The sequence below is a fragment of the Sycon ciliatum genome, chromosome 1 (assembly GCF_964019385.1).
Source record: "Sycon ciliatum chromosome 1, ocSycCili1.1, whole genome shotgun sequence".
NCBI classification, from domain to species: domain Eukaryota; kingdom Metazoa; phylum Porifera; class Calcarea; order Leucosolenida; family Sycettidae; genus Sycon; species Sycon ciliatum.
In genome coordinates this window covers 14,947,097-15,018,460 of record NC_088643.1, presented here as the reverse complement: position 1 = coordinate 15,018,460, position 71,364 = coordinate 14,947,097, and the positions used below count along the sequence as shown (strand labels likewise).

Sequence of the window (71,364 nt, the reverse complement as noted above, 5' to 3'; positions counted from 1 at the left end):
CACACGTACACGCACGCAGTCACGAGAGGCATCATTTCAAGTAGAATGTGCTTTGGGCACAGGATTCAGAAGCACAAGCGGCAATAGAGAGGCAGGGATTAAAAAGAAAAACAGTGATATACGGTGCCGAGGGGGTTAGCCACACGGAGGGAGAGCAGGAGTCAGTCGTACCCAACATGGCCCATATGGGGGAGTGGAGGCAAAAGTATTCCAGGCTTGCCACTGAAAGCCGATCTGTATGGTGTAGGGGTGTGAAATAGCTAAATCCAAAAATAGTAAAATAGTAGTGAAAGCAAGGTGACGACGGATCCGTATGTCACGATTCGAAATGCCTTGTGGCTCACATCACTCTTCAGAAAAAGGGGGGTTAGATCCCTAGTTACAAAGTCATTGATGAAATAATTCCATTCTGGCATAGACAAACAAGACAGCATGACACGACCAGACAAGAGGAGGGGAACATGAAAAGACAGGACAAGTTCTCCGCAGTGCAAAACTACGGACTTTAATACCTTCCGAAGACCTCGCGCAACTCTTGTTCAGTGGTGTAGGTGCCCAGATTGGCAACGAACAGCGTGTTGCACGGAGACATCTTTGCGGCCCACTGAGCTGGAGGAGAAGACTGCGTGCCGCCCAGGGTGGTCACGGTCGACAGGGGACTTGCCACGGTTGGCATGACCTCAGCATGAGACACGCCTGGGAGGTGTACGCTGTTGGTGGGGCTAATATTAGCAGCAGGGTAGTGACCTGGTGACACTACGGTGACGTCATTGTTGTATCCGCTCATTCTGTACAAAAATCAAAACGGGTAAACAGCAGGAACGGAGCAAGCTTAGACTTCGAGCATAGAACACACAACACATGGAGAGAACCTCAAGCAAAGAAAACAAATACTTACGCAACCGAGAGAGGCGGAAGTTGGCCAATCGTCGCACTAGTTGGGCCACTACAGGTGCAGAAAGAATGGAGAAACGGAAAGAAAGAAAAACGTTAACGAACACCCCCGAGATGAAGCGACAAAACTTGAACATAACCCTTTCAATGCCCTCAACATCACACGTGAATAATAGGTCCATCTGCGGCAGCACCAGCAGTCCAATACCTACAGTGACTTGAATGATACACACAGTGCTACAATGCAGTGCCTCATTACTGTACTTCCTCCTCGTCATCGAAGTTGTCGCAGTTTGACTAGTGACTTGTCACTTGTTACTGACAACTCCATAAGCTAAGCCATTCAAAACTTATTACACAGTATGATAGTCTGAAGACTAGAGTAACATTCCCGGACAGTTGGACTGAGAGTTTTCATGCAGAGATGAAGTCCTTGTCGTCGCTGATGTCAATGGACGCAAAAATATCGTTCCGAAATATTTCAAGGAAGGTTGAAAGTTGGTCGCGCCTCATCTCAAACGCTTTGACTTTCTCCACAGGACAAGAGCTGCTATGCTTGTCGTCTGCTAGCTCTGGATGATTTCTACTTCACCACCAACGAAGCCTAGTAAGAATACACGATCGTTGCGAGGTCGGTTGATTACCGTCGGCGGAATCACCTCGATCTTGAAATGAACTTTTTTTAGCCGTGGCATGCCCATTTATTTTAGCTGTTTGGTCACAGCTCATGCAGCTCAGGTAAGTGTACTATCGCGTCCAGCGCGCCCTGTTTTTCAGCATCACTGGTATACCATGGTACGGCACCTGCGCGCGTGCATCACTAGCACTACGTGTAGAGTCAACACGGCTCTTGCAGGTACAATCATGTACTGAGTGTCTCAGCCAGAGCGACAATTTTTATCGCTGTTGCAGGCATTTAGTTTGCTGACCCCTCGATGTTTCTCCAAGCGCTGCCACTTGTTCCACGAAGTCATTCTCACCCCAGCTAAGGTAAAACAGTGATGCGGCTTGAGTGAATGGCCATAAGCACGAGAAATGTGCAGGCTGCAACGCCTGACTGATCTCCGCGAGTCGAAATTACCATCGCAGCGACATCAGTGAAGAAATTGCGTCTAGTTCAAAAATTCCAGCTTCCAATAACAGAAAATAGAACTTTACCGTCACCCTATACTGATGACTATCGCCTATATCCCATTCCCTGCCTCTGGTACGAGTGCTGGTGAGTAAATACCCCGTTTTATATCAAAAGTCAAACTGCGACAATTTCGATGACGCGGAGGAAGTACAACTACAGTGTTTTTGCCAATTCGGGGTGGTGGCTGGAGAATCGATACTTTCCACTCGATAAAGAATGACATCTAAGTGGTTGTCAATGTTGGGAGGTAACATATGAAAGGGTTGTATGGATTTTTAGAGTAAAGCCTCGCCAACGACATTATTCACATATCTTATCCCTAGACTTACATTGGCACTTGCCAAGGCTCGAAGAAAGTTGAGTTGGTAGCTAAGATGCAGAAGAGAGAGAGAGAGAGAGAGAGAGAGAGAGAGAGAGAGAGAGAGAGAGAGAGAGAGAGAGAGAGCGCGAGAGAGAGAGAGATAGAGAGAGATAGATAGAGAGAGAGTGAGAGAGAGCAGCACCAGCAAAGTCTTGGATTGCATCACGACTCCCTCTTCAATGGCAATACAGCTGAAAACAACCTAGCCTAGGAGTAATAAAAGGCTATAGCAGGTGAAACCGCCCAGCAGTATTGACAAGAGAACCTGGTACTACACTAACACAACACGCGGCAAAACAGCGACATATACCGTCAACAGCGGCTCTTGTTCTCCATGAAACATATCCAAGTCGACATCCCATTACGTTGGAAATCCCATGCAACGGTGGCGCATGACAAAGCTTGTGCACACACACACACCATGGCCATGCGCATCACCCCAGCATACATACGAGAAGGAAAGGTGAAAAGAAATGAACGTCAATCAGCTTACGCCGGCTTACCAGGAGTAAAGTTAGGTGAAGTTGAATTTGAGTTAGTTGCGATCATATTTGATATTATTGCTTGTTTGCGAGTCATTTTAGTGTTGGACTTTGCGAACTCCAAGCGAAGAGTCTGGGGTAAATCAGGATCAAACTTGAGACCTTGCAATTCTGCTTTTGCCTTCTCAGCTGATTCCCGGGAGAGGAAAGTACAGAATGCAACAGGCTGCACAGGGATGAAAAACAAGAATAGAACAGAATACCGTAGTCATTTAGACAAAACGTAAAGCACATAGTAATTATACACGATACACAAGCCTTATCTTTCAAAGTTAAGTGCTGAACTAAGTTCAGTTTCACTACAAAATCAATGTCCATACTGAACTACAGTAAAACCGGTAACTAAAGACCATCGGGACTAGGGACCAGCCTGGAACTAAAGACCACTTCGCCAGGCACGGACGCTCTCACATTCATTATGGTTGTGCGGTGAAAACCTCTAACTAAGGACCACCTGCCACTAAAGACCGCTTTCTCTGGACCCAAAGGGGTGGTCGTTAGTCACAGGTTTCACTGTATACTGCACCACAGAGCCCAATGGAAAAGAATGCACACACGGGACTTTCTGCATGATCAGAGATGCTTAATTACTAAACCGTTGCTGCCTGAAGCTGTAAAATACATGAAATCTGACAAAACCAACCATCACTTACTGTGAGTGGCTTGCCCTGTGTAATGTGTAGCAGCAGGGAAGGAGAAAACAAACGACACAGGAGACAATAATTATCACTTGCTGAGCATCCCAGGAAAAAGAGGCCAGACAACTATCCATAGGGCGGTGCTAGCTAGTTCCTTTGCAGAAAGGATCTCTCCCAGAACTCCACATGCTAAGATATTTATATTATATTTATTACAACATCTCAAGACTCGGTGGAAACACCGGCCAATGTTAAGAGAGTGGGTGATTGCCAACCACGGCGATAAAGAAAAATAGGGTCCTATCTAAGCAGCGACACTAAACATATTATTAAACATTCCGCGTAATAGAGGTTGCGACTTCGGCGATGATTCCGCGTAAGTAACAGATATTAACCACATTAATGACAAGGCCGAAGGTATCAAGTGGAGTTCCTAAAGTGAAGCATGATAGATCGGTGTACCACCACAGCACCCAACTGACACATAGTAATATCCCATTGGCCACAGCCACATCACCATCGCCCCAGGTCGCCAGTTCCCAAATAAAACTGGCCGCAGCTAGATAGCAGTGTCTGCTCCAGAGCCGGGTGAGCCGGGTAATCCACCCGGTTGGGCGGCGCTTGGACCCGGCTGAAAATATAGTACCGGGTCACCTGTGACCCGGTTGGTACTTTACACGATCGAACTTTGAAAGGACTGACTACATGGCTTGTATGTGTGACAGATCATGCAGAGGCGTGCATCGAAGTGAAAGTATTCAGTAGAGAGGTTTCGCTTCACGTTGTTCTACACCACACCGTGAAACTCGGGTTCACGTCGAACGTGAGTTGACCTCATGAGCTCCGCTCACGTCATGAACAGGAGTTTCGACGCCAAAATGTGCCACACCGACGTGAAATTTCACAGTGTAGTGCAGAACAACGTGAAGTGAAACCTCTCTATTATCCGGTGTGTGCACTTGCTCAATTCAACCTTGATCGTTGAGGTGTTGTTTTTGGAAATGGAGCCTCCAGCGAAGAGGCGAATACACAGGCCATGCTTCCAGGACTCTGGGGAAACAGGTCGTCGTGGTGAGACAGCGCCAGGTACATGTGTACCCGGGTCCGACCCGGTTGAAATGGTTGCGCCAGGTACACGTGTACCCGGCTGTCCTACAATCCTAGAGCAGACACTGGATAGGGGGGGGGGGCTTCCCATTCTATTCTTCCCATTCTATTACCGGTGTGTACCTATCACATCACTCTCGCCCCAGGTCGCCAGTCCCCTTAATAAAACTGGCCGCAGCTAGGCAGGGGGGGGGGGGGGCTTCTCATTCTATTACCGATGTGTACCTATTGCAAACACAGCATGGACACACTGTTCTTCCTTTAGTGTCGGCGTCGTTCATACATGTATACTATTATGGAAGCGAGCACCACTGAATTGTTGCTACGTTCGTTCAGGTCGTGTGTCTAGGGCTCAGTAACTTGATGCACAACATGTACATGGAGACCAGGCCGTTTTGTACGTAGCAATCAATATTGGTTATCACAGCTGGTGTACTCATACTCGCAGTACGAGGCCACTCCGGCCAAGTCTTAAAAAGCAATATTCTCACTACCGTGACTACTCGTGGACATGACAAATGGTAAGGCCATCGTTCTATAATCAATATCCATGTAGAACAGTACTGTCTCTATGTTGCCCAAAACTCTCAGCAGCACCATGTTTATTGGAGCTTCTGAACAATTCAGTGGACAAACAGTGCAACACATGTCAGTGATTACTTACAGGTTTGCTAGTGAACTTCAATAAGGAACCATCATAGTCCTGTAGCACAACAACAGCGCACAATGAGAGTGGGGATATCAGACTGCGTTCCATGTATTGAACCAGGACCGTTGCGCAGCACAAGTAGCAAGCCGAACTGCTTTACATGGTTAATACGGGAAACATGCACACATCAGTACCCGAAGCGGAGGGTGCTTCAAAGTAGTTCCCGAAAAGTAGGACGAAAAAGGGAACATCGCGCAACAGTGTTGCCATTTTTGGGGCCGGATGTAGCATTGCGGAGTCTAGTCCGTTCTGCCACTGTTAGTTTTGTACACAACACACTGATAAGACACGTGTCCTTTCGCAACTCTTTCTAAGCGCAGTTACTCGGTTACATGTACATGTAGTTGAGCCTATGTTGATGATACAGGTAAAGCCACAGCGTCCTCACAAAGTGGAGAAGAAAGAAGAACACTACAAGTAACAATAGTCCACGAGTCCACAAGGCTTCGACCGATTCCGGCCTCTTTAGTATCGCTTTACGGACGCTTGGTATCACATCTGACTGCATCGAAAGCGACAAAAAAGAACACGCCGAGTAGAACATACAAGACGGATTTCAAGTAGTTCAAGCAACAAAGATTGGTCTTGTATCCCGAGCATGTGAGATGATTCACTACCCGGATTCAGTTGAATGTAGACTTGCAATACGTGCAGCATGCGTACTGCCTGAGGGGGTTCGGAAAAATGTAGATCACAATGTGTGCGCCCCTCAAGCCTTCCCCAAGGAAGCGGAAACTTGGCGAAACAACAACACGTGAACGAAATACGACACATTCCCTGCCCGCCAAGTTCCACGGCGCAGCATGCGCTGCGAACCTGTACGGGGTTCTTTCATACTAGTTCGGCCTAATCACGAGAACGGGACTAATAACCTGATAACGAGGCAAAGATCAGACACCTGACATGCTGTAAATCCTCGGGACCCCAGAGCAAAGGTACTACCGGTACTACAATACAAAGTACAAGCCGCGGAAAACGGTCGTTTACTTGAACACATTTTCAAACGACAATTTTGTGTCGCCATTCCGCTCCGAGACACTTGAAACATTCTATAGCAACTGTTCACTATCAGCATACCTTGTAGGGGTGGAAAAGAAGATCTAGCTCACGAGGCTTGACGTCGATTGGAAGTCCACTGACAAACAGTGTACGAACCTGAGTGGAGGAGAAAATCAGGAGAAACGTGACGGAAAACAACATACCATCGTTATTCCAACGGTAAGCGGTGGGGGGCCACCGAAGCACGCTTGTGGCCGTACTCATTTGTACGAATCATGCGAACAAACAACGAGACTTGAAGCCACGCTCCTACCTCTTCGTCGACGGCTTTTTCCGGGGTCCCGTTTGAATCCATGGTGTGTTTCCACACACAACGGTCAGCGGCTGTTGGTGTTGGGTCTTTTGTGACCAAGTCTTGAGCCGGAGAAAAATAGAACAGCTGCTCGTCTCACGGCAACCTCAGTCGAAAGAGTTAAGACGTAGAGAGTAAAGAAAGACGAAGATTCAGATGGAGGAAGAGACAGAGGCGTCACAAAAGTTGCTGCTCACACGTTGTGAGGGAGTTGAAGAATGATCTTGCCGAGAAAAGCTACAGCATAGATAAAGCAGCTGCCTCTCCACGCTTATAGCAGGTACGACAGCTTCGCAGAGGTCAACTTTTGCGTGATCGGCGCAAAAATCGGCGTCGGTCTCGGCACCACTGTGTACTCCCGATACGGCGACGAAATAGTGTGTACAAAATTTGTACGGATCGGTAGCAAAGGTCGGCACTATATTTGCCTACAGCCAGTAAAGGGTTTTGGGGATGGAGTAGGGATCCCAGTAAATTGCGTGTGTAGTTACTCTCTCCTCCATATATCTGAACGCAACGTCGTATTGTCGTAAAATATCGGTCTTATCGGCGTGCTACGCCGATGGAAGATCGTGCTGACGCAAGCTGCAAGGGTGCCTGGTCCCGACAGACCTCGTACAACCTAAATTTGGGGGAGTCTCTGTGGCTCCGGCAACCATTGGTGACCAACTAGAGTTCCGCCTTGGTATCTGCCAAATCCCAAACTGGATGACCATTGTAACCTTGGAACCAAAATTGATGTCGTCTGCGCAGCCCTTCTTCTCGGACAAAGCCCCCCAGTTAGCAGGGCATAATTAACTTCGGATACCGAATTCGCGAATGAGTGGCCCAAAATTGACAACCGTCATCAAATATCAGTCTAGAACCCGTGAACTCGCGTGGTCTTTAATATGGCTAGTTTGTTCCACGAAGTGGCTTCTTCGAGGATGACTGGTTCTTTCGCTTCCACATAAGTGGGAAAATCACCCGTTTGGAATTGCCAAGACAGTAAAGTAAATCCACAGCAAAAGCAGCAGCAGCAGCAACAACAACAACGACAACAACAACAACAACAACAACAACAACAACAACAACAAATAATTAATTGTTAGGTTTCCTAGTAGAATATTAGTAGTAGAATTTATTATCTTGATAGGGAAGTCCCTACATACGTTGCCGTCTTGTTACAGGGAACCCTAAGTGCTCTTTACAGAGCGGAACAAAAACGGATAGATGCTCAACCTGACGACACGAGACAGGCAGAGAATTCCACCTATCAGCGCCAAGGAAAGAAATACAGAACATGCCATATCTAGTGGTAGCAGCGGAGCTCAGTCAGAGCTACTGGCCGAACCGATCACAACGAAGTAGAGCGACGGTGAACAGCAAAGCACCGACTCAAAGCACCAAAGTAGTTACATAGTTGATCCAACTATCCATTCAGCCCCACGCACGGACCCACTTTGACGACATGAACGATGATATCGGCATGTTGGGAACGACCATGGCCAAAATTAGCCCAACCTAATTATTAGTACTCATAAGAAGTAGTCTGAATTATGAAGTGTTGGATACATCGGATGAAAAACAAAAACAAATCATCCGTGTGAGTGTGTTTGTGCGATCAGCACCTCGATTCGAGTGCCCAGAATGCTGCCCAGATGCTTTGCACGAGGTTCTTACTTCTGGACCAGCTACTCGCCAAAGAGATCAGAGTCAGGAGGCACTTGGGTCGTGACTTACACTCAAAATCGATCGTCACTGACGTCAGGCAGGCAGCAGTGTCGGATATACAATAAAGACCTTGTAATGTCATTTCCGATGTCAGATGGAATATTGCTAGTGTTATGAGATTATTGTAAGGCAAAATTCACAACACACAGGCCTCGGCAACCGAGAGTGGTTTGTGACTAAAAATATAAGGAGTCCCGACTCCTGAGTCAAATGTCTGGGGTCGGAGGCGATAGGCTTCGGGCTCGAAGTCGCGGAAGGCAGAGACCTAAGGTCCTTGGGGGGCAAGTTTGGCGATGAGTAGGCCTGCAGGCGGATAAAGCTAGATTTATAAGTAGCATTATAGTGTGCGATTTGCAAGGAGCATTATGCTAGCATTATAACACTACATTTCCACAAAAGTGGCATTATACCCAAATATGGAAGTTTTGGCTACTACACGTCAAATGTGGGGTGGGAGCAGCTGATGTTTGTCCAGTCATGTAGCATTAGTGCATTGAGGCGGGAGTGCGTCCAAACTATGAGATTATTATTATTAGTTATTACATTTTTAATAGGGCATAATTGTAAGGTAAAATTCACAACACACGGCCGGCGTACGGGCCCGTATTGCGGTTTTGCTGGCATTATGGAGCAATAGCAGAATAAAATTAGCATTATTATCATGAAAGAAAGGGTTTGCTCCCCACACCGGAGCCGCTATTCCGCCGACTTTACTTGACACTTGACTGACTCACGATGTCTCACCGTCCACGAGCGACACTGACTCACGCTGCTATTTGGTGTTCACGAGGTGTTTGTCGCGCTGGAAACGGAGCGTCTCTGTAAGTTTGTATCCCTGGTGATGTTTGTGCCTGGAGAGCACTATATAAGTGGTGCTCTTCAGGCACAATCTTCCTCAGCCTACTCAAGCTCAACTGATGAGGGGTGAATTCCCCGAAACACTGTGTATTGAGCAGGGAGTGGTGCTTTCTGGAAGGTTTGCCGAGTCGAAGGTTCGATGGACTTCTCGTGTGCTCTGGATGGCAGTCGTGAGTCAGTCAAGTGTCAAGTAAAGTCGGCGGAATAGCGCGAGCTCCTGTGTGGGGAGCAAACACTTTCTTACAAATCATCGCCGAAGTCGCAACCACTACTTCGTATTATTATCATGATTTTCTAGTATTTTCCATGCCGTCTACGTTGAACTACGAATAGCCCTTCCCCAAAGGTGCTCTTTTAATTCGCACTTAGTGCTTTTCGCGTCCCTCAAAATATGCTGAAAAAGTGCTCTTTTTCAGTGAAAACAGGCAAAAAGTGCTCTTTTTCAGTGAAGTATAAGCCATGATACATGTTCAGATATGAACCCAAGCTGAGAAATGAACACGCACTCTTCCATTTATGGGTCCTCGAAAGGCAAAACAGGAAGTAAAATTCAAAAAAACCACTTTTACAGTATTGTGTACACCGGGTACAAGCTTCACCAACTTGTTGCCCCCCCCCCGAAAGAGCGGCGTGCCAAGGCCCAGACAGATTCTGCTCCGCTCGCCTCGATATTTTGCCGCAAAATGTTGCTGCGAAATCTTCGATATTTTGCCGAGCCTGGCACAAGAATCTCGATATTTTGCTCCATTTTGCTCCGGAAAAACGTGTATTTTATCCAATTCCCGTACAATCCCGTACAACGTTTCATAAAATCGCAGGGTCAGTTTCTTAACACGGATTTCCACGCACGTGTCCTGAGTTCTTCCAAAATTATGTGAATCCACAGTGAATCCCAGTGATATTTCGGTGACATGATCTCGTCCTGGGCAGTGTATCCTGCTGAACCAAGGAAATCCAAGTATCAGGCATCGATTTGACCCAACATCTCGATATTTTGCTCCGATTTTGCCGGCAATTTCCGCTCTTTCAATTCTTCGATATTTTGCCGAAAGAATTGCCGGCAGGATCTGTCTGGGCCTAGCCAAGGCCCATCGAGCACTCTGAATGAAACTGTGATGAAACATGCATGAGCAAACAGATTTTAGCACTTTTTCAGCTAAAAAAACTCAAAAAACGCAGTACATTACACCTACATGTAGAAAATTAACGGCCAAGCTTGGCCGTTAATTTTCTAGGTGTACTGTACTGCTGTTATTTGTTATCAGTATATCACTTTATTATTATTTATTATTATTATTATTATTAACTTTTATTTTACTAGGGTGTTTCCTTTGTCCCTTTTCTCTTCTTTGTTCATTTTTCAGTTGCAAGTTGATTGATGATTGATTTTATTTTACTTCGCAAGTTCAAACGGGTTCCTGGCCCAGTTATATGAAAGCGAAGGATAGAATTTGCCAAAATCCTAATGAGCAACAGGCTGCCAACAGCATAGGCAATATTTAGTGTTAGTACACGCATTCGTTATTGCTCTTGCTTTCATTGATAAAATTCACACTTGTAAATTTCACTGCTGTTGTTCTTAGTGTTCTTAGTGTTATTTCTCTATCTAACTTAGATTTTCTATAATAGACTAGTATTTAATAGTTCAATTTTGTTTTCATTGTCCTTTAGTACAACGAAGATTCCTGATGAGTGTTGTACGAAAACTTGTTTGAATCCTCATTTTCTCTACACCATTTCTTCACATTTTCATCGTTTTATTGCACATTGTCTCCACAGGCACAGTTGTACATTTAACATGAATAAAGTGTACACATATGTCGATCCAGCTTGTATTACTGATTGCGGTTATCAAATTATTATTATCAAAATTTTGATAGGGCAATCCCCACAGGCCTAAGGCCTTCTTACAGGGTACCCTAGAGACCTGCAGAACGGCAATGAAATTCACAAAACAGATCAAGCGAAGGCCGAAACGCTGTGTACCTTCTTTGCCCGCCAATGCACCACTCAGTGAACGCCGCCGAATACTGTAGCAACTAGTATGACAATCAATGAAGCCGACGTCGATGGAAACAAATTTGGATTCGGAAACATACGCCCTATTGACGTCTTCGATGCAGCAAGGAGGCTGCAACAACATAAATCATCATCAGACATCAACCTGACAAACCGTGTACTAAAGCAATTCGCAGACATCCTTTCCCAATCACTATCAGTATTGTTCAACTACAGCCTTGATGATGGTGTGTTCCCGTCCTCCTGGAAATCATCCACCGTAATACCGGTGTACAAGAATAGAGGTTGCGCCAAAGAGCCTACCAATTACAGGCCTATATCCCTTCTCCCATGCATAGAAAACTAATGGAAAAGATTCTCTCGGAACGTCTACTTCGATACTTGATGACCCATGGTGTAATGTTTAAAGGTCAATTCGCATATGTACGCAACAAGTCTGTAACGGACCAACTTATCTTGCTAACCCAATCAATGGCTGTAAATATTGATAATGGCACTAATTTTGACCTGATATCTCTAGATTTCAGGAAAGCATTCGACCGGGTCGACCACTCTATACTCCTAAAGAAATTCGGTAAGATTGCTACAGCTTCGTCAGTAAAATGGCTGAAGAGCTTCTTAGGGGATCGACAAATTGAAGTGAAGGTACATAGCACTAAATCGAAGAAGCGGAACATCAACTGCGGAGTGCCTCAAGGTTCCCACCTTTCACCACTCCTATTCCTACTCTATATAAATGACCTGCCCCACGCTATGCAACATTGCACAGAATATCTATTTGCAGATGATGTCACCCTCCTACTGGCTTACAAACCTGAAGACACCCTCGCCGGTAGAGCGAACATGCAGTCTGATCTCGATGCATGTCAAACATGGGGCAGGAACAATGGAGGTGAATTCTCAGCAAGCAAGACATCCGTGCTGTGCCATAGAGCTATCAATGATACACCTACTGCAGGAATCCAATACCAAATGTACAATGAGCCATTAACGGTGGTTTCTGAACTGCAACATCTTGGCATCACCTTGACCGACAACCTGGATTTCCGCAAACATGTCGCCTCAATAACTTCGAAGTTCAGATATCGAGTGCACCTACTGTCAATAATGTCCCAGCAACTTACGCCTTCGGCAATGATCATACTGTACAAAGGGTTCGTAAGACCTGTGATCGAATATAGCTGTACGGTGTGGTCGTTTGGATCTAATAAGAAACCCATGACCACTCTTGATCAATTACAGGCAAGGTTTAGGCCTTGACAGATTGTGCTAGCATAATTTTTCGCATAATTCCTACCAAAATCGAATAATCGCATAATTCGAGGCAAATTGCATACTAATCGCATAAAATTGGAATAATTTGCCTGTTCGCATCAAATTCCACACAGTTGTACATGTTCTACAAGTACAAGTACATGTAGATGCACCAGGAAGTCGTAGGTTTACGACTCCCTTGATAACATGTCCAGTCCACTACAATCAATGACGGTCGTAGCTAGGTTGGATGGTGCGTTGACCCCGTTGAACTTGTGCTACTACAGTACAACACCCTCTACAAAAAAATTCCCCTGTTATTTTGCACAGAACCATTATACGATTACCGCTCATTTATTTGCTCATGCATAACCTTCCTAGGGGCTCCCGTAAGAAGACCATAGGTCTGTGGGAAACACCCTAGTAAAATACAAGTTAATAATAATAATAATAACTTGTATTGTGGCAACACTGGCCAACACTCAGATGCACTGCTTCTTCACACAGCTGAACAATTCTTCTTTCTTCTCAACGTTTCGGTCACTCTGACCATCTTCAGGATCTTCAGGATCTTCATCCTGAAGATGGTCAGAGTGACCGAAACGTTGAGAAGAAAGAAGAATTGTTCAGCTGTGTGAAGAAGCAGTGCATCTGAGTGTTGGCCAGTGTTGCCACAATACAAGTTGCTATAATGAAGCTGCGTGAAGCGTCGTTCCGAATAAATAATAATAATAATAATAATTTTCTTACGGATATACAAAGCTTCTAACACAGCCAAATGTAACGCACATCTACCACGTGACAATATTGAGAAAACATTATCACTGTACAACTCACGACAATTGGTACGGGCTGACAGATGTTGCTTGATTGACGAAGTGCGATTCTTAGCTCCATTGGGTGTTGTCTCCTCCAATGTCCCGTCATCTCGCCTCTTCGTGGCATCACCACTATCTGTCTCTTCGCGTTTCCGCGGCCTTCCACGTTTCTTGACACTAACCGTTGGGTGCGCGATACCCGGTGTCCTTTCCGTTACGTCTCCTCCATTGCGGATTTCTATTGAGCTTCTTACTCCAACTTGTCCGGTGTCCGATATTGAGGTTAGTTTTCGCGGTCTACCACGTTTTCGAATATTGACTGTTGTTGTCACTTCCGTTGTCGTTGTACGTTCGTCCTCATCAGTCCGTATTTTCACTTGGCTTCTCGTCACCCTTTCCGACGCCGACAGATCCTTTGTCAGTTTCGGTGGTTTACGTGTGGGTCTTTCACCATCTTTTATGCTGTTCTCAGCTGGCCCGTGTCCTACACACGCAGAGGAGGACGGGCATGCAGTCACATCTTCACGGGAAGAGGAAGATCCACCGATGGACTGGACAGCACATTTTGGAGGACGACCACGGCGAGGACGACAATCGCGCGCATCAAGCGGAACACAACTTAACGGCACATGTTGACGATCCTGAACTTCCTGAACTTCCTGTACGATCCTGAACTTTGCGTACAGAAAGAAAATGTGTTGTCGCTACAATTGTTTGGTGTTACTCCTCGTCGAGGTGGTAACAATGTAACTTAATTTGCTCACTATGTTGTTGTCACTATTATTATTTTCCTTCGAGTTTTGTGTCGTGCTAAACTTGATAATTTTCCACCTTGTCACGAGTGTTGTTATCTAATTATCTTTACGCTATATAAGTTTTAGTCTTTCCAGCTTGAGCCATTCCCTGTATAATCCTTGATGAGAAGGGACCGAAAACGTTCGGATACTTATGACAAGTGCCTTATTATGACTGGATGTGTGTTTGCGTGGATATTTGCGACCCATAACTTACCTTCGTTTTAAAGTATTATCCGCCTCCGACCTCTTTAAAAAAAAAATAATAATAATACATTAGCAGCATATGTGAGCATAATGCGGCATAATATGATAACTTATAGCATAAAAATAGCATAATTCTGCAATTTTTTCAGCAATGCAAAAAGCATAATTTCACGAAAATATTAGCATAATCTGTCAAGGCCTAGCAAGGTTTACCAGAGCTCTACTGAAAAAGGAAAAAATTGCATTTGATTACACTTCTTCCAAATCTGTCTTAAATTCTAAATGCTCCCTTGAGTCACTAGCCTATCGTCGTCAAATCATCAGTCTCACTACTTTTCACAGATATGTTTTCCATCATCGTGATTACCTTGCTGATTTCCATTTCAAGATTACGAATAGTGAGCGACGCGCCGACGACCAAATAAAATCAAGTCTCTCTTCATTTTCCGAACTGCTATTCTATGGAACTGTTTACCCCCCAGTCTAACATCGGAAGCCTCGCTCTATAAGTTCAAAGCTGCCCTCAGGAAATTTACAGCTGACCATGCTTATGCAATCAACGGAATTCCGCCACCTTGCAGTTGATTTTCCCCATTTCTCTCCTCATCAATCCCTACTTGTCTTCGTACATACATCTACATCTACTGTTCTTTCAATCAAATGAACCCCTAGATAGGCACATTGCCTTTGGGTCATTTCATAATAATCATGAAATGAAAGTACTGAAATACGGAATAGGTGCAGTGAAGAGCATAAGCGGACTGCAGCGGGGAGTGCATTCCAACGGTCGGAACCGATGAAAGAAACTGAAAAGAGACTGAAGGGAGCAATGAGTCGGAGAGCGACGATGGTAGTGATCGTGAGAGTGCCGGTGAGAATGTTAGGGTTTTGCGAAGGTTTCGTGGTAGCAAGTCTTCAGTGTACAATCATCTGCTGGCTAGTGCTGATTGTTGCAATTCGTATTCCGACTCTTCTTTCACTTTATTGTGCCGTGGTCGTCGTGGTTATGGACTACAGTTAAAAGTCTTGGAAGCCATCTATTAGCGTCTGTATAAGCCTAATTTGTGTGTACAGAAAGATAGTATAATTGGGTTGAAATTGTTCAAGTAACGTGTCATGTTTAGGGTCCAGCGGATAATGCCGGCATTATATTCGGCATTATACGACTATCCGAGCATCAGAGCATTATGGAGCATTAGAAAGGAACAAAACGAGCATTATGTGAGGTTTGAGCGGCATAACGAGTTTCATAGTGGATAATATAGGGAAATCCCAGGTTTTTGGCAACAATCGGCTACAATCATGATCATGAGATGTTGTCTGATGGTTGGTTTTTGCCATGAAACTCTGAGTAACAACGAAACAGCCCTATTTTACTCCTTTTGTGTACCCATTGCGTACTACGCTCCGCCCTTTCCGGGCATTTGAGCACTATGCATTGTACCGGTGCATGACTTTGTGATTGTGTAGACACGTAACACCTTTAGCACTAACGCTACATAACTATTGCTACATAAAAACGTTATGATTGTAGCGATGTGGTCAGGTAAATGTATACAAGCCATTTGTGAAGCATGCCCAACCGAGGCCGAGGCAGTTCAAGTGACACAAATCCGGAGGAATTATTTACGAGGTTTCTTTTACTTTTAGAACAATGGAGAGCTATGGAGGAGACATACGCGAAGTGAATATCAAAAAGACGAAGAAGAGTTTTCTAGTCGTGCCAGAGGCTCTGGCGATAGCATCTCTAGCAATACTGACGTAGACACTGATGCATTGCTAAATTTGGACCAGGATGAAGAAGCGGCTATAAACAGAAATAGCTCGTTCCAAAAGAACTCAGGCTGCCTTTGCCGAGTTCAGCTCAGGAGGCTCGAAAAGAACTAGAATTTCTCATGGACTCAGTACCAAGTCGATTGCTCTGCAGCGCCTGTCTTACTTTCCTGATGAAGCACGTACAGTTAGTTGTTGACGGTAGTAATGCCAGGCCTACAGTCAAATGCTATCAGAAAGGAGGAGTATAGTGGCAAGCCATACGTCTACACACCATCTCAAGAAGAAGATGAGAGCACAAGCAAAGGATGTAGAGTGGCAAAATAACTTCTGACCACGTGTTTTCAGGATTTCCGCAAATGGGAGGGCTCTCCATCTGAGATCGGATCTCAGGAGCTGGCCTCACGTCTGGTGTTTCAGATGAAGACATTATTCACAGAGTGGACGCAGTGACAGCTTGTCTGCAGGCAGGAATACTATTTGCCAAGATTAACTTCATCCCAACAATGAATGACTGCCTGCAATAATGGTTTCATCTCTCACTACATGGATAATTAGGGGAAATATTTGATACACCGACTATTCTGCCACAACCTTGCATCAAAGTTGGAATGGAGAGCAATCAATGGAGAAGCGATCATGTCTTATAGTGCTAAAAAGTGGTGTAGCTCGTGAGAGATAAGGTGGCAGCTTCAGATGCAGATCGACGATATGCATAATTTCCTGGAAGTTTGACAATGTGCAGACTTTCTTCCATTTTTGTACCAAACGAAGAGCATTATATCCCTTGCCGAAGCATTATAATCAGCATTATAAGGCCGTTTTGGAGCATTATGGTTAGCATTATATAAACATTTTCGGAGCAATATCCGCTGGACCCTAGTCATGTTTGGTGCGGCCAAGCTTGGCCATTAATGTTCTAGGTGTAATGTACTGCTGTTTTTTGTTATCACTTTGTCCTTCCTTCTTTCTTTCTCTTCTTTGTTCATTTTTCAGGTGCAAGTTTATTGTTAGTACACGCATTCGTTATTGCTCTCGCTTTCATTGTTAAAATTCACGCTTGTAAATTTCACTGCTGTTGTTCTTAGTGTTCTTAGTGTTATTTATCTAACTTAGATTTTCTATAATAGTTCAATTTTTGTTTTCAGTGTCCTTTAGTACAACGAAGATTCCTGATGAGTGTTGTACGAAAACTTGTTTGAATCCTTATTTTCTCTACACCATTTCTTCACATTTTCATCGTTTTATTTCACATTGTCTCCACAGTTTTACATTGCATGAATAAAGTGTACACCAATGTCGATTCAGCTTGTATTATTGATTGCGGTTATCAAATTGTTGTCTCCTCGCCGTTTGTTCAACTAAATACTAAAAGGATTGTTCTGGTAGATCGCTGTGACATTGGCCGAGAGTAGTAGGACCTCTATCGGTATCAGAAGTTCGATTTGGTCTGCAACCGCATACCTCCGGCCATTGCAGCATTTGCTAAACACTAGCCCGGCATGAGACCACCATCCCCAATCAGCTCCTCACTGGTCACTGCAGCCTGCTGACCAAGTGCTTGTTCCAGATTGTGGCAGCACCTTCACCCAATTGCACTCACCGTCCTGGAACAGTAAGTTGACGATGCCGCCCACCTCCTGCTAGCTTGCTCTGCCAGACACAGCAGTCGAGTAGCTACACGTCTAAGCTATGTACCTTCACGTCATTCAGGGAGGCAATTCTCACACAACCATCAGGAGCTATCCAGTTCTTGGAACTGGAGAAATTGATCTAAGTTTCCATTACATGTACACTGTAATTTCACAGTCATTTTCATATCTATTATGACTTGTCGAAGAAGAAGAAGAAGATTCGCACCAATAAAAACTGGTGGGTAAAAAACCGTCTCGACTGTTTTTTAGGCAGTGACGGAGAAAGTAAAAGGAGAAAAGAAAAAGAAAAAAGGAAGCGGATGCCACTGTGGGCCAATGCCTGAGGTTGAGCAAAAATGGTGAAGGCTAAAAAGCTCTTCAGAGCGGGAGCAGGCCAGTGCTCAGCGTAGTGCAATATGGACGAGACTCTTGTAGTGAAGTTGTGGACGAGACTGTTGTAGTGAAGTTGTGTTGTGGCGTCGTGCAGCTAAACAGCAGCTAGGTGCAGCGAAAGCATACAGCGAATGGCAGCGCGCAGTGTTGTGGCTTTTTGCAATAGTAGCTCTATGCGGCGAAAGCATCTACTGATAGACTCGCTCCAGCGCGGCGCAGCACAAGCAAGTAAACTAGAAAAACGAAAAAAAAACTAACGAAAGCTCGACTTGGTTGGCGAACACCCACCCCCGGCCCTTTAGAAGCCGGTGTGGCGAGTTAAAACCAAGATTTGAAGGGTACCCAACTATCCTCGCTGGGTGGCTGTCCGCCAACCAAGTGCAAACAAACTGCCTCTCGGGGACGTTTAAAACAGTGGCCAGTCGCGCCAAGCCTTCTCACGTCGCCTCAGCCAGATAACGTAGCTGGAATTTAGTGCTCCGTTTCTGCAGTTCCTTCTTAATTGGCGCTGCTTTTCCTTACAACAGCCCATTGCTCGTGCCAAACCGTCCAGGCTGCTGGAAATGGCTCCTCTAGCTCCCACCTCCGCTGTGAGGGCCTCAACTTCCCAGCCATTCTTCATACACTCCTGTTTGAGGTGGCGATACCGTGACAGCTTCTTCTCCCTGGACTGGATGATGCGGTCTTCGCTAAACACCGTGAGTTCCAGCCAAAGAACCATTCTCAATTTCTTCGAGAAGAGAACTATGTCTGGACGACACGTTGTAGGTGCAATAAAGTGTGGGAATACTAGCCTCTCGTCCAGATCTGAAAGAAGCTGCCAATCATGTGATCCTGACAAAAAACCATCACTCAGACCTTTCCGCTGAGGTAACTCGCCATGGGGGATGTTTTGACCCGGTTTACAGAAGGTAATGTATGTACCATTAGTGGGAGTTTGCTTGGTATTTGAAGACTTTTGCTTTGCTGATACTACTTCTGTCATGAATTTACTGATTTGTTTCAGGACGTTGTCATGGCGCCACGTGTACCTTCCTTGATGGAGTGAGGAAGGGCAGGCGGTGAGAATGTGCCTCAGTGTTGATGTCCGCTGACAAAGAGGGCAATTCTGGTCCACAACAGAGTTGCCCCATCGTCTTAGATTGTCAGGCGAAGGCAGAGTATTAAGTATCGCGTTCATTTGGAACGATATCGTCCTTCCATAGCCCTCGTATAGGAGTTCCCGCCATGTCATGTCCTCGAACATTGTGTCTGCCCATTTGGACCAGGCCCCTTGCATTTGTAGGCCCTTTAGGTGCCGGAGCTGCTCCTGGCAGTCGCCTTCTCTGATTGTATTGAGGATTTGTTTCCTTGGTTTTACCACGCGTGCTTTTGGTGTCACGAAACCCAGTCCGGCTCTGGGCGGTCGCGAAGCAGGCGTGTCCCATACGGCCGCTTCGGCACATTCCAATTCCACAACCGGCGAGAACCTACGGGTGAACGTTTGTTCTTGTTTTCTGTGATGGCAATACAGTTGAGCGATGTTGTGGTCTTTGCTGTGCTTGATAATGTGCCATTTAATAGTTTGCTGCTGCTTCCATAGTGTTGTGATACACATGAGCCGGAGGCCTGGCCTTTCTCGATTTCCGGTGAAGAGGATGGCGGTGTTTGCAGCCTTGGGTAGGCCTGCCCACTTTTTAATAAAGGAGAGGCTGATGTGATGAAGCATTTTGGCAAAACTGTAACACAGGTCAAGTATCTCTAGGTGCCATGATATTTTCGGGATGATCAGAAGAAGAAGAAGAAGAAGAAGAAGAAGAAGAAGAAGAAGAAGAAGAAGAAGAAGAAGAAGGAAAGTAATTCGCACCAATAAAAACTGGTGGGTAAAAAACCGTCTCGACTGTTTTTTAGGCAGTGACGGAGAAAGTAAAAGGAGAAAAGAAAAAGAAAAAGGAAGCGGATGCCACTGTGGGCCAATGCCTGAGGTTGAGCAAAAACGGTGAAGGCTAAAAAGCTCTTCAGAGCGGGAGCAGGCCAGTGCTCAGCGTAGTGCAATATGGACGAGACTCTTGTAGTGAAGTTGTGGACGAGACTGTTGTAGTGAAGTTGTGTTGTGGCGTCGTGCAGCTAAACAGCAGCTTGGTGCAGCGAAAGCATACAGCGAATGGCAGCGCGCAGTGTTGTGGCTTTGTGCAATAGTAGCTCTATGCGGCGAAAGCATCTACTGATAGACTCGCTCCAGCGCGGCGCAGCACAAGCAAGTAAACTAGAAAAACGAAAAAAAAACACTAACGAAAGCTCGACTTGGTTGGCGAACACCCACCCCCGGCCCTTTAGAAGCCGGTGTGGCGAGTTAAAACCAAGATTTGAAGGGTACCCAACTATCCTCGCTGGGTGGCTGTCCGCCAACCAAGTGCCAACAAACTGCCTCTCGGGGACTTTTAAAACAGTGGCCAGTCGCGCCAAGCCTTCTCACGTCGCCTCAGCCAGATAACGTAGCTGGAATTTAGTGCTGCGTTTCTGCAGTTCCTTCTTAATTGGCGCTGCTTTTCCTTACAACAGCCCAATGCCCGTGCCAAACCGTCCAGGCTGCTGGAAATGGCTCCTCTAGCTCCCACCCGGTGTTTGCAGCCTTGGGTAGGCCTGCCCACTTTTTAATAAAGGAGAGGCTGATGTGATGAAGCATTTTGGCAAAACTGTAACGCAGGTCAAGTATCTCTCGGTGCCATGATTTTTTCGGGATGATCAGATGTTGATAGAGCCAGAGTTGCTGGTGACCGACAAGGTGGGTTTCATGCACCAGTTTTAAGAGGTATCTAGTAAGGTCAACGAGATCTTTGCGTTGTTCCTCCTCTTTCATATTGTCCGTCAAATTTCTCCCGAGAAATTTGAATTGCCGACCATTTAGCGGCGGTACATCCTTGCCGGATATTGTAAGGCCGGGGTCGAAACAGGTGTACTTGTTGATTAGTTTCGCCGCGTAGGTCCTGCATTTATGCGGGGCAGCTTTCATTGGAGACCAGGACAAAAACTTGTCCACAACATCTAGTTTCTTTTGTGCGCCATGGGTTCTGTTACTAAAAACGGCTAAATCATCTGCGAAACCAGTGTTAGAAGCAGTGATATCCGTCTGCTTGAAATTGTATGAAAGTGCCTGTAGGGGTTTTGCCTGGAGGGCATCGAGGAGGACTTGGAAGGTAATATTGAACAGTACTGGGGACAGTGGGCATCCCTGAAACACACCGATACTGTACCGGAACGTCCGGGTCTGGGGCTTTCGTACGGAAGCAGTGAGATGTTCGTAGTAAGAAAATACAAGTCTTCTGATTTTCAGTGGGATTTTCAGTGGGATATGGTACCGATGCAATGCCGCTTGAATTAAATTGTGCTTTACTGATCCGAACGCGTTCTTTAGGTCTATCCACACAATGGCTATGGAGCGCTTGTTCCTCTTCGAGTCTTTCATGGCTTCGCTACACAAAGTAGCATGCTCCACACAGCCTGACATTCCCTGCAGGAAACCTTTCTGTGTCATGCCATCAAAATACTCATTCACCAACATATGGCGAGTTAGTATCTTGGACAGCATGGCAAAGAAGATCTTACCATCGCAGTTGGAGAGAGCGATTGGTCGGAACTTTGCTGGATCTGACACACTGTCACTTTTAGCAATTAGTGTAACGGAGGCGCACTGCCAAGATCGCGGGATGACACCAGTCTTCCAAACTGTTTCGAAGATGCTGAAAAGCAGGCATTTGCATCGTTTCCAGATTATGTACGGAATACCGTTTGAACCAGGAGCTGACTTGTTCCTGCATTTTCTTAGGGTATTTTGAAACAAGAAGAAGAAGAAGAAGAAGGAAAGCAATTCGCACCAATAAAAACTGGTGGGTAAAAAACCGTCTCGACTGTTTTTTAGGCAGTGACGGAGAAAGTAAAAGGAGAAAAGAAAAAGAAAAAGGAAGCGGATGCCACTGTGGGCCAATGCCTGGGGTTGAGCAAAAGCGGTGAAGGCTAAAAAGCTCTTCAGAGCGGGAGCAGGCCAGTGCTCAGCGTAGTGCAATATGGACGAGACTGTTGTAGTGAAGTTGTGGACGAGACTGTTGTAGTGAATTTGTGTTGTGGCGTCGTGCAGCTTAACAGCAGCTTGGTGCAGCGAAAGCATACAGCGAATGGCAGCGCGCAGTGTTGTGGCTTTGTGCAATAGTAGCTCTAAGCGGCGAAAGCATCTACTGATAGACTCGCTCCAGCGCGGCGCAGCACAAGCAAGTAGACTAGAAAAACGAAGAAAAAAACGAACGAAAGCTCGACTTGGTTGGCGAACACCCACCCCCGGCCCTTTAGAAGCCGGTGTGGCGAGTTAAAACCAAGATTTGAAGGGTACCCAACTATCCTCGCTGGGTGGCTGTCCGCCAACCAAGTGCCAACAAACTGCCTCTCGGGGACCTTTAAAACAGTGGCCAGTCGCGCCAAGCCTTCTCACGTCGCCTCAGCCAGATAACGTAGCTGGAATTTAGTGCTGCGTTTCTGCAGTTCCTTCTTAATTGGCGCTGTTTTTCCTTACAACCGCCCAATGCCCGTGCCAAACCGTCCAGGCTGCTGGAAATGGCTCCTCTAGCTCCCACCTCCGCTGTGAGGGCCTCGACTTCCCAGCCATTCTTCATACACTCCTGTTTGAGGTGGCGATACCGTGACAGCTTCTTCTCCCTGGACTGGATGATGCGGTCTTCGCTACACACCGTGAGTTCCAGCCAAAGAACCCTTCTCAATTTCTTCGAGAAGAGAACTATGTCTGGACGACACGTGGTAGGTGCAATAAAGTGTGGGAATACTAGCCTCTCGTCCAGATCTGAAAGAAGCTGCCAATCATGTGATCCTGACAAAAAACCATCGCTCAGACCTTTCCGCTGAGGTAACTGGCCATGGGGGATGTTTTGACCCGGTTTACAGAAGGTAATGTATGTACCATTAGTGGCGACTTTTGCTTTGCTGATACTACTTCTGTCATGAATTTACTGATCTGTTTCAGGACGTTGTCATGGCGCCACGTGTACCTTCCTTGATGGAGTGAGGAAGGGCAGGCGGTGAGAATGTGCCTCAGTGTTGATGTCCGCTGACAAAGAGGAGAAGAAGAAGAAGAAGAAGAAGAAGAAGAAGAAGAAGAAGAAGAAGAAGAAGAAGAAGAAGAAGAAGAAGAAGAAGAAGAAGAAGAAGAAGAAGAAGAAGAAGAAGAAGAAGAAGAAGAAGAAGAAGAAGAAGAAGAAGAAGAAGAAGAAGAAGAAGAAGAAGAAGAAGAAGAAGAAGAAGAAGAAGAAGAAGAAGAAGAAGAAGAAGAAGAAGAAGAAGAAGAAGAAGAAGAAGAAGAAGAAGAAGAAGAAGAAGAAGAAGACGAAGGAAAGTAATTCGCACCGTATCTCCGTATGTAAGCGTATGGCGTCTGTAGCATAAAGGCTGTTGCGCATTTCTGTTTTGATGAGATTAGATAGCAACGACAAAGCTAACTCGAAGAAGAAGTAGTCAACCTCTAGGTGTGCACCGGAGAGAAAGTTATTTATTTGCCGCTTCTTCTTTCACTAATAACTATATCCCAGGTGTGTACCTGAGAGAAGAGAAGAATAAAACTAACTCTTGTTGATTACACCGCGCCTACCACTCGGCTTCCTGTTACAACTGTTGATGTTAGTGGACATTATAGTGAACTTGTAGTTTCTTGGTCCTTTTTTTACTTTTTATCAATGCTTTTTTATCAATGCACCAGTAATTTGTCCGGCATCGCGAGCGCGAACAAACGTGTCCGTGATGAAAACTAGAGCGTCTTCCGTTGAATGTTGACGTCTAAAGCCAAACTGACAGGGAGGGTACAAATTCTCCTTGTCCAGAAATGAGGATAGTTGTCTATGGACAATTCGTTCTAACAGCTTCGACACAATTGGCAGGAGAGACACAGGGCGATAATTTCCCGGATCTTGAGGATTTCCAGCCTTGAATACCGGCGTCACATGTGCCAACTTCATGCCGTCCGGCACAGAACCAACAGCAAGAGATGCATTAAATATCAATGTTAAGGAGGGAGCTAGCAAATCAGCGCAGGACTTCAGAAGAAATGCGGGTATTCCATCACTGCCTGTCGCTTTGCTGGTGTCCAAGGAATCCAACAGTTTACGCACACAACCTATTGACACCGAACTGAATGATGTAAAACCCTTAGGTCCCACTGGGCCCTGTGGAAGACACAGTTCAGGTGCTCGTTGTTGATCACTGACAACATCAGCAAATACACACCCAATGTTGCTTGCAGAGCATTGGGAATGGATTGAACACGTTGTCTTCCGGATAACTCGTTCAAAACCTTCCACGTTTTCCTGGGATTACCTTGAACACTGGTGAACTTAGACTGAAAAAATTCGTCTTCAATTCACGGTTCATACGCGTCAAGATACGCCTGGCTTCTTTAAACGCATCGTAATCAGTCTGGCACTTAGATTGCAGCCATTTCCGATGAGCGTGGTTACGTCGTCGTATCAACTGTGAACAGGAACAAATGTTCATTGACCCATGGTGAATGCTGTCTTGGTCGGGAAGACGCGTGGCGCAATGGAGCATGAGCATCAAGAATGGGCACAACCTTAGTCAGCCACTGTTGCCACATGTCGTCGCAGGACCCACGAAGTTCACAGAGGTTGGCGCAAGAAATATCCATACGAAGTGATACCAAGTCCATTCTCTTGAAGTTTCGATAAAGTCGCTGAGAAGGCAATGCTGTCGGCACTGGTTTAACACAAATCTTGGTTGCAATAGCACAGTGGTCGCTGAACGGAACTGGACACACATCAGGCGGGGATATGACTTGAGCTGTACTAACTATGTAATGCTGGTAGAAGTTCAGATTAGCGGTGAAGCGAATTCCCAGATGTTTCAGCACATCGGTACCGTTGAGAGGAGCCCCATCTATTTGGTATGCTGCAGCTGCGGACGGCGAATGCATGTATGTGATCTACAGGTTACTGTGCACATGAATATGATTGTTTTGTTTTATCTGCCCCATTCTGGCGATGTTTGCATGACGCATGTAGCACCCTACTTCAGTCCTTTTTCGCTGTCATGCCCTCAACCCGCACTCGAGGAGGCCGAAGTAACTTGCTTGTGGTCCCACCTGCTAGCACTGCTCGTTCTGCTTTTGGAGCCATTTCGTCGTGAGTGTCGTCGCTCAGCAGCTTCAAAGCTGCCGTCGTACCGTATACCCGGCCCCGACCCCCCTGATATTTAGTAGCAGGAGTATTCTGGTTTGCAGTTAGTACCGTCTTAGCAGTACCTTATTAGGCGGGTTACAGAACTGTCATTAGTTGGCTTTTCTAGTTTTGACAACTCATAGCTCTTCATTGCATGTAGCACCCTACTTCAGTCCTTTTTCGCTGTCATGCCCTCAACCCGCACTCGAGGAGGCCGAAGTAACTTGCTTGTGGTCCCACCTGCTAGCACTGCTCGTTCTGCTTTTGGAGCCATTTCGTCGTGAGTATCGTCGCTCAGCAGCTTCAAAGCTGCCGTCGTACCGTATACCCGGCCCCGACCCCCTGATATTTACTAAGCAGGAGTATTCTGGTTTGCAGTTAGTACCGTCTTAGCAGTACCTTATTAGGCGGGTTACAGAACTGTCATTAGCTGGCTTTTCTAGTTTTGACAACTCATAGCTCTTCATTGCATGTAGCAGTCCGTGCGCCAAGCCCTTGAGTAGCCTGTTTTTTATTTGCAACCGCGGGAAAAATCGAGGTGCAAAAAGATGACGACGACACAATTGTTTTGTTGGTATTTTGCAACCTTATTTGGACCTGAACTGGCGTGTGCTGGAGGAATCCTTGTCCATTACTTGGTTTGCTGCTGAGGTATGTCCCTTTGTCCTCTATGGCACTTTAGCTGAGGTTCGTTGCGCCCAACTGTAGACCATGAAGACCTGTGTTTGCACTACATATTTTTTCGTCGTAATCGTACCATCAACTTGCTTGTCGTGCATGAGTGGATAGCATAATCGGACACTCTCGGCTTATGCTCTAAGCGAAAGGCAGATATATTTGGGTTTAGATTCCCAAAGCACATCCCAATCAGGCTATGCAAAATGGAGCGGCCCACAATTTCGTGAAGGTATGTCGAATTGTGTGGAATTTTGCACTAAAGTAATTGTGCTTGAACAAGGACGTTTTGGCTGCTTATTTTCCTTGGGCATCTCGACATTGCAAACTAGTCCCCTTGCTGTTGTGTCTTCGACATCTAAACGGAATTTCTATGTAAGTCGTGTGGTTGGGGTCCAGATTTTAATCAAAATCCAGCAGTACTCCTGGCTGCTAATCTAGTTTGCTAAAGTTCTGGCTGAAGGTAGTCTGTTGAACAGTTTCTTTTGTATGTACCATGGTAGGACGTTCATTACATTATAGATGGAGTTCATAGTCAAAGAAACTTTTTATGTAGTTTAGCACAACTGCACAGAAGTGCAGGGCCTGAAAGAAAAGCAAGAGCTGGAGACTCAGCGTCCGCAGCATATGCGAATGCATTGTGAGAGCATGTGTCTTGGAATTCAGCTGCATCACACACATATGCACACACACGCGCATGCGCGCGCACACACACACACCACACACACGCACGCGCGCACATCTGGCGCTGGTTGGGTGTTGCATACTGAACATTCTGTACTTGCAACCTTATCTTGATCATGTGTGATAGTTGTGTCACAGGTTTTTGCCATATTTTCTGGATTCTCTGTGCTTTCTGTAGATGGTCTTGTGCGCTCGTCATCAACAGCACTACACTACTGTAGGTCCAGTGGGCCAATCAGGCTGAACGGCATCATCCAGCTGTAATTGGGGTGTAGGTAAGTGTCTCTGCGTGCTCTAATGGTCGACTTGTGGCTTCTGCCTTCAATCATTGTTCTTGCACGGGACCTCAGCCTGCCTCGCATACCCTGTGGCTCACTCGTGTTGGCAGGCTGTGATGCACAGTGGAATCCTTGATGTGGCACTCAGTCTACATGTATGTTGTTTCACGCAACAATATTGCTACTGATGGGCCGCTTTGGTGTGATGCTCTGAATAGATGTACCATGAAAGCCTCTTCATTGGTCTCCGCAGTACATTCGCTCGCCTGGCTCGTTTTGTGGATATTATCCACTGTTGCAATGGAGAACTTTGCGTGAGGTATCTCACTGTTCATTCCGAGCTCTGATTTCTTATCAATGATGGTCTTTTGATATCGTTTGTAGGAGTCGACACCTGCTGTTGCGCCGAGAGCTAGTACTCGCATGAGCTCGCTGGAATTGCTATGTGCATCCACAAAGTCCGAAAGAACAAGCTGGAAAGGGTAAGTGCATGCTGGTGTGCTTGCATGCATCATGCATGATAGCACAAACAAGCACCTGATCCTCTTTGCACGGTGGTTGGATGCTTGACTTCTTTCTGACTTTGATTGGCCGTACACCATCAGCCAAATGTTTCCCCACAACTCACTGTCCACACTATCCACCATTGCGTCCAGCTTCATTTCCGACAGTGGAGTTAGAACGTTATGCTCTTTGTGTTTGAATTCTTGTGCTTGACTTTTGATTTGTGAGCGCATTGCAGCCGACAGCTCTGACACAAAGGATGATGGGCCACTGGGTTGGCTTGTGTGCTGTGTGTGCTGGGTTTTATTTTGTGCTCTGTGTTTCAGGGTCTGGGATCGTGCAACGGCGAGGGAATTGTATAAGCACAGAACTGTGTCACACCTGTACGGTACAGGAGCGTACCTCGTTTATTACTGGTACCATATGACCCATGGCTGAGATGAGCGCCAAGCTTCGAAATAAGGCTGGACAGTAGCCACCGGTTGTTGCAGTTGATGGATGGTAAAGAAGAGGTGAAGAAATCAGCAGCCGTTGCCAGAAGAAGAGAACGGTTCTCGAGGAATGCAAGACAGACGAATCTTGCTGTTGCCAGCAATGCGGACTCCTCGGGTGAGGTGCACTGGTGCATTTCGTCTGTTCTACTCTGCATCAGGCTCTCCAGCTTGAAGTCAGTAGTCTGACTGTCCACCATATCCAGTTGGCCTTTATAACAGGCTAGGCAAAAAGCACTATCCGCGGTGACCGTAAGACCACGCTCAGCGTGCAGCTGACGTTGAACAGCTCCGACGTTCGGACATTTAAGCTTAATTAACACCCCTTATTTGTGCGCTGCACATGGTGCATGTGGGCCTGTTGCTGTCATGGAGCTGCATGTTATGCCGGTTGCAGAGACCCGCTGGCTGATCGTTTAAGTTTACTTTCACGTTAAGCTTCTCGGCCAGCTCTACTGCTTGTAATGAAACTGTGACATGCCGTGGCAAGTCACAACCATCTCTGAGCAGTCTGGTGTTGTTGCGAGTACGGGTACAGGTGTTGGTGGTGCTGCTGCTGCTGCCGCAAGTGCAGGCATTGCTTCTGTAGGCTGCACGTTGTCGGTGACAGGCATTGGCTCTGCTGAATGATTTATGAGCCTTTTCATGCATTTCTTGCAGATACATGCATTTCGTGGTATTGTAGGATGATGTGCATATTCCCAGCATTGCGTGGTCTCGGGGTGGGCATATCTGCCATCAAGGGGAACATCTTGGCAGGCTACACATGGTCCGCATTGCCTGTCAGGATGCAATTTCGAGCCCTGGCTTTGGCGGCCCATTTGGACTTGGTCACAGTGCGGACACTCGTGGTTTCTTCCTGGCCTATAGAAACACCATCTGTCCGCCCATTCGCGTAGTTTTATCAGAGATAGAGCCTTGCAAAATAAGACGGCCCACAATCTCCTGCGACGTATCTACGAAATTCGAAATTGAGAAGAGAAACAAAAAGGCACCGCAACGACGTGAGATGTCGAATATCGTGGTGCACTTTCGAAAAATGTGCTCATCGCTCACCCTTCTAACACGATAACGGCGCAAAAGCAATCGATATAGGAGGATAAGCCTGTATTCTCAAGGTAACCAATTGTCGAAAATTGAGAAGAATTCGGTATGTCACTAAATTCGTCTTCAAATTTCCCGCGGTTGCAAATAAAAGTGCAACTTTTAGACGACTTTTTTGAACTTGGCGCACGGACTGGTAGCACCCTACTTCAGTCCTTTTTCGCTGTCATGCCCTCAACCCGCACTCGAGGAGGCCGAAGTAACTTGCTTGTGGTCCCACCTGCTAGCACTGCTCGTTCTGCTTTTGGAGCCATTTCGTCGTGAGTATCGTCGCTCAGCAGCTTCAAAGCTGCCGTCGTACCGTATACCAGTCCTGGAAATCGCCTAGTTAGGACAATGTGTATGTACGGTGCCCACGTGATGAAAACATTACGTCAGAAGGAGAAATATAACGCCAAGGCGGAGCTGGACCCTGTCTCACAGCACGTGGTGGTCATAACAAAAGGGAAAATGAACTTTTTTTCAAAAAATCTCCTTTCCTTTCCTTTCGTCCAGTCTTTGTTTTACTTCCGTTTTTGTACAATGTCACTCAACTCCTCATCCCCGTCGACTCGTAAGAGAAAAATAACAGGTTATATCGCCGACAAAGTGAAGCGCCTGAGCTGCCTCAGCAAACGTAAAAATGGCTTGATTCGAGCGGTAAGTTTCCTCTATCCTCTACCTTGTTGTACATTGCGAATTTTCACCTGATATAAAGTTTCTTGTGTTTGCATCTTTGTGTTGACGCAGGGCATGGAGCTTCATGAAGCTACACACGCCAAGGTGCTAGTTCTGGTGATCTCGCCATCAGGTGTTGAGCACCTTTATAGCAGCAGTCCGGTAGACGACTTCTTCCCAGCCCTTAAAAAATCGAATTCCCCACCTCCTGCCCCTACAACTCCCACCCCACCAACTCCCACCTCACCAACTCCCACCTCACCAACTCCCACCTCACCAACTCCCACCTCACCAACTCCCACCTTACCATGCACTACGCCTAGCCTTACTCCAGTCGCATGCATAGCACGCCCAAACTCTTACCAGTAAAAATTGATTCACCATCATCATGATCATGTACAATATATTATTACGAGTTGATTCACCATGTACATATTAATATCTATTATTCTGATTTTGTTCTAGAATGTAGCATGTGAGAATACCATTATGCCATATCATCAAAGGCAAAAATTTGGAGTTGAAACGAGGGATTCTAAGTAAAAAAACATAGTTTATCATTGTTGATGAAGATAACAAACGATAATAAACGAAGGTGCTCATAAGTTATGTCAAAATCACCGGCATTGCAAGAAGCAAGTGTTGAAAAAGTCTATACACTGATGGCGTTGTGTCTGAGTAGAAAACAATCTTCATCTTTCGCGTTGAGTCGGTGTGGACTCGCAACTTACAGGAAGAACTGGTATCTGCGCATGGAGTAGATAAGAACACATGCATACAACACTGGTGTAGATGCCTGATGCAAACATGACAACACGATTCGCAACACCACCCTTCATCAGCCAAAACATTCTCATCATGTGAGTGATTTATCATCCTAGAAGGTAGGTGTATTTAAAAGAACTGAAATAAATATCCTATGAATCACTGACATCAGGATCAGAACATAAAATAAATTAGAGATATGTTTAGGGTAGTTTTCAGATGCAGGTTTGCACTTGGGTTTTAAAAATCAACAATATTAAATTTACATTCAGCAGTGCTTTCCAAGACACTTACCAGTTCATACTGGTCCACAAACTTACAGTATCCAAGGCCACTTACCTCATCCACATGCACCTAAATTGATCATAAATCAATAGACCAATAATTATTGATCAACAGATACACATATAAAAAATTACAACAGAAGAGGCTGTACTCACCGGACAGGCGTCAGCAACATAGCCAAACCAATCACCACCAGGAAGACAATCTAGTTGTCCTCGTCCGACGAGCACGCATGGGCACAGCTGACAGACACCAAACTCCGCATTTCCCGGACGATGGACAGGACATCGGTTTGCAAGGTCGCCTTGGCCATGCTGTCATTGAGGCCGCCCGCCAATGACTGCTCGGGTAGAGACTGCAGCATCCGCTGGAATTCTGCCTTGAGAGACGAGACAGAGCGGCGTGCATCTCCAGACGACTTCTCCCTTTCTTCAACGGTCACAAAGTGCATTGCTGCTGTCGCACGAGCTGTCGTGGATTTGCCGTCTGCAAAGGTGCAGCACATCTTCCGCCGGCGCCGTTTCCCCTCAGCGGTGAGTTCCATAGCAGCACTGTCCATTACAAACTCAGTAGACATGGACTCCAGTGGACGCTGGAAGGCCAAGCAGTCATCAGGGCACAAGAACTGGCGCACACGGGATCGCCAGACCACGAGCTCCTTGGTGTAAGCTGGCCGTGGCTTGGGGGCTGATTTGGGGTCAGTCAACCCCAATGTACAAAACACCTTGCCGCGCAGCTTCACTAACTGGTTGTAGTTGCGGACTACACGGCGCCACATGTTGGAGTCCTTCTCCCCCGAGATCCAGGCCTTAATGTTGGCATTTAGCTCTTCCACAATAGCGTCCAGGGCTTGGTGGGAGTCGCCTCTGCCCGATCGTGACAAGAACATATGCTTGTCAAGTTCACATCTCAGATCTTCAGGCATGGCAAGTCGCTGCTGCTCCTCAAACATGTCAATGAGTTGGTAGGTGGTGTGGTTACGTGCATACAGCAGCGGGCTGATGGTCCTGCGTGCTGCCAGGAACAAAGGTACATCGCAGTGGCGTGCACCACGGCGGAGCATAAACAGGGTGAAGCAGTATGTCGTCACCAGTTCCAAGAGCCAAGAGAACACCTTGTTCTTCTCGAACTTCTTGGCCCACTCAAAGAAACCTTCTGCAGTGGGGGCACAATCACTTGCACACGACACAACATAGGGGCGTAGCAGCTCATCCATGCATCCATCTGTGAAGCGACTAAGTTCATCATAAGTGCGGTGGTGGTCCTTGGCCTTGTGGGCCCAGTCTAGCTGACGCGGCGAATTGTAGCCTTGACTGAAACAAAACTCTTTGTACACAAAAGGCCAAAGAGTCTTGACAATGGCCTGGATCAAGTTCATCTCCCAGTGAAGGCCTCCACTTTGCGACACAACCCAGTCGAACTCACCTGCAGGGATGCTACCCGGCACATTCAAATCTCCACTCGCTACCCTGCCCTGTACATGAGTGCTTACACGGCTACGCAATGATGCTAGGCTGCCAGACACATTCAAAGAGTGCTGCCTACAGTAGCCCACCAACAACTCCTTGCTCATGCTACCTACATCTAAAATGCCCGCGGCATGGTACGCTGCTTTCCTGGCCTCGTCTCTACTTTGAGCAATGACAGTACGCATGAGTGAATACGGAAGGCCATCACAGACAATGGTAAGCCACTCTCTACAGCCCTGCTCACCAACACATTGCTTCACACCTGCACTTGTCCCAATTTCCCTCAGGAGAACACGCACTGCCTCATGTGAATTGGGGTTCACAAAGACAGGCTCGAGCAATCCTACATTTGCCGGAGGGACAGGAGGAGAATCTAACTGCTCTGAGCGTGTTGCCCTAACCCGCCCTACACTCACCCCACCACTGTCTGCTACATTGCGATACACAAAGTGCGATCCTGCTCCCACTGCCGGGGAAGACGGAAGACGGAGAACTTCAGTGGACACTCGAGAAAGACCGGCTGCTTCTGCGATAGCAGCCCTGATGTTTGTGACAGTACACTCCGAATTGCTACATTTTACTTTTCTTTTCTCGTACTGCTTTTGACACCCAGGGCAAACTATGAAAGATCTGCTAGCTTCCTCCTCCTGTCGGAATCTTACTACTGGGTCACAACCATTGTTGTGCTCCATTGCCAGACCAGCTATTCTATTTCCAACATAGCTGGCCAAATAGCTGTGCATTGGCGATGCTGGAGAGGTCGGAGCAGGGCCACGGAGTGCTTCTAAAAGCTGTTCCTCACTCGGAAAGGACCAGTGCCGCATGTGATAGTTTTCTACGGATTGCAGGTCCTGTGCCGAATGTAACGCGTAAACCACATTCGTCAAAATCTCGTAAGTTGACCGATTCGCACCCCGTGATAAATACGAGCGCATTTGCCGCTGCTCATTGTCAAATCCCACTGTAACAAAGCCCCTTGGCACTTTAACAGGCTCACCTCCTAGATTGCCAAGCCAATCTTTCAGCAGGGCATAGCTACTCCCTGGACCCAAGTGGCCAATCATGTCCACAGCAGTTTTACTTTGCGTGATAGCGTACACGACTGCCTGAAACACCATGTGGAATTGGGAGCAATAGTTCAGGTTCCGAGCAGCGTAAACCGATTCGATAGCTTCCTGTTGGCGCATGCTACGTTTTGCTGCCCCTACGGACGACTGCACTGAAAGTGGCGCCGTCATGCCACACACAAAAGCCTCTACTACGGGATTATAGGAGCGGGAAGTGATGCGCCCAGCGGGGATGCCCAGCAATGACTCCACTTTCCTACTCTCCTTTGAGTGGCTAATGGCGTCTAGAGTTTCCGCAAACAGAAACTTGTTCTCTATCTTACATATCTCATTAACTACCTTTACCCTACCCTGCTCTGTCGCAAGAAGCTCATCTAAACATTCCCTTGACTTCAGCAACACGTTCTCTTCCCGCAACTCATCAACCTCCCTCTGCAACTTCTCCACTAAATCCCTTAGTTCCTCACAGTCCCCACACCCTACAGGTTTGTTTTCTGGGAGTGGGCTAGGTGGGGCAGGTACCTCACTTGGAGATGGAACCTTGAGCGAGTCTGCGGACGTCCTTGGTGGTGCATACAGCTCGTGCTGGACGACTTCCGGCTTGCAGTCGGCCACAGCTCTGCACCCTCTGCAGATCGAGGAAACAGGACGTCCAGCAATACTGGAGAGGACGTCCAGAACAGCCCTCCTCGTTGTCGTGTCCTTGGCGGACGAGGAAGGGCTTTCCCAATCCGAATGGAAAGGGTTAGGACAAGAGTAGTGTCCAGGAGTAACACTAACTCTACGCTTAGAGCGCCGCGTCTGGATACCGCTCTTCTTCATTGCCTCAGCTCAATAAACCACGACAAACTGTGATAAATTCGTTCCAAGCGATCTATTTTCTTCACATTTTGAAAAAACGGCACATGAAAGTGAATTTTTTTTTCACTGGATATCTCAAGGAGTCCTATTACTCCCATCTCCGCATGCACAGAATCTCCGCAACTCAGCAGGTTTTTCCGCATTGGACATGCAAGGCAAAGAAATTTGCTTATTTTTTAGATGCACGGTGCTTTCAAATCCATGATCACTTTGTGCAGGAAAAAATATGACGCTTGCAGACGCGTACGCACCGTACGTGATTTCCAAGGAAACCTCCGATGCCCTAACTAGGCGATTTCCCAGAACTGTCATTAGCTGGCTTTTCTAGTTTTGACAACTCATAGCTCTTCATTGACATACTCCCTTCGATAGGCATCTATTTGCCTCTGGAGGATCCGTGAAATAAAAATCAATCAATCAATCAGATAGCTCCCATTCTCTCTTCTTTCTCATTATTTTCTCACAAACTCTCCTTCCTTGTAACACAATAACATTCGCTGCCTTGTCGCTGTCATTGAGCATTTGTGCTCGTTTGGATTTGCGAAATAAAATAGATTACACAGACAAACAAACAAACATTCACCAAGAAAACATGGGGTATCATAGTATCAAGTGTGCATGGGGGCTGCATCATATACAGTCTTGATATTGTGTGCTCTTGCTTGCGCCGATCGACGTTGAACGTCGCAACAGCAACTTCCTGTCGTGTCGTATGAATCGGACAGCTACCTCCAGCTTTCCCGATCCGACAGGCCGGCATGATATGCAAACTCAAGTCCGTACCATCAGCGCCACGTCGAATGTGCTTTCAGACCCGGGGGCAGCACTCCGGAAAATACGGTACAATTCTGGAAATAGTTCGTGCCCATCGCCCAAGGCCAAAAGGACTCAAAAGAGGCACACCTGACCAGACAGACAGAATGGAGAGTGTGAGACACAGACAGACAGATAGATAGACAGAGAGAGACAGAAGGACACAGACAGTCAGACAGACAGAGACAGATACAGTATAAAACTTGGTGTAAGCGACCTCTCGTTTTAGCGACCACCTGGTCTTAACCCTGAAAAATCGAATTTGTAAATTCATATCGAGTGCTACATCAGTTGAAAGAGCATGAACAGCTGCAAAATCTCTGAAAGTTTTGTCTCGATCTGACCAGCCGTTCAAGAGTTATGGCCGAAATGTGCCCTTGCAAGGAAAGATTTTTGGGTAGCAACCTGTCATTTTTTAGTAGCACTGTACATGTATTTGAATGTGAGCAGACCGTGTGCAACTTGTCGTATCATGGAAAAGCGCGAAAGTTTGCAGAATTTTGCTCCAAGTCCAAAACATCACGTTTTTTAGCCATGTATTGGGCTGCACGGCGGCGGGATTCGCCCGCCGCCGTGCAGCAGGACTTTTGCCAGCACCCTCGTGACGTTGCAGATATGTGGCTTGATTATTGTATGACGTTGATTTAGTGACTTTGGCAAGTTTGAGTCGTGTCAAGAAGTCAGGTAGGATTCAGTACTAGGCAGTAGTGGAACGTGAGTGGTAGTCTTTGCCGATTTTGGAGGGTATCCTGGATTTGGTTTGCAGCGCTGTGGAAATGACCTCGTAGCATGCCCTAAACCTGAAAAAATTCAAAAATTGACTTGGGTCTGTGCGAGTCTGTGAGAGAACGCCCACTCGTACCATTGTGACAGATTTCAGGGCCACGTTGAGGGGCCCTATCCGGGACTGCAACAAGCAGCTGATACAGGATCGGCATGTGGAACAGTGTGTGACTCCTCGCCCGGCAGAGAAGTCGCAAGCAACTTTCGCAACTTTCATCATTTTCGCGAACTATTGAAGTGCCTACGTCACGCTGCCTGAAAACTTGTAGTCGTAGTTACAAGGCCAAGTGGTGACAAACAAAAGTCGTGTCACCTGCGCTTGTCGTGTTTCCAATGGTCACAGGATTACTTCTTTGACTGGGGCGCGCTGGTGCAAGATCGCGAGTTCAAATTTTGTTTTACATAATGTCCCAGTGTACAAGGAGAAAGGTTGCCCAACTCACCCTACGAACTACCGCCCAATATCCCTCCTCCCCTGTATAGCAAAACTCTATGAAAAAATAGTAGCGAAACAACTCCAGGCTTACCTAACAATAAAACAGAAGATATGCAGTCAACAATACGCGTACGTGAAGGAGAAGTCTGCGACAGACCAGCTTATTATACTTACCCAGCAAATGGCCGACTACATTGATGAGCGTCTGAACTTCGACCTGGTCTCCCTAGATTTCTGCAAGGCATTTGACAGAGTAAGCCACTCAACTCTCCTCCGTCAAGTCAGTAAATTCTCGGACCATAAAGTCACTGCCTGGACTAAGAGCTATTTGCAGGATCGAAGCATAGCCGTGAAGATTGAGTCATGCATGTCAGGGCCCAAAGTCACCAACTGTGGTGTTCCCCAGGGATCGCATCTGTCACCTCTACTGTTCGTGATCTACATTAATGACCTACCAGAAGCCATACATCACTCGCACACCTTCTTGTTTGCGGATGATGTCACTCTAATTTTGCCGTACAAAGGCTCGCTGTCAAGTCCTGGTATCCAAGCAGACATTCATGCATATCAAAACTGGGCCAGGGAAAGAGGCGGAGAGTTTTCGCCCTCAAAAACTTCTGTTTTAAGCTTCCGTTATAAGCCAGCGGCAGCATCGTCACCAGCACCAACATCTGCCACCTACACTATGGAGGGTCTACCTCTTCCCAGTATTGACATCCTCAAACATCTGGGAGTTCGCTTCAGTGCAGACTTAAACTTCCGTCAACACTATCTTGACATCAGTCGCAAATTCAAGCAAAGAGTAAGCCTACTTTGTCACATGGCACATCGTCTTACACCGCAGGCCATGATGCTCCTCTACAAGTGCTATGTTAGACCTGTGATTGAGTATAGCGTCGTAGTGTGGTCCTTCCGTCTTCGTTTCGCCAGCGAGAAGTACTATAGTCCAGCGGCCCAAACTTCAAAAAAAATTCCGTTTCAGTCTCAAGCAGACAACCTGGGTTCTTCACTACGGCCTAAAGTATGTATACCTGACCTGGATTCCGCTTGTTGTCATCTTCAGAGTTAGGGCAGAAGCTCAGGAGAAGCCAATTTCTCCGCTCTCGTCGGCGATACTGCGCACCATCTGGGGGTGCACAGTTCACGGAAAGGAGCGCCTTTTTCAAATTTTTGAAGATGACGACGACACCGACAGGATACTCTTTGAAATGTAGAATTGCATTTTCGTTTGGTAGTTGCATAGTAGTTGCGTTTCGCGCTGTTTGAGTGCCTCCTGCCCACCGATCACAGCATGGTAGACACCTTTTGACATGATGGAGGAAGAGGCCGTGGAGCTTCTTAGGCCTCGTCCTGGGAATGGCGTTGTATCGCGGGAATTTTGCTTGTGCCATTGCGTTCAATGCATCGCAGGAAAAGCAAACCCGATTTACTTTGCAGAGTTGGGAAACTTTGTTTGAAGCTGCTAAATGCAGGCAGGACGAGCTATACCTTCTTGTGCGAGAGCGTCCGCGGATGGTACCACCGCAAGTGCTACAGTACATACACTAACAAAACGTTGCTGGGTCGGCTGCCACTTGGACGTGGCCATGACTTTTCAAGCCATTCTGAATTGGAGGAGATACATGTATGTGATGATGGGACACCATGTACCAGCAAAGCGTAGAACAAGGAGAGATGTACAATGATTGAATCCACATCTGCAGACTTGTGCCTCATGACATGTGCATCTAGCAGAGTTGGAGAACAACGCAAGAATTTTGGCTTTCGCTCCAGAATGGCCCAGATTGCGTTGCAGCGGAAATCCACTATCAACTTCGGAGCATGCTACAGTGCCTTCACCCACCTGGCCACTATGCACCGGCAACGAAGTGGCAAAGGGAGTGACCAGCCGTCGGCCTACGAAACATTTGACAGCCTGGTGCTGTATATACAGTCCGAGTTGAAGTCTGCAAGGGCCTTGCCCATGAAGCTTCTCACGGATAAGTACAATAACTGCAAACGGCACCAGCTTGGCCGACCATCACACTCCGCCTTAGTATCCAACTTTCATGCTGAAAAAGAAGATAATGAGCTACTTGGGGACCAGGTGAGTTCTTGGCATTGTTGAATGTGTAGAAATAATTTGATCATGTTTTATTGTTTGGTCATGACCAAGGAAATCCAAATAACACATACGCTCAACTACAAGATCACATGATTGCATGTACACACCAGATCATGAGTCCAGACTCAACTCATGCACAGCAACTAAAAGCCGCTAAGTTCATTTCACACGCGCGCTCGGGAAACGGCACATGCTGCATGCATAACATAACACGATGCGCTACTATCATGAATGTCTGGGTGGCCAAGGAATGCCACAATGTGTATGTAGACGTGAACACTACAGTGCCTGACATCTACAACATAGGAATGTATTAAATGGAATGCAAGTGTTCATGCTCATGTAATGTGGTAGTCTTCTTTGGTTGAATTACGTTCGTGGCTGTTACACGTATTATTACGACCAGCTTGGCTCTCGCGCTACTTCACACGGTACACATGTAGGTCAGAATAAATCAGGGCTTGTGGTCCGAGTCAGAGTAATGTCCAAAGCTGACGTCAGTATTCTAGGCTGACTTTATGCAAGAAGAGACAGAATTATAAACTGGTTGTTTTCTAAACACAATTGTATAGCCCGTGATAACGCGGACATGCGAACTTGACTTGTTTAAGGATCGAATTTCATTGGCGTGTTTCATTTGCGTTTTGTGTTTGAACTGTGTGTTTCCTTCAGCAATTGACATGTATGGTAAGTGGCATGGGTATACAGGCGCACTCTTCACAGAGCAACCACTTGTCTGTGTCGTCTGCAAACGGTCCGATGGCCGGTAATACCCAGTCATTGCCGAACAGTCATACTTGTAACGCACCTGGCCCGGCTCCAACCATCCCAGTCCAGCCGGTCGCCGCAGATTTCCTGCCCGCATCCACGTCCACTGCGCACCCCAGTGTCCGGCAAGAGAACGGGCCCAATGCCAGGAGTTACGACGGGCCCACTGCCAGGAATTACGATAGGCTCACTGCCAGGAGTTACGATAGGCCCGCTGCGATATCCACTGGGCTTGTCCCCGCCAATGTCGTGTTGCCCACTCATTTCGGCTTCAAAGGATCCGCTACTCCGCCGCGTCAGGTGAACACCAGTGGATCCGTTTCATCTCTGGGTACTACATCAGCCTCCAGTACAGATGTGTCGTCTAGTACGGCTTTGACTATAACCTCGGGTGCGAGGCAACCAGTGGCGGCTGCGGTGTCTTCTACAGCGCCATCTCAACCACGGTCGCAGCAGGTTCTTGCTGATCTCTAGCGTGCTATGTGGTGTGTGAGTGTGTGTGCGCGCGCGGACGCGCACACACAATGCCATGTGTTGTGCGGTGTGTGTGTGTGTGCGTGTGTGGTTTGTGTATGTGTGTGTGCGAGCGCGCGCGCACAATGTCATGTGTTGTGCGGTGTGTGTACGTGTGTGTGTGCGCGCGCGCGCGCATGCACACAATGCCATGATGAGGGTGAAGGCAGTTTCGATAGTGGATTGGACTGTAAGTCCGACTGTGAATCGGACAGTGAGTCTGAAAGCTAAGGCTAGTGGACCGCACTATTGAAGTTTTTGAATTGATTTGAATTTGAATTGTACTTTTCAACTCTGCAGCAAATGACAAATACACTACTGCGCTATTATTTACAACATCTTCCATATCGCTCGTTTGCTAAGATCAGCTTATGATCGCTATCACTCTGCCATTTTCCGGTGTCCTTTGCTTCGCTCGTGCTTGCTCTCTTCCGCTGGTGTTGTCGAGATCGTGTCCCAATAAATGAAATCCTCTCATACGAAAGATCCATGTTTGGGGGTGATTTTGGTCGAATTTTACAACAAATCAATCTGTGCCATCTCTAATCACCATCAATAGGAAATGAACGCTCGGCAAAGGGCAACCATGATCTACGAATCATCCAAATACAAGAACAAATTCACATCGACTGCACTAATTTTCAATAAAATATCGTATCACATGCTGCCAATTTCAATCAAGGAGTCGTAAAATAACGTAAAATAACGACTTCCGTAACGAAACCTAAAATTGGTTCTCCCCAGCTTATGCCCTAGTTCTGGACATGACAACAAGCCGTTTCGACATCCCTAGGACATGGTCTTTTCACCCATGCAAAGCTCAGGTTGTCTGCTTGAGACTGAAACGGGACTTGCAAAACAACGTCTTTTAGATTTGGGCCGCAGGACTACTACTGATCCACATGACCGAGCGTATCACCCCAGCCGTAGCCAGCCGCTTGTACACTGGATATGTTCGACCTGTGGTTGAATACGCCTCATCCCTCTGGCAATTTCAACTCTCCAGTGCTCAGGCTACTACCCTTGAACGGCTACAGGCAAGAGTGGCACGTGTGATCCTGCGGAAGTATGGCGTGTACCCTCCTCAAACGGAGCCGAAAGCCTCACTTTTCGCGCACCTCCAGTGGCCCAGCCTCGCATGGCGAAGACACATTCAGTGCCTTCTTGAGCTCCACCACCTTATCAATAGCCAGATGACGACCCTGGAGGACCTAGGCTACTCAGTGTCAAACAGCGCCAGGCACCCCCAACATATACTCCCACCTGCTAGAGCCAGCACACACACCCGTGCCACCCTTCTCTTTGTCACCACCGCCACATGGAACTCCCTCCCGGCTGCCATTCGTACTGTATCCAGCCCAAAATGTTTTACCGCTCTTGTCCGCACACACTTTGCTATCACCCGTTATGAGCCCTCTGGCTTCATTCCACGTAGAGTAGCGATGTCATAGAGCACTGTGTTATATTACTACCACCCCGCATCATTCTATTTCCTATATATAATTTTTATTTTTCTCCTCAGCTTCTTCTTCATAAAACTCGTGGCCTGGCATGAGTAAATCATGGATGTGGCAAATGGGATTTAGGCCTTTGGCCTATGGTTGGTGGATCTGATCTATCCTCCCCCACCGTTTAGGCCCCGGTCACACATGCACTTTTTTTGGCGGTTCCGCCAAAGCGTAACTTACGCTTCCGCCGTTGCCTCGGCAACGGCGGAGGCGTAAGTTACGCTTTGGCGGAAAATTTGGATTTCGCTACGCCAAAAAAATGCGAGCGGAGCCTCCGCTTTCGCGGATCCGCTTTGGCGGAACCTGCATGGTGATGGCTTTGGAGTTTGGTGTGGTACTTCTGCACTGAGTTCTGGTGTTGTTTGGTTGCCGTTTGGTATTCAGTTTTCATATTGTTCTTCTTTGCCAATGAACTGTACGTTCTGGAGATCTCGCAAACAATACTGCATCGTTATGAGTGGATAATTGGTGAGGGAATCCGTCTCCCAAGTCATTGGTCCCGATCGCGGACGATCTCCAACTCTTTCTTTCTCTCTCCAAGCAATACGTCCACCAGAGTATGCAACACTAGGACTGCAACCAGGGAGTAGTAGAGTACTCTGCCACACCCTCACTGCAACTGCAGGCATCCACGCAGTCGCTGGGTCGATGATGGATCATGGAGGAGGCAACGACACCCTGCTATAAAACTATTTGAATTTGATATTGATGTAAACTAAACTAATATTCAAATACACCCGTGCTGGGCCGCAGTGAATGTGCCCCAAATCCACGAGTGTACTTGACAGGAGACATTCAGCAGCCTGTCAGCGATCCACGATAGCTCTACTTGTACAAGCGAAGGTCGCTTCAACTCGGACAAGAACTGAGGAGGCACGACACCCTGCTATACAACTATTTGAATTTGATATTGATGTAAACCAAACTAGTAATATTCAAGTACACCTGTACTGGGCCGCAGTGAATGCGCTCCAAATCCACGAGTGTACTTGACAGGAGACATTCAGCAGCCTGTCAGCGATCCACGATAGCTCTACTTGTACAAGCAAAGGCCGCTTCAACTCGGACAAGAACATCTAAAATTTCATAGGACGTGCTGCATTTGCATTCTCTCCGCCAAAGCGGAGCGTTGAGGAGCACAGTAGTCTACATGTATGTGTGACCGCTGCATCGTGTGGTCCGCCAAAAGCGGCTGCGGTAGTTCCGCTTTCCGCCTCCGCAAAAGCGGTGCAAGCTTTTCATGTGTGACCGCGGCCTTAGGAGCCGCATCTGACGCCTGATCATGGGGTGGTGGCGTCCCACGGAAGCGGAAAGGTGGTTCTTGACCAGGGAGTTGTACGACTCCTTGTTCTTGACCTGCCCGGTACGCGAACCCGTCGAATTTATTTATTTATTTTTTTCTTCTTCATAAGCTGTTGACGAAGACTCCCTCGATTTAGGCTAAGGCCTGTGGAGAATCCATACATACAAATACAAATACAAACCAAGCCCCCAGCTGTAGCTAGCATGTGCACACGGCAAAAACGTCAGACGCACCATGGCTTCCAGTTGAAGTTGACACCCCCTCGCACAGCCCCTGACTACCTCCTGCGATCCTTCCCCTTCTTCGCCATCACACCCTGGAACAACCTGCCTGCGGACCTCCTGCTTCACGAACCTCATTTAAGGCGCCTCCAAACCTTCAAGGTCAACGTATGTAAGGATCTAATCGGAAAGAGATGGCTGTGGTGCACACAGTACTAGTAGCTGTGACGATGATATTGACACCCATTTATCTTTCTACTAGTACTTTGCTTGCTATGATTATTGTTTTCTTTTTTCTTTTTCCCTTCCGGTTTAGTTATTAAACGTATTTATATTATTTGGTGGAATATTAGCGCCCCTTTCTCGCACCAAAGTATTGTTTTTGTTACTTGACCATGCAACGCCCATTTGATGAAAACCAGTTAAGCTTCAGGAAACATTGTTCCACCGTGCAGCTGCTAGCGAAAGTCACGAAGGACTGGCTCCATGCCCGTGATGGAGGCCTTTCCGCAGTTCTAGCCTGCATAAATCTACGGAAAGCGTTTGACACAGTCCGCCACCAAATACTCCTCGAGTCCCTCTCCAGCGCAGGAATTGGTGGAATACCACTGAACTGGTTTGCCTCGTATCTGTCGGAAAGGACACTGCGGGTTGTAACCCAACGTGGATGCTCCAGCACCTTGGTCGTCTCAAGTGGAGTTCCTCAGGGCACTGTCCTGGGGCCTGTGCTGTTCAATTTATATTTCCGTGAGCTCCCCAAGACCGCAGAAGCGCATGGTTTTCATCTCCCCATGTTCGCCGATGACATGACTCTGTACTCATCCCACAAATCCCTTCGCCTTGCTGCACAAACACTGAACTTGGCGCTCTCGTCACTCTCTGCTGCTGTAACGGACCTTGGTCTAACGGTTAATGTAGACACGCCTGTTGTCTTGTTCTTCTCCCCATCCCCAGTTCCTATCCCGCCTCCACTAATCTCCATAAATAATGTCCCTCTGACCGTTGTTGACTCAACCAGAATCCTAGGCGTAAACATAGACTGCCGCTTGACCTGGACACCCCATATTGATGGCATTGCGCGCAAGGTGTAAAAGAAGATAGGCGCTCTCCAGGGGTCTTTCAGATGTTTGTCAATACCTGCTCGCCGTTCCTGCCGTCATTTTCCCGGATCTTTTGTATTGCTCCCCTTATTTCCTCACGAAGTTGTCTGCTCAGGATAGGAACAGATTGCAATCACTGTTTCGGCGTGCTGTTCGCGCAGCATGTGGGGCTGACCACTACTACTGAAGTGAATATATTACAACAATATTGCTCAAACCTGAAAATGGGGGTGCGACTTATAATCGTGGAAATACGGTATCCTAAGGTCAAAAAGAGACTCAAGGGTCACAAACGTTCAGGGAAAATCCCTAAGCTTTAGTCTAGACGAGTGTTTGTCAGTTCAACAAGCAACCTTGATCCAGCATTGGATTGTTGAAACTGTTGCAAAAGAAGGATCCACGAGCGGGATTGGAACCCAGCACCCCTGTCTTTTCGGGACAGTGCCCTACCGGCTAGGATACCGTAGATCACACATACCCGGGATCACGCACAACGGGGATCACACACCGGGGATCACGCACCGCGGTTGGTGGGCCCATCGTGCCACAAAACTCACTGGTGCGTCACTGCGGTCCACCATGCCTGCCCAGGAAGGCAATTGATGTTCTTGCTGATGGTGTTGCTCGTGCGTTGGCTCTGGCTGCTCCTGGGGTTACTCCCAGGATTAAGGTGATGCTTGCAACTGCGGTGGCGAACCGCCAGACTGCGCTGGAGGATTCTACAAGGAACGGAAAGATCACCAATAACAGGATTCAACACAATGAATAAAGCCAGTTGCGCATTGATCATGCCTATCTTTTTCAGGAGGTTAATAACAGGATTAGGATATTTTCAGAACAAATTCACCCTGCACATAGAGAGCTGGAGCACAAAACGGTGCCAACTAGTGGGTATTTAGGTCATACTTACCGTATCACTATTATCAGACATACATGTATCACAACAATCACATATTGGCCAATAAATACTGTTTATATAATACTCCTTTTTAGGTAACAGTGCAGTGCTACATGGAAAAGTGCAGTGGTATTTATTGAGTCAAAGCAAATAATTGATGTGTGTGTGTATGTGTGTGTGTGACTATGTGTGTCTGTTTACTCACACTGCGCTGGTGGCCCGACAGTGCCTTCACCGAATATCCAGAGTAAGTAGGGTGACCATGCTGCACCGGTCTGTTGCTAGGGCGATAGTACGGAGAGCTCGTATCAGCGTATACGGCTCTGCCACTCGGTCCACTGAGGGAGGATGCCGTTGGCGTGTTACCATACTGTAACTGGTGTAGACTGCTGCCAGTAGTTGCTGGCGGTAGGGGAGGGTCTTGCGGCTGCTGCTGTTGTTGCGTCTGCTGCTGTTGTTGCGGCTGCTGTTGTTTCAGCTGCTGCTGCTGTTCCTGCGGCTGCTGCTGTTGTAGCGGCTGCTGCTGCTGGTGTTGCGGCTGCTGCTGTTGTTGACGCTGCTGTAGGCTCTCAAACCATGCCAACAAGTATTTGTACATTGCATATGTCTGATTCGACGAGAGCACATCATCAGGAATATCGCAAAGAAATAACAGAATACATTACCAGCCCTCGTCAATGACATGGTAAAAGGGCACAGTGATTCAGGAACCCCGAAAAGGGAAGTGAACTGCACTTGCACAAGAGTTCTGCTACTGAAGCCCAGTATTCCAAGCACTCAAACATGCCTAGCTAAAGTGCCCATTGGAACCCATCTACAGATTCTGCTCAATCCAGCTGGGAATTTCCCTGAACGTGCAGGACCCTTGAGTCTCTTTTTTGACCTTACTGGTATTCACTCAAATTCAAGCTATGAAAAGTCATCCACAGTTATATTACTGGTAGTAGCATGGCTAGGTATACTGAAGTCAAAACTGTGTTCACCTTGATGATCCGCCATGCCCGAGATTTTGGTGAATATTGTTGTTTTTTACTTTGTCTTCGTTTTGTTTCCCCTTCCTCCGTAGGTATGTGCAATGTGATAAAAAAACATGTGCTAGTACTTAATGTACTACTACATATACATGTTATAGCTATGAAAAGTATGAAGGTCGCAGAAATCACCACGCAACATGACAATTTGTTCAAGGTTTGGTTTTGGAACAGACCATAGATATTTGTGCGGATGTCCTCTATCACAATAACTCTGTTGACACGCCATGGCTGCCTGAATCCTCCTTCCATACACTGATGTCTCTTGTTACCACGGGCGTTGAGTTTTCATTTGATAACGTGATGTATAGGCAGGTGGATGGGGTAGCCATGCGATCACCATTAGGTCCAGTGTTGGCAAATATATTTGTTGGCTACTGCGAATCTCTTGCGGACCAGTCACTGTGGCCGGAGTTTTACGTTCGGTTTGTCGACGACTTGTTCACATATTTTGATTCTGTGCAACAGTGTGACGCCTTCTTGAACCGATTGAATAACTTACATCCCTATCTGAAATTCACGGTTGAACATGAACAGAACAACACCTTGTCCTTTGTAGATGTGCGTGTGGAGAAGTCAAACGATGAAATTGTAACGTCAATATACAGGAAACCAACATTTACCGGACAATATATCGTGTTTGACTCGTATTGTTCGTACCTGTATAAGGTCAACTTGGTGAAGAATCTGGTGGATAGAGCGCGACGAATCTGTTCCCCCTCTCGACTCAAGGGTGAGTTACCCGTAGGAACTGCTAAACAAGCTACTAAAATCAGCATCAAAACCAAAGGTCGTCATCATAGGTCCAAGTCGTTGCCCAGTCTACCTTTCCTTACCTTGGAAAGGAGAGGCATCACAGACATTGTGCCGCACGATCAAAACGCTAGTTACACAAACATACTTTGTGGCGTACTTCATCCCTGTGTTCACTACGATACGTGCGTTCACGGTGAGGAAGGATGTCCTACCATCCCACCTATTGAGCCACTTGGTCTACCAATTTGAGTGCCGGAAATGTGATAGCCGGTACGTTGGTAGGACCCTTCAATACCTGAGCGCACGTATCAAACAGCACCTACCACTTCACATGCTGCCGGACGCAGCAAAAGCGAAGCGCCCGAAGCGGGGAAGACCACACAAGAACCTGCTCCCTCTACCACCGACACAGCCAGAGCAAGTCGAACACACGGTGCAGAGGAAGAGTGGTGAATCACTAAGCCAACTGAATGTGCCTTCTCCACCGTTGCCCTTGCCGCCACCGGAGCCACCACCAGTGCTGTTGGTGGCTGGGGTTGGGTTGGAGTCGGCAACAACGACAGTACCGCCAATCACAGAAATGGATCCCATTTCTTTGACACAGTATCCGGCTGTGCGGACACCGCAGCACCCTCCGGCGCTTGATCCGTGGGTCCAGAGACCACGGAGGTCGACTACCAATTATTCAACCGAAATATATGCTAGGAATAGCCAAGGCCCACGCGGAGCATCGAAGGAGAACAGAAACCAGAAGCAAAACGGAACACAATCTCGAGACGTAGATGAGCTAAGGACAGTGGCACGAGACAGACGTAGGAAGGAGAACACGGATGGTATCAGACGACGGACTGGTGGTGAATATGAGCTGGGTGATGATGCGGCGGATGACGAGGATACAGATGACGACGAAGCGGGTGATGACGAGGCGACGGATGACGACGAGGCGGATGATGACGAGGCGGATGACGATGAGACGGCTGGTGGTGATGGTGATAAAACGGACGAGGAGGAGTCAGGTGGCAGGGAAGGTGATGGAGCTGATGAAGGTGAAATTCGTAAGAAGTCAGCTGTGTACTTGCATTTGTTATCTCGTCCCGATTGTTTGGGTGTGTATGATGATTCCCACTTCTCTGTACTGTGTCGTGCCGGTATGGCCAGCAGTTGAAGGTCCTTGAAGCTGTTGGTATTCGTACGCATAAGATTTGTGAAAGCAAAAAGAACATGTTGTAGCACTTAGGTTATTTTCGTGAGTTTGCACCCCGTGTTCACGAGTTGTTTCTGCAATGTTCATGCCCATTTGTCACACTTAATCTTTATCTTAGTTCTCACTTTTTATAATACATACGCGTCATGTGTCACACTTCTTTGGATTTTTAACCTTTGTTTTCCCCTTGATCACGTTAGTTCCGTATATCCACTGATGATCGGAGCGTGAAAATCGATTTTGGAAGCACACAAAACCAAACCATGAACAAAGTGTCATGTTGCGTGGTGATGTCTGCGGCATTCATACTTTTCATAGCTATTATTAAACTTTTATCTCCACGTAGATTATTTACATATGCATGTTGTATCTCGCTCCACATATACTGGCATACACAGAGACATAGACAGCAATAGCAACAACACACAAAGTGAAGGGTAGTTGGCTGCGGCCAGATGTGAACCGGATAACGAGTGAGGTATGGAAGCAAGCAAGGACTGAGAACAGAGTGTCTCAGATAGAATAGGCGTGCCAGTGGATAGCAGAAATAGGCCATGATGCAGAACCACTTGGGACCGTCAGATTAATTTTCCTGGACCGAGCCAGCCGGGAAAAAACCCTCGCGCCGACGGACGCATTTGTGAGGGAAAAAACCGGGTGTATATCCCCAATGGCGATTAGGCATCATGTAGGCATGGCAAGCACATCACGGCAAACCGTGATAAAAAGCATTGATAATATGCACAGAAATATAGGGTGGGAGGGCAGGGACACTGGTGAGACTCAAAACTGACTGAAGAAGTCAGGAAAATAAGCGACAACAAAGAACACACCAGATGCCATATGTGCAACTGAAAATATTAATTTTCGCGAGAAATACAACGTAGTATTTGTGTCAAAAAACTTGACTAGTGATTCATGCTCAGCAGCTCATAGTAAAATATGACAAAGAAAACTATGAAAACTCACATGGTCATCAAACAACGCCGGATTGATGCCTATGTTTGGCGTATTCAAATCCATAACGCCAGGGTCGCTCTGGTAAGCTGGAGTGGTCAACAACTGTGTATTTTTCTGCGGGGTCTCCAAAACAATGACTCGCGTCTTCAATTGGACATTCTGCATGCAACAATAAACGCACAAGGGAGAGTATTGGTCTCGTGTTTACATAGACAGATGGTCGAATAGACGTAGTCACTGCTGACACGATAACTCGAGAATGAGATATCTGTGACTCGCTCTCCTTGTCGTTTCCCTTGTTTCGTCCTATAGGCCATTGTTGGCAATCACCCATATCTCTAAATTACTTGGCAGTCTCAACGACATGCTATGAGATATTGATAGCTTCCAATCTCTCTTGTGTATAATGATAATTATAAAACATGGTTAATAGGACCAGTAGGACTCACCTCCTGACTCAATTTCTCCACCTCCGATTCCAGTTTCTTCAAATAGACTTTCGCCCTTTCTCGTGATGTACGAGCAGATGCTGCGTTTGCTAGTTTCCTACCAAAAAAGCATCGCACAGCAGAATACCCCAATAAGAAATCCGGAATAAAGACTGAACTAAAAAAGTCTAAAATACTAATTGATTGAAGGAATGCGATTAATAGTATAAGTGAAGCGGACATTACAAAATGATGAATGAGAATACATGTATCTAAAATGCTTGTTCCTAATCGATTTTCTTGAGACTATCATCAGGGATAAATTCCTCTCACAATAGAGGCTATACGGAGAAACAAACTACTTATAGGTTATCGGATAGTGGGAAGTATACAAGGTGAGGTGTGAAAAAAAAACTAACTAAAGTGGGAGAGAAGACGAAAGAAATTAGACGAAAAGATGTGAGAGTGTTCTGACGGTGTGAGCTACTACAAAAGGTGAGTGAAATGAAGGCGTGGAAGCAGGTGAATGTGATAGAGTGAGGAACTGTGAGGTGTAGGTGTATGCGAATGAATACGTGTGTGAATGCTAGGTGAAGAGTCTCAATTCTGTGACATTTTCTTTCTGAATGCATAGATTAGGATTGTGTTTACGGATGAAAACAGCTTCTAATACCTTAAGTTCACGAAACCTACGAGCACGGCACAAAACAGTGAAGCATGAATCATCATAAACTGAGCGGCATTGGCTACTAGACAAGAGGTGTTTCTTAATTGCTGACCCTTTCGTTGTGGTCTCACCTAATTTCTATATTCTTTCGTCCTCTCTCCCACTTTAGTTATTTTTTTCACACCTCACCTTGTATACTTCCCACCATCCGATAACCTATAAGTAGTTTGTTTCTCCGTATAGCCTCAAATGTGAGACGAATTTTTCCCTGATGATATTGATTAGGAACAAGCATTTTAGATACATGTATTCTCATTCATCATTTTGTAATGTCCGCTTCACTTATACTATTAATCGCATTATTAAAGTTATTGTCTCCTCGTCGCCTTTTTGATTGAAGGAAGTTCTTCAATGTAGCACATGCATCTGCGTAATCCACAACAGTCCAAATGAACAAAAGCGAATTTAAAAACCGGACATTTTCGTTCCCTTCTCTTCATAGGCTCTTATAGTGAATACAGCAAAAATGACTAAGATAGTTAATATATTTGTGTACTTAGTAAGACAGTGTAAGGATTGCAATAAACAGAACCAGCTGAAGCGACATTGTTGTCACATGACTGTTGTCGCTGCCTTTTCAAAATATTATGACTAAGACAGCAAATTATAACATGGGCAAAGCCGTCAAGCCCCGTCTTTTATCTAAACATGGTAAAAATTCACCTAGGGTTCCCAGTAAAAAGGCAATGCTTGTTGGGACTCCCCTAGTTAAATAATAAAATCTACTAGCGATAACGGAGGCACCCTCCATTGCTTCTTGGCCGGCGACTACATGTAAAGCCGAACTACAGTACAGGCAACGCCCCATGGCATGGGGTCAAATGGTCAAGTCACTGACTCACCGACTACATGGGCCGCGATCTGCTAAAACATGTCTTTGGGTTTCGTAACAATATTGAGAAATGACGAAATTAAAAGAAGTGTTTTTTTCGAGCGCTTTCACTTTGCGCCTCAGTCATGATGTGGCGATCATCTTCTCAAATTTTGTTCAAACACTTGTTTGGCGGTCCAGTTCAAGTAGTTGGCAAGCAAAGACTGAGAATGTTCGTATCTAGTGACACTAGAGCAGCTCGCAGAGCCAGACGATCGCTGAGCATGACCCAGGTGTAATGGGTAGCCGAGTGGTAGGCGCGGTGAAATCAACAAGAATTAGTTTTATTCATATTCGTTCCCTTCTCTTCATAGGCTCTGAAGCCTAGTTCACATTCGATGCAACGCCGACGGTACGGGACGTAAGGGCTTGTCGGGAGGGCTGGGGTGAGCTGTAAAATCCTGTACGATTCGTAGGACACGACATGCAGCAGTCGTTGCGACGTTCACCGTCGAACGGCGCGAGTCATAAGGCACGGTCCGTGACGGGGTGACTTTTGGACCTAATTTCTCGTTTTTCGGGACTTCTTTTCAATTATTTCTCCTTGAAAGAAGCGGAATCAAGTTCACAATACCAGGTTTTCGTGAAGACCAAAAAATTAGCCCTGAAAGTTGTGGCATTCAAATAATAGCCCCAGGAAATGATAGAATAGTTCGTCTGTCACGCTTCTGAACTATCCCTAAATACAATAAGTGACATGAGATCTTATGTTGCTAAAATTCAACTCAAGTCGTGCTAGCCATTCTGTGAGTTATCATGGGAAGCGCAGTGTTCGAAATGCTAAAAATTTCCAAGTACGAATCGGGAGCAGTCGGCGCACGACGCCGTCTCCTGTTCACACTCGAATTGCAGCCGTTTTGTACGCTTGCGTCCCCGTCTACGCCCGTCTACGGTATGAAAAGTTGGATCGATCCAACTCATCCCGTCGCTTCCCGATCTGTACGGTAGTACGGTTGCGTTCCCGTTCCTGGTGTTCACATTGGACGCAGTCAGACAGTCCCGTCGCTTCCCGTCGATCCTTACGTGGCGTCCCGTCGCGCCCCGTCGAATGTGAACTAGGCTTTATAGGGAATACAGCAAAAATTACTGAGATAATTGATATATTTGAGTACTTAGTAAGACAGTGTAAGGATTGCAATAAACAGAACCAGCTGAAGCGACATTGTTGTCACATGACTGTTGTCGCGGCCTTGTCAAATGACTAAAGACAGCAAATTATAACATGGGCAAAGCCATCAGGCCCCGTCTCTTATGTAAACATGGTAAAAATTCACCTAGGGTTCCCAGTAAAAAGGCAACGCCTGTTGGGACTCCACTAGTAAAATAATAAAATCAACTAGCGATTCGCTGCGATAGAAATAACGAAGGCACCCATCCTTGCTTCTTGGCCGGCGACTACATGTAAAGCCGAACTACAGTTTTAGAGCGCTTGGTGTGGTGATGTCTGCGGCATTCATACTTTTCATAGCTATTATTGAACTTTTATCTCCACGTAGATTATTTACCTAATTTTACATGTAGTCGTAGTATTTGTGTCAAAAAACGTGACTAGTGATTCATGCTCAGCAGCTCATAGTATAACATGACAAAGAAAACTATGAAAACTCACATGGTCATCAAACAACGCCGGATTGATGCCTATGTTTGGCGTATCTAAATCCATAACGCCAGGGTCGCTCTGGTAAGCTGGAGTGGTCAACAATTGGGTATTTTTCTGCGGGGTCTCCAAAACATTGACTCGCGCCTTCAATTGGACATTCTGCATGCAACAATAAACGCACAAGGGAGAGTATTGGTCTCGTGTTTACAATGACAGATGGTCGAATAGAAGTAGGCACTGCTGACACGATAACTCGATAATGAGATATCTGTGACTCGCTCTCTTTATCGTTTCCCTTGTTTCGTCCTATAGGCCATTGTTGGCAATCACCCATATCTCTAAATTACTTGGCAGTCTCAACGACATGCTATGAGATATTGATAGCTTCCAATCTCTCTTGTGTATCATGATAATTATAAACCATAGATAATAGGACCAGTAGGACTCACCTCCTGACTCAATTTCTCCACCTCCGATTCCAATTTCTTCAAATAGGCTTTCGCCCTTTCTCGTGATGTACGAGCAGATGCTGCATCTGCTACCCTCCTACCAAAAAGGCATCGCACACCAGAATAACCAATAAGAAATCTGGAATAAAGACTGAACTAAAATACTAATTGATTGAAGGAAATTCTTCAATGTAGCACATGCATCTGCGTAATCCACACCAGTCCAAATCAACAATAGGGAATTTAAAAACCGGACATTTTCGTTCCCTTCTCTTCATAGGCTCTTATAGGGAATACAGGAAAAATGACTAAGATAGTTTATATATTTGAGTACTTAGTAAGACAGTGTAAGGATTGCAATAAACAGAACTAGCTGAAGCGACATTGTTGTCACATGACTGTTGTCGCTGCCTTTTCAAATATGACTAAGACAGCAAATTATAACATGGGCAAAGCCGTCAGGCCCCGTCTCTTATGTAAACATGGTAAAAATTCACCTAGAGTTCCCAGTAAAAAGGCAACGCCTGTTGGGACTCCCCTATTAAAATAATAAAATCTATTAGCGATTCGCTGCGATAGAAATAACGGAGGCACCCATCATTGCTTCTTGGCCGGCGACTACATGTAAAGCCGAACTACAGGACAGGCACCGCCCCATGGCATGGGGTCAAATGGTCAAGTCACTGACTCACCGACCACATGGGCCGCGATCAGCTAAAACATGTCTTTGGGGTTTCGTAAAAATGTTGAGAAATGACGAAATAAAAAAGTTTTTTTTCGAGCGCTTGGTGTGGTGATGTCTGCGGCATTCATACTTTTCATAGCTATCATTAAACTTTTATCTCCACGTAGAATATTTACATATACATGTAGTATTATTTGTGTCAAAAAACGTGACTAGTTATTCATGCTCAGCAGCTTATAGTAAAACATGACAAAGAAAACTATGAAAACTCACATGGTCATCAAACAACGCCGGATTGATGCCTATGTTTGGCATATCCAAATCCATAACGCCAGGGTCGCTCTGGTAAGCTGGAGTGGTCAACAACTGCGTATTTTGCTGCGGGGTCTCCAAAACATAGACTCGCGCCTTCAATTGGACATTCTGCATGCAACAATACACGCACAAGGGAGAGTATTGATCTCGTGTTTACAATGACAGATGGTCGAATAGAAGTAGGCACTGCTGACACGATTACTCGAGAATGATTTATCTGTGACTCGCTCTCTTTGTCGCTTCCCTTGTTTCGTCCTATAGGCCATTGTTGGCAATCACCCTTATCTCTAAATTACTTGGCAGTCTCAACGACATGCTATGAGATATGGATAGCTTCCAATCTCTCTTGTGTATAATGATAATTATACAACATGGTTAATAGGACCAGTAGGAGTGACTCACCTCCTGACTCAATTGTTGGCAATCACCCTTATCTCTAAATTACTTGGCAGTCTCAACGACATGCTATGAGATATGGATAGCTTCCAATCTCTCTTGTGTATAATGATAATTATAAAACATGGTCAATAGGACCAGTAGGACTCACCTCCTGACTCAATTTCTCCACCTCCGATTCCAATTTCTTGAAATAGGCTTTCGCCCTTTCTCGTGATGTACGAGCAGATGCTGCATTTGCTACCCTCCCACGAAAAGAGCATCGCACAGCAGAATAACCAATAAGAAATCTGGAATAAAGACTGAACAAAAATACTAATTGACTGAAGGAAATTCTTCAATGTAGCACAGCAAAAAAACAGAACCAGCCCAAGCGACATTGTTGTCACATGATAGTTGTCCCTGCCTTTTCAAATATGACCAAGACAGAAATTTTAACATGGGAAAAGCTGTCAGGCCCCATCTTTTATGTAAACATGGTCATAATTCACCTAGGGTTCCCAGTAAAAGGGCAACGCCTGTTCGGACTCCCCTATTAAAATAATAAAATCTACTAGCGATTCGCTGCGATAGAAATAAGGGAGGCATCCATCATTGTTTCTTGGCCGATAACTACATGTAAAGCCGAACTACAGTACAGGCACCGCCCCATGGCATGGGGTCAAATGGTCAAGTCACTGACTCACCGAATACATGGGCCGCGAACAGCTAAAACATGTCTTTGGAGTTTCGTAAAAATGTTGAGAAATGACGAAATAAAAAAGGTTTTTTTTCGAGCGCTTGGTGTGGTGATGTCTGCGGCATTCATACTTTTCATAGCTATTATTAAACTTTTATCTCCACGTAGATTATTTACATATACATGTAGTAGTAGTTTTTGTGTCAGAAAACGGGACTAGTGATTCATGCTCAGCAGCTCATAGTAAAACATGACAAAGAAAACTATGAAAACTCACATGGTCATCAAACAACGCCGGATTGATGCCTATGTTTGGCATATCCAAATCCATAACGCCAGGGTCGCTCTGGTAAGCTGGAATGGTCAACAACTGCGTATTTTTCTGCGGGGTCTCCAAAACATTGACTCGCGCCTTCAATTGGACATTCTGCATGCAACAATAAACGCACAAGGGAGAATATTGATCTCACGTTTACAATGACAGATGGTCGAATAGAAGTAGGCACTGCTGACACGATAACTCGAGAATGATTTATCTGTGACTCGCTCTCTTTGTCGCTTCCCTTGTTTCGTCCTATAGGCCAATGTTGGCTTCCACCCTTATCTCTAAATTACTTGGCAGTCTCAACGACATGCTATGAGATATGGATCGCTTCCAATCTCTCTTGTGTATAATGATAATTATAAAACATGGTTAATAGTGTAATAGGTGTATGTATGCTACGACCTGAATACTCACTATTTGTATTTCCCGCTCGTTCCCCTTGGCAATGAGCACTCACATAGAAGAGCGCATGCTCCAGTTCTGTTGTAGTCTAGTCTTGAGTTGTCGTTGTCCTGTTCTCCTTGTCTACACTCTTCTCGAATACTTCTATAAATTATCCAATCATATAAACCCCTTGTGTTCCGGTGTGAGGGGGCATCATTAGCCGGGAGCAGCTAACACTGGTGGCAGCGGAAAACGTCCACCACTCCATCGCTGGCGGAGTATGTACGCCTTCGGAGATCGCCGACTATGAAGTACCACGAAGGCCCACGCAAGTCGGAAACCATATCCTCATCCACTCTCTTCGTCAATATTTTCCTATCTGCATTGTGTTTCTTTCTGCTCGTCGTTTTCTTGTTGCATGCATTGTTTACCATGGTTTACAGTCCATAGGTCAAGCATTGGCGCCAACCTGTCTGGCCAAACATTTTCGGAACATTTTCTGTGTCCGTGTTTTGTGCATACTGGCTGCTGTCTAGTGTCTTGTTAGGATATCTGCTAGCTGGGTAGTAGAGTCTAGCTACACTGTGTCCGTAGAGTAGTTGCCTATTTGGAATTGTCTCTGCCAAATTTAGTTGTTTGCCGCTACGCACGATAGGTTACGTAATAGATTGAGATCGATAGTCGATCGAGTCCACGGGAAATTTTTGCAGATAAATTTTTTTTTCGAAAATTCAAAAATACAAAAACAATTTTTTTTTCACAATGGGCCGTTCAGCGAAATCCAAGAGACAAGAAAAGCTAGAGCGTAGCTTCGCTGAAGCTGGCTGTGACATGAACATTGCTGAAGAGCGCGAGAGTTCGCCGGTACAAGGGTTGTCCCATCGTTTTCGTTTGCCGGACACAGACACACCACATGCACGTCCACTGCCGAAGCCAGTCTTGCTTCCTGAGACATTCGGAAATCAGCCAGGCCAAGATTTCACCACGTACATGAGGCATTTCGTCCACACATGCGAGTTGAGTGGGTACGACGACGAACAAAAGCTACGGCTACTACCTGCTCGCCTTGTTGGTACAGCTCATGAGATGTTCACCGAAATTCTAACTCACACGCGTGACATAAACTTTTCCGACGCAGTCGAGGCTCTGCATGTCCGTCTTGAGCCGCCCCAGCAAGCATTGATGCACGAGGCCAGTCTTCGCCAGCGAGTGAAGCTGGCGAGTGAAACTCAGCACGGGTACGCCACGGAACTTCGTCGGCTCGCTCGTCGAGCCTACCCAGGACAACAAGGTGCACTGCTTGATTCAATGCTTTTGCAACTTTTTATTGATGGCCAGGCATCGAAGGATTTGCGCTTGGCGTTGGCGTCACCTCGGCCCACTGATTTGGATGCGGCGGTCCAAAAGGCCATCGAGGTAGGTGCTATTTATGCTCGCGAGCAGGCCCGCACCGTACCTCACCAGTACGCACAGCCCGTATTTGCTGCTGCTCCGGAAGTGAAGCCCCGTCATGGTCGTGACCCCTACACAGCAGTCGGTCCACTGAAGTCGGAATCTGAGCGAGACCAGTTGGCTTCGCTTTTGTCGAGTTTTGATTCGCGTCTCTCTGCTTTGGAGGCGAAAATGGAGAGCGTGAGTCTGTATCGCCCCACCCGACCCCAGCAAGACCATGTACGTTTTGTTGCTCGTGGTGCTGGTGCTGGTGCGCCTAGTCGTGGTCGTGGCCAGAGTTTTGCGAGGCCTGTCCGTGGAGTGTGCCATGGATGTGGTGAAGAGGGCCACTTCATTGCATCTTGCCCGCACGCAAAAAAACTAGGTTGGACTGGTGACACGGGGCCGCCGTCAGTCGTCCGAGTGGAGCCCCTCGAGGAGGTATGTGGTGCGATCTCACCCATTATTGTGCACGTTGATGTTTGTCTTTCGTCTTCGTCTTCGTCTCCTGTTGTTGCTCTTGTTGATTCTGGTTCAAGTGTGTCGTTAGTGCATTCTAAATTGTTGCCTAATTTGACAGAGCGACCTCCTCTAGAGTCTGCTCCGCGGTTGTGTGCAGTCAATGGCGCACAACTTCCTGTCGTTGGATCCATGGATCTGTGTATGTCGCTAGGAAATCTGTCTTTCCAGCACACGGTTGTTGTGTCTCCTGGTATTCACTGTGACATGATTCTTGGTTCCGATTTTTTGTTGCAGCATGGTGGTGTATTAGATATTGCTCGTGGTGTTGTGATGTTTGGCGATGTGTCTGTTCCGTTGCATGTTTCTGGTTCCGGGTGTCCTCCGTCACGTACGCCCTATGATCGTATTGTTCCGCGTAATACTTCCCCCTCATGTAATACTCATACTCCTCATTCTGATGCATGCTCCGACGATGTACCTGTTTCGTCGTATTCTTCTCGTGTTGCCCTTGACGATTCATTGTCTGCACGGGTTGTTGAACCCATGGCTCAACCTGGCGTTGTCCCGGCGTGTGCGCCCGGGAGTGTGGCTGACCCTGTGGTATACTCATCTCGTGTGGTGTTTGAGATGGAGTTGTCGGTACCTGCAGGACATGTTGTCTTGGTGCCTTGTGCAGCTGTTGATGTGTGCACGGTTGCGATGGATTGCGTGGCAGATCCATTGGAGTCCTTTATGGCGAAGCATCCAGATGTGGCAGTGACTCCTAGTCTTGTAACTGTTGGCCCTAACCAAACACGTGTGGTTGTGGCTGTTGAAAATCATGCAAATCATCCTATACTCATTCATAAAAATACCAATGTTGCCGAACTTCATCAAATTCCTACAGATTGTGAACATATTGACGACACTGAAGCTATGGTTTCCTCAGTTTCACCCGACCCGATCCCGCTAACTGAGCAACGCAAGAAAGTCATCGATGAATATATCAACGCACAAAATCATCTCTCCACAGAACAGTCTCGCACGCTCACTGAACTACTTCATGATAACCACGATTTATTTATCTTGCATGATGATGACTATGGCTACTGTGACATATTCCCTCATAAAATTAACACAGGACAAAATAACCCTATAAAACAACCTACCAGGCGGATTCCATATCACCGCCGGAAGGCTCTGCAAGATCTACTGAATACGCTGTTAAAGCAAGGCATAATACAAGAATCGATTAGTCCGTGGGCATCACCCATAGTATTGGTGCCAAAGAAGGATGGCTCTCTTCGACTCTGTATCGACTACAGGAAGTTGAACTCTGTCACCGAGCCTGATGCTTACCCGATTCCCCGGGCGGATGACATGCTTGATTCCCTGTCTGGCTGTCGGTATTTCACGTCCCTTGACTTAGCGTCAGGATACTGGCAAATAGCAATGGAAGGAAGCGACAAGGCTAAGACGGCATTTACCACGCCACTGGGCTTGTTTGAGTTTAATGTTCTGCCGATGGGCTGCAGGAATGGCCCAGCGACATTTCAGCGCGTAATGGAAGCAGTCCTGAGTGGCTTATGTAACACACCGGTCCAGCCATTCTGCCGTGTGTTCTTTGATGATGTCCTGAATGCCAGCGAAACGCTGTCTGGCCAACTCCAGATTCTGCTGCCCGTGTTCGCGCGAGTTCGGTCCGCTGGACTGCGGTTCAATCTGAAGAAATGCTCCTTCTTCCAGGAGGAGGTCACTTTCTTAGGACACCGCGTGTCAGCGGAGGGCATCTCCCCGAATGAAGCCAAACTCGTCGCGGTCAGGAACTGGAAGACTCCGAAATCTGTCACAGCTGTCCGCGAGTTCCTTGGCTTCGCTGGATATTATCGCCGCTTCATCCGTGGGTTCGCCCAGCGTGCTGCTCCGCTGACTGCTCTGACAGGCAAGAATGCTCGCTTTGCATGGTCGAAAGCTTGCGAAGCGGCGTTCCAGGCTCTGAAGCGTTCGCTTGCCAGTGCGCCGGTGATGGCGTACCCCCAGTTTGAAGATTCAGCAGGTGCATTCATTCTGGACACCGATGCGAGCAATGTGTCGATTGGTGCAGTCCTCAGTCAGATCCAGGATGGAACTGAGCGACCAATTGGGTACGGCAGTCGTGTACTGACGAAAGCTGAGCGCAACTACGATGCTAGCGATCGTGAGGCCCTTGCTCTGGTCTATTTTGCGGAGTATTTCAGGCACTACTTGTTGGCACGACCATTTGTTGCCAGGACGGACAATACTGCGTTGACTGCACTCCGGAACCTGAAGGAACCCCGCGGACGGAAAGCACGTTGGCTTGACTGTTTATCCGAATATGAATTCCGAGTCGTCCACCGTCCAGGTCGCCAACATCTGAATGCCGATGCTATGTCCCGCGTGGTGACCGATGTGCCGTCTCCTCCGCCGAGTCCGCCGCCTCTTGCCCGTGATGTTCCGTTGTCAGCTGCTGATGAAGTGCCACTTGCTGTTGATGTTCCTCCGGCTGCTGAGATTATTCCTCCGGCCGTTTTTGTTCGTCCTCCTGGTTCCTCTGCTGCTGGACCGTTGCCGGATTGTTACAAGCCTCAGAGTCTTCTTGCTCCGTATGCTGATCCTGCTCTGTCTGAGTGTTTCACCCGATATGATGCTGCCAGTGGCAAGTTTGTTCGTCCGCCTGAAGCCGTTTCCCGTCCTCCCGACTGTCAACCGCCTGCCGTTACTGCTTCTCGTCCTGACCCGATTACGCTGCCTGATGATGATTTGCCGCGCTGCGTTCCGCCGCTACAGCCACCGTCGTCTGATCCGGTCCGTACTTCTTCTCCTGTTTCTCGTCGTTCTGGCCGTGTCCGCACTGCACCTGCTCGACTAGCTGACTATGTCCTGGACTGAGTTTATTATTTGGTTTGTTTTCTTTTGTTGTTTCCTAGGTATTTCGTTCATTCCCGTGGACGTGAATTTTAGCTAGGGGGGCACAGTGTAATAGGTGTATGTATGCTACGACCTGAATACTCACTATTTGTATTTCCCGCTCGTTCCCCTTGGCAATGAGCACTCACATAGAAGAGCGCATGCTCCAGTTCTGTTGTAGTCTAGTCTTGAGTTGTCGTTGTCCTGTTCTCCTTGTCTACACTCTTCTCGAATACTTCTATAAATTATCCAATCATATAAACCCCTTGTGTTCCGGTGTGAGGGGGCATCATTAGCCGGGAGCAGCTAACAATAGGACCAGTAGGACTCACCTCCTGACTCAATTGTTATCACCCTTATCTCTAAATTACTTGGCAGTCTCAACGACATGCCATGAGATATAGTTAGCTTCCAATCTCTCTTGTGTATAATGATAATTATAAAACATGGTTAATAGGACCAGTAGGACTCACCTCCTGACTCAATTTCTCCACATCCGATTCCAATTTCTTGAAATAGGCTTTCGCCCTTTCTCGTGATGTACGAGCAGATGCTGCATTTGCTACCCTCCCACGAAAAGAGCATCGCACAGCAGAATAACCAATAAGAAATCTGGAATAAAGACTGAACAAAATTACTAATTGACTGAAGGAAATTCTTCAATGTAGCACAGCAAAAAAACAGAACCAGCCCAAGCGACATTGTTGTCACATGATAGTTGTCGCTGACTTCTCCAATATGACCAAGACAGAAATTTTAACATGGGAAAAGCTGTCAGGCCCCATCTTTTATGTAAAAATGGTCAAAATTCACCTAGGGTTCCCAGTAAAAGGGCAACGCCTGTTCGGACTCCCCTATTAAAATAATAAAATCTACTAGCGATTCGCTGCGATAGAAATAAGGGAGGCATCCATCATTGTTTCTTGGCCGATGACTACATGTAAAGCCGAACTACAGTACAGGCACCGCCCCATGGCATGGGGTCAAATGGTCAAGTCACTGACTCACCGAATACATGGGCCGCGATCAGCTAAAACATGTCTTTGGAGTTTCGTAAAAATGTTGAGAAATGACGAAATAAAAAGAAAGGATTTTTTTTCGAGCGCTTGGTGTGGTAATGTCTGCGGCATTCATACTTTTCATAGCTATTATTAAACTTTTATCTCCACGTAGATTATTAACATATACATGTAGTAGTAGTTTTGTGTCAAAAAACGTGACTAGTGATTCATGCTCAGCAGCTCATAGTAAAACATGACAAAGAAACTATGAAAACTCACATGGTCCTCAAACAATTCCGGATTGATGCCTATGTTTGGCGTATCCAAATCCAGAACGCCAGGGTCGCTCTGGTAAGCTGGAGTGGTCAACAACTGGGTATATTTCTGCGGGGTCTCCAAAACATTGACTCGCGCCTTCAATTGGACATTCTGCATGCAGCAATAAACGCACACGGGAGAGTATTGGTCTCGTGTTTACAATGACAGATGGTCGAATAGAAGTAGGCACTGCTGACATGATAACTCGAGAATGAGATATCTGTGACTCCCTCTCTTTGTCGTTTCCCTTGTTTCGTCCTATAGGCCATTGTTGGCAATCACCCATATCTCTAAATTACTTGGCAGTCTCAACGACATGCTGTGAGATATTAATAGATTCAAATCTCTCTTTTGTATAATGATGTATTCATGTAATGAATTCAGTTTAGCGTAGGCGCACATCTCGCAACTACGTATCTGCTGCGCAACAGCGCCCTCTACGGTTCTGGCCGCGGCACTTGTTTAGCGCGCCTTGCCGCGACCGGCAAGACCGCCTGCTGTGCATCACATTAATTTATGCGTACGCCATCACAATAATTAATTCAGTTTTGATCGGGTCCGAGTCCGCAACGTGGCACATCTCCTTGCCATTCTCAGTTTTGAGTCTTCTCTGCTTTGGCTCATGCCCGACTTGCATCCTGCTGCCTTTGTCTTTTGCTCTATCCGACAACACCAGACGAACGTATTCCGCCGGCGAATCTAAGTATCTCAAGTTCTGCCAACTTCAAAGATGGTCCCCGTTTCCCGCTTCAGACCTAATGCTGAGTAGTTTTGCTGCCTCCCTAACCCAGTCGGTCAGACCAGTGACTATTAAGGTTTACCTCAGTGCTATCAAGAACCTGCACCTGGAGCTCGGTTATGTCGACCCGACCGAGGGCGCGCACTTCCTCAAGCGAGTGGTACGCGGTATTTGCCGTTGCCATGGAGTAGCCGCTGTCCGCCCCAGGCTGCCAATCACGTTTCCTATTCTCTGCAGTCTGGTTGACACCTGCCTAGCTGCTCCAACCATGTGCCCTCACGACAAGCGCTGCCTGCATGCCGCTATGCTTGCCGTGTTCTTTGGTTTCTTCAGATGCGGTGAACTGCTAGAAGCACCTACCACGCGCGGCTGTTTGACATTCGAGTCAGGGATGCTCCATGTGCACCTACCACGCTCGAAGACAGACCCGTCCGGGGAAGGTACAACGGTGCTGATCGGGCCAGCGGTGCCGCCATACTGCGCTGTGAGAGCCATGCTCACCTACCTCATTGCAACCGCCTCTGCTCGTCCAGGCAGTGCTGTGTTCATCCTGGCCAACGGGCAACGCCTCAACCGCAGCACTTTTACAGCCCACGTACGCACGCTGCTTAGCACCAGCGGCGTGGCAAACTGGCAGGACTATGCAGGCCACAGCTTCCGTATCGGGACCGCTACCACTGCTGCCCTTGCTGGCGTCCCCGACCACCAGATCCGCTCCGCGGGGCGGTGGCGCAGTGATGCATGCCTACGCTACATCTGGACACCACCATCATCGGCCCGAACGCTGGCCAGCAAACTATCCTCAGTAAGATCATCTCCCTGACACCGATGTTTCTCGATTCACACAATTCCCTCATAATGAACTATGCTATGCTGCACTGCAATACTGTTGTGTATGGGTATGTACTGGCGGTATGGCGAGTCACTCATAACTGGTCTGCCTTTCTATTGCGGCATTATGGCCTTATGGTCCTGCCTTTCCATTGCGGCAATCACAGCCTCCGGGCTTCTGCCTTCCTGCGGCAATCACAGCCTCCGGGCTTCTGCCTTTCTGCGGCACTCGCAGCCTCACGGGCTTGTGCCTGCCTTGCGGCAAAGACCAACCAATTCCTCGTCACCAGTACTTACCCAACACAACCTAGCCTTATTCGTGTGGTGTATGCCTGTCTGCATACCGTCTGTGTGCGCGGAATGCTAATGATGTATGCCTGCCTGCATGCCGTCTGCGTGCGCGGAATGCTAATGATAATTAGAAAACATGGATAATAGGACCAGCAGGACTCACCTCCTGACTCAATTTCTCCACCTCCGATTCCAATTTCTTCAAATAGGCTTTCGCCCTTTCTCGTGATGTACGAGCAGATGCTGCATTTGCTACCCTCCTACCAAAAAAGCATCGCACAGCAGAATAACCAATAAGAAATCTGGAATAAAGACTGAACTAAAATACTAATTGATTGAAGGAAATTATTCAATGTAGCACATGCATCTGCGTAATCCACACCAGTCCAAATCAACAATAGGGAATTTAAAAACTGAACATTTTTGTTCCCTTCTCTTCATAGGCTCTTATAGGGCATACAGCAAAAATGACTAAGATAGTTTATATGTATTTGAGTACTTAGTAAGACAGTGTAGGGATTGCAATAAACAGAACCAGCTGAAGCGACATTGTTGTCACATGACTGTTGTTGCCGCCTTTTCAAATATGACCAAGACAGCAAATTATAACATGGGAAAAGCCGTCAGGCCCCGTCTCTAATGTAAACATGGTAAAAGTACAACTAGGGTTCCCAGTAAAAAGGCAACGCCTGTTGGGACTCCCCTAGTAAAGTAATAAAATCTATAGCGAATCAATGCGATAGAATTAACGGAGGCACCCATCATTGCTTCTTGGCCGGAGAATACATGTAAAGTCGAACTACAGTACAGGCACCGCCCCATGGCATGGGGTCAAATGGTCAAGTCACTGACTCATCGACTACATGGGCCGCGATTTGCTAAATTATGTCTTTTGGGTTTCGCAAAAATGTTGAGAAATGACGAAATAAAAAGAACGGTTTTTTTTCAAGCGCTTGGTGTGGTGATGTCTGCGACATTCATACTTTTCATAGCTATTATTAAACTTTTATCTCCACGTAGAATATTTACATATACATGTAGTAGTAGTTTTTGTGTCAATAAACGTGACTAGTGATTCATGCTCAGCAGCTCATAGTAAAACATGACAAAGAAAACTATGAAAACTCACATGGTCATCAAACAACGCCGGATTGATGCCTATGTTTGGCATATCCAAATCCATAACGCCAGGGTCGCTCTGGTAAGCTGGAGTGGTCAACAACTGCGTATGTTTCTGCGGGGTCTCCAAAACATTGACTCGCGCCTTCAATTGGACATTCTGCATGCAACAATAAACGCACAAGGGAGAGTATTGATCTCGTGTTTACAATGACAGATGGTCGAATAGAAGTAGGCACTGCTGACACGATAACTCGAGAATGATTTATCTGTGACTCGCTCTCTTTGTCGCTTCCCTTGTTTCGTCCTATAGGCCATTGTTGGCAATCACCCATATCTCTAAATTACTTGGTAGTCTCAACGACATGCTATGAGATATGGATAGCTTCCAATCTCTCTTGTGTATAATAATAATTATAAAACATGGTTAATAGGACCAGTAGGACTCACCTCCTGACTCAATTGTTGGCAATCACACTTATCTCTAAATTACTTGGCAGTCTCAACGACATGCTATGAGATATGGATACCTTCCAATCTCTCTTGTGTATAATGATAATTATAAAACATGGTTAATAGGACCAGTAGGACTCACCTCCTGACTCAATTTCTCCACCTCCGATTCCAATTTCTTGAAATAGGCTTTCGCCCTTTCTCGTGATGTACGAGCAGATGCTCCATTTGCTACCCTCCCACGAAAAGAGCATCGCACAGCAGAATAACCAATAAGAAATCTGGAATAAAGACTGAACAAAAATACTAATTGACTGAAGGAAATTCTTCAATGTAGCACCGCAATAAACAGAACCAGCCCAAGCGACATTGTTGTCACAAGATAGTTGTCGCTGTCTTTTCAAATATGACCAAGACAGCAAATTTTAACATGGGAAAAGCTGTCAGACCCCATCTTTTATGTAAACATGGTCGAAATTCACCTAGGGTTCCCAGTAAAAGGGCAACGCCTGTTCGGACTCCCCTATTAAAATAATAAAATCTACTAGCGATTCGCTGCGATAGAAATAACGGAGGCATTCATCATTGTTTCTTGGCCGATGACTACATGTAAAGCCGAACTACAGTACAGGCACCGCCCCATGGCATGGGGTCAAATGGTCAAGTCACTGACTCACCGAATACATGGGCCGCGAACAGCTAAAACATGTCTTTGGAGTTTCGTAAAAATGGTGAGAAATGACGAAATAAAAAAGGATTTTTTTCGAGCGCTTGGTGTGGTGATGTCTGCGGCATTCATACTTTTCATAGCTATTATTAAACTTTTATCTCCACGTAGATTATTTACATATACATGTAGTAGTAGTTTTGTGTCAAAAAACGTGACTAGTGATTCATTCTCAGCAGCTCATAGTAAAACATGACAAAGAAAACTATGAAAACTCACATGGTCATCAAACAACGCCGGGTTGATGCCTATGTTTGGCGTATCCAAATCCATAACGCCAGGGACGCTCTGGTACGCTGGTGTGGTCGACAACTGGGTATATTTCTGCGGGGTCTCTAAAACATTGACTCGCACCTTCAATTGGACATTCTGCATGCAGCAATAAACGCACACGGGAGAGTATTGGTCTCGTGTTTACAATGACAGATGGTCGAATAGAAGTAGGCACTGCTGACATGATAACTCGAGAATGAGATATCTGTGACTCGCTCTCTTTGTCGTTTCCCTTTTTTCGTCCTATAGGCCATTGTTGGCAATCACCCATATCTCTAAATTACTTGGCAGTCTCAACGACATGCTGTGAGATATTAATAGATTCAAATCTCTCTTTTGTATAATGATAATAATAAAACATGGATAATAGGACCAGCAGGACTCACCTCCTGACTCAATTTCTCCACCTCCGATTCCAATTTCTTCAAATAGGCTTTCGCCCTTTCTCGTGATGTACGAGCAGATGCTGCATTTGCTACCCTCCTACCAAAAAAGCATCACACAGAAGAATAACCAATAAGAAATCTGGAATAAAGATTGAACTAAAATACTAATTGATTGAAGGAAATTCTTCAATGTAGCACATGCATCTGCGTAATCCACACCAGTCCAAATCAACAATAGGGAATTTAAAAACTGAACATTTTCGTTCCCTTCTCTTCATAGGCTCTTATAGGGAATACAGGAAAAATGACTAAGATAGTTTATATGTATTTGAGTACTTAGTAAGACAGTGTAGGGATTGCAATAAACAGAACCAGCTGAAGCGACATTGTTGTCACATGACTGTTGTTGCCGCCTTTTCAAATATGACCAAGACAGCAAATTATAACATCAGCAAAGCCGTCAGGCCCCTCTCTTATGTAAACATGGTAAAAATACAACTAGGGCTCCCAGTAAAAAGGCAACGCCTGTTGGGACTTCCCTAGTAAAGTAATAAAATCTATAGCGAATCGATGCGATAGAATTAACGGAGGCACCCATCATTGCTTCTTGGCCGGCGAATACATGTAAAGCCGAACTACAGTACAGGCACCGCCCCATGGCATGGGGTCAAATGGTCAAGTCACTGACTCATCGACTACATGGGCCGGAATTTGCTAAAACATGTCTTTGGGGTTTCGTTAAAATGTTGAGAAATGACGAAATTAAAAGAACGGTTTTTTTCAAGCGCTTGGTGTGGTGATGTCTGCGGCATTCATACTTTTCATAGCTATTATTAAACTTTTATCTCCACGTAGAATATTTACATATACATGTAGTAGTAGTTTTTGTGTCAAAAAACGTGACTAGTGATTCATGCTCAGCAGCTCATAGTAAAACATGACAAAGAAAACTATGAAAACTCACATGGTCATCAAACAACGCCGGATTGATGCCTATGTTTGGCATATCCAAATCCATAACGCCAGGGTCGCTCTGGTAAGCTGGAGTGGTCAACAACTGCGTATTTTTCTGCGGGGTCTCCAACACATTGACTCGCGCCTTCAATTGGACATTCTGCATGCAACAATAAACGCACAAGGGAAAGTATTGATCTCGTGTTTACAATGACAGATGGTCGAATAGAAGTAGGCACTGCTGACAAATTAACTCGAGAATGATTTATCTGTGACTCGCTCTCTTTGTCGCTTCCCTTGTTTCGTCCTATAGGCCATTGTTGGCAATAACCCTTATCTCTAAATTACTTGGCAGTCTCAACGACATGCTATGAGATAATTATGGATAGCTTCCAATCTCTCTTGTGTATAATGATAATTCTAAAACATGGTTAATAGGACCAGTAGGACTCACCTCCTGACTCAATTGTTGGCAATCACCCTTATCTCTAAATTACTTGGCAGTCTCAACGACATGCTATGAGATATGGATAGCTTCCAATCTCTCTTGTGTATAATGATAATTATAAAACATGGTTAATAGGACCAGTAGGACTCACCTCCTGACTCAATTTCTCCACCTCCGATTCCAATTTCTTGAAATAGGCTTTCGCCCTTTCTTGTGATGTACGAGCAGATGCTGCATTTGCTACCCTCCCACGAAAAGAGCATCGCACAGCAGAATAACCAATAAGAAATCTGGAATAAAGACTGAACAAAAATACTAATTGACTGAAGGAAATTCTTCAATGTAGCACCGCAATAAACAGAACCAGCCCAAGCGACATTGTTGTCACAAGATAGTTGTCGCTGTCTTTTCAAATATGACCAAGACAGCAAATTTTAACATGGGAAAAGCTGTCAGGCCCCATCTTTTATGTAAACATGGTCAAAATTCACCTAGGGTTCCCAGTAAAAGGGCAACGCCTGTTCGGACTCCCCTATTAAAATAATAAAATCTACTAGCGATTCGCTGCGATAGAAATAACGGAGGCATTCATCATTGTTTCTTGGCCGATGACTACATGTAAAGCCGAACTACAGTACAGGCACCGCCCCATGGCATGGGGTCAAATGGTCAAGTCACTGACTCACCGAATACATGGGCCGCGAACAGCTAAAACATGTCTTTGGAGTTTCGTAAAAATGTTGAGAAATGACGAAATAAAAAGAAAGGATTTTTTCGAGCGCTTGGTGTGGTGATGTCTGCGGCATTCATACTTTTCATAGCTATTATTAAACTTTTATCTCCACGTAGATTATTTACATATACATGTAGTAGTAGTTTTGTGTCAAGTTTGGCGTATCCAAATCCATAACGCCAAGGTCGCTCTGGTAAGCTGGAGTGGTCAACAACTGGGTATATTTATTTTATTTGGGACTCCCCTAGTAAAGTAATAAAATCTATAGCGAATCGATGCAATAGAATTAACGGAGGCACCCATCATTGCTTCTTGGCCGGCGACTACATGTAAAGCCGAACTACAGTACAGGCACCGCCCCATGGCATGGGGTCAAATGGACAAGTCACTGACTCACCGTCTACATGGGCCGCGATCAGCTAAAACATGTCTTTTGGGTTTCGTAAAAATGTTGAGAAATGACGAAATTTAAAAAAGAAAGGTTTTTTCAAGCGCCTGGTGTGTTGATGTCTGCGGCATTCATACTTTTCATACTTTCTCCGGTAACAAAAACTGTGATGGATTTTGATGGATATGAAAACGCTTAGAACAGGTCAAGAACAGTTTGTTTCGACTGCAAATCACTGGACGAAGGTGATTCAGCTTATGTACAGCGTCTTTTCAAGAGAAACTGTTGGAGGAATGAGCAGTAAGTTCAGTTTGCGTCGCTTTCGCTTGACTCATTTTTGACCCTGCGTCGTTGTCGTCATCTGCTGCACGCGAGTCGTCATCTCTCTCGAATCATTGTTCAGCTCGTTTCAGTCTTGGCTCGGCTTCTTTGATCACACTCCGCTGGCCTTGATGTCGCGGTCGTTCAAGTAAGTTGGCTTTCAAGCTGCGTGATCCGCCGCGATGGCGATTCCTCGTTTCCACCAGGGAGTCGTAAAAATATTTTACGACTCCCTGGTTTCATCTTCGCTCTCCAGAACTCCGCGAAACGAGGAGTAAAGGCACAGCCAAACCGATTCAATATTCTCTGATGGATACCCCTGCCAGCACTGAATGGCAGCGGCTAGCAAGTCCAGTCGACTTTCTTTAGCCACGAGACTTGCATCGGACTGCAGACTTCAGAAAAAATACATGGTCATCAGCATTCGAATCTGGGCTTTGCGCAGGTTGAACAAGAACTTGAGCTCAGAATTATTTTCATTGAGCCGTGCAATCAGAGCAGCTCCTTGTTCACTCGCTCATTGTGTGGACTCGCAGCTCCGTTTGATCGCTCTTTATCACTCTCCAACTTACTCAGTGCTAGAGTAGTAGAGAGACTTAGCAACACAATATCCCCTCGGAGAAGTGGTATTTCAGTTTCGCTCGCCATAACTGTCATCACCTATGTTTCCACAGCGCAACCATCGATTCCGCTCGGCTTGTTGTGAAAGGTCGCTTTCCTTGAATCGTACCTCTTTCATGGCCCGCCAGGGAAGACCAAGAAAGTGATTGCGCCTCATTTCACGGCAGTTTGTGCGCAAACCAGCCCCTCAAAAATCCATCACGAAGTTTTTGTTCATCAACAATAACAACAACAACAACATCTCTTATTGGCCACAGGCCATCGTGAGAATAAAAGATTTCAAACAACAACAACAACAGCAACAGCAACAACAAACACAGCCGCTACAAGAGCAGCAACAACAACAACAACAACAACAACAACAACAACAACAACAACAACAACAACAACAACAACAGCAATAACAACAACAACAACAACAACAAGAGCAGCAACAACAACAGCAGCAGGAACAGCAGCAACAGCAGCAGGAACGGCAGCAACAACAGCAGCAGCAACAGCAGCATAAACAACAGCAGCAACAACAGCAGAAGCTATAAGAGCAGCAGCAGCAGCAACAACAGCAGCAGCAACAGCAGCATCCTCAACAGCAGCAACAACAGCAGCAAAAACAGCAGCAGCTGTAACAGCAGCAGCAGCAACAACAGCAGCAACAGCAGCAACAACACCAGCAACAACAACAGCTGCAACAACAGCAACAACAACAGCAGGAACAACAGCAGCAACAACAACAACAGCAGCAGCAATAGCCGGAACAACAGCAACGACAGCAAAGTTGTGCTATATTGAAGAATTGGATATGGTTCCAATTTGCTCTTAGAAATACCTTTTTTCATCTCGCTCATCGTCCTGAAGATGACTCAGGTTTTCCCGCGGTTTCAGAGCCGGCTTTTCCTGCTGCTAGATCAAACCTTCTTCTGCACTCATGGTGACCGTGACTTCTGCGTGGGACGGTTGTAGGCCAACAAACTTTATAAGGAAAGCAAGAAGAGCAACGAACGCAAGAAGACCAAGGAAAGCAAGAAAAGTTTGGGAGAGTCTGTAGCTGCTTCTTACTCTGTCAATCCAGGAAAGTTATTCTGGTTTTCATGAGCAACATGGCTTTATAAAGACAAACGCTTCTCCGCTCTCCTACGCGACATAGCGTGACTGACTTCCGTGAACCATTCCACCTCTCAAAGAGATAATTAGTTTTTCAGTACAGTGTGTATGGTTCAAGTGCATGTGGACCCCACATCAGCCACACACAGACTTCCACTTCTTGGCACCTTGTACCTTGCGGTAAACAGAATACAATGGGCTTGGACCGATAGTTCGATGCGCGGGGATAGATCAACCTCGTATCAGAGAATGCATGGCTAGTTTCCTGCAGACCTATTGGTTAATAACTATTGAGCAGACCAATGATTATTGCGTATTTGAACCTTCACTATACTGTCGTTTTATTCTCTACCAA

General features: G+C 46.3%; 3 protein-coding genes and 2 long non-coding RNA genes across 8 annotated transcripts in view; 2 read left to right on the top strand and 3 right to left on the bottom strand.

Moving 5' to 3' along the window:
- LOC135814752 (RNA-binding protein, mRNA-processing factor 2a-like) overlaps nt 1-6,969 on the bottom strand; it is a 22,336-nt gene extending 15,367 nt beyond the window's left edge. For 2 of the 3 annotated variants that reach the window (XM_065327923.1, XM_065327931.1), the window contains exons 1-8: nt 6,699-6,968; nt 6,464-6,541; nt 5,342-5,380; nt 3,586-3,600; nt 2,894-3,098; nt 2,359-2,398; nt 899-946; nt 513-788 (exon numbers count right to left, since the gene is read on the bottom strand). In XM_065327923.1, coding sequence (XP_065183995.1) covers nt 513-788; nt 899-946; nt 2,359-2,398; nt 2,894-3,098; nt 3,586-3,600; nt 5,342-5,380; nt 6,464-6,541; nt 6,699-6,740 — 743 coding nt within the window. In that variant the 5' untranslated portion in view covers nt 6,741-6,968. Of the gene's footprint in view, nt 1-512; nt 789-898; nt 947-2,358; nt 2,399-2,893; nt 3,099-3,585; nt 3,601-5,341; nt 5,381-6,463; nt 6,542-6,698 lie in introns of all 3 variants that reach the window. The other variant, XM_065327939.1, reaches the window with a different exon arrangement.
- Nucleotides 6,970-25,890: 18,921 nt separating this feature from the next.
- Nucleotides 25,891-28,736, top strand: LOC135806868 (uncharacterized). Of its 2 annotated transcripts, XR_010551320.1 has the most exons (5): nt 25,891-26,315; nt 26,416-26,458; nt 26,946-27,042; nt 27,430-27,527; nt 27,876-28,736. It is a non-coding gene; the product is annotated as an uncharacterized LOC135806868 (long non-coding RNA). The 2 variants fall into 2 exon arrangements; XR_010551321.1 differs by lacking the exon at nt 26,416-26,458.
- An 8,496-nt stretch (nt 28,737-37,232) lies between these two features.
- LOC135814743 (uncharacterized) lies at nt 37,233-40,049 on the top strand. Its single transcript, XM_065327912.1, has 2 exons — nt 37,233-38,366; nt 39,057-40,049. The coding sequence occupies exons 1-2, from the start codon at nt 37,962-37,964 to the stop codon at nt 39,624-39,626; spliced, it is 975 nt and encodes a 324-aa protein (XP_065183984.1). The 5' UTR covers nt 37,233-37,961; the 3' UTR covers nt 39,627-40,049.
- Nucleotides 40,050-49,101: 9,052 nt separating this feature from the next.
- LOC135806867 (uncharacterized) lies at nt 49,102-60,869 on the bottom strand. Its single transcript, XR_010551319.1, has 5 exons — nt 60,779-60,869; nt 55,074-55,223; nt 54,269-54,357; nt 53,680-53,829; nt 49,102-49,192 (listed from the first exon to the last, which is right to left on the bottom strand). It is a non-coding gene; the product is annotated as an uncharacterized LOC135806867 (long non-coding RNA).
- A 722-nt stretch (nt 60,870-61,591) lies between these two features.
- On the bottom strand, nt 61,592-68,099 carry LOC135806866 (uncharacterized). The gene is made up of 6 exons (XM_065321038.1): nt 67,997-68,099; nt 67,408-67,557; nt 66,444-66,540; nt 64,615-64,764; nt 63,649-63,745; nt 61,592-61,735 (listed from the first exon to the last, which is right to left on the bottom strand). The coding sequence occupies exons 2-6, from the start codon at nt 67,413-67,415 to the stop codon at nt 61,593-61,595; spliced, it is 495 nt and encodes a 164-aa protein (XP_065177110.1). The 5' UTR covers nt 67,416-67,557; nt 67,997-68,099; the 3' UTR covers nt 61,592.
- Nucleotides 68,100-71,364: the final 3,265 nt, after the last annotated feature.

What these genes read in the sequence shown, in the direction of transcription:
- LOC135814743 (XM_065327912.1), top strand. Translation starts at nt 37,962, where the DNA reads ATGATTGAATCCACATCTGCAGACTTGTGCCTCATGACATGTGCATCT. An exon ending in ATGAGCTACTTGGGGACCAG is followed by an intron (nt 38,367 to 39,056) that starts GTGAGTTCTTGG and finishes TGTTTCCTTCAG; the next exon opens with CAATTGACATGTATGGTAAG.
- LOC135806866 (XM_065321038.1), bottom strand. An exon ending in CGGCGTTGTTTGATGACCAT is followed by an intron (nt 63,746 to 64,614) that starts GTGAGTTTTCAT and finishes CTTTTTTGGTAG; the next exon opens with GAGGGTAGCAAATGCAGCAT. An exon ending in TGGAGAAATTGAGTCAGGAG is followed by an intron (nt 61,736 to 63,648) that starts GTGAGTCCTGCT and finishes TGCTGCATGCAG; the next exon opens with AATGTCCAATTGAAGGCGCG.